This window comes from Carassius gibelio, chromosome A8, assembly GCF_023724105.1.
Source record: "Carassius gibelio isolate Cgi1373 ecotype wild population from Czech Republic chromosome A8, carGib1.2-hapl.c, whole genome shotgun sequence".
In the NCBI taxonomy this organism is placed as follows: domain Eukaryota; kingdom Metazoa; phylum Chordata; class Actinopteri; order Cypriniformes; family Cyprinidae; genus Carassius; species Carassius gibelio.
Window position 1 is genome coordinate 6749628 of NC_068378.1, and position 72089 is coordinate 6821716.

A 72089-nucleotide genomic window follows, 5' to 3' on the forward strand; every position below is an offset into this window, starting at 1 on the left:
GTTGAAAATGAAAATCGGGTTGACGACAGAACCCAACGTCATATTGACGTCGATCTCCAACGTTGGTCAGACGTTGAATTTTGGATGAAAATGAAAATCTGGTTGACGTCAGAACCCAACGTCAGGCTGACGTCGATCTCCAACGTTGGTCAGACGTTGCATTTTGGATGAAAATGAAAATCTGGTTGACGTCAGAACCCAACGTCAGGCTGACGTCGATTTCTAACGTTGGTCAGACGTTGCATTTTGGATGAAAATGAAAATATGGTTGACGTCAGAACCCAACGTCAGACTGACGTCGATCTCCAACGTTGGTCAGACGTTGCATTTTGGATGAAAATGGAAATCTGGTTGACGTCAGAACCCAACGTCAGGCTGACGCCGATTTCTAACGTTGGTTAGACGTTGCATTTTGGATGAAAATGAAAATCTGGTTGACGTCAGAACCCAATGTCAGGCTGATGTCGATCTCTAACGTTGGTTAGACGTTGCATTTTGGATGAAAATGAAAATCTGGTTGACGTCAGAACCCAACGTCAGGCTGACGCCGATTTCTAACGTTGGTTAGACGTTGCATTTTGAATGAAAATGAAAATCTGGTTGACGTCAGAACCCAACGTCAGGCTGACGCCGATTTCTAACGTTGGTTAGACGTTGCATTTTGGATGAAAATGAAAATCTGGTTGACGTCAGAACCCAACGTCAGGCTGACGTCGATTTCTAACGTTGGTCAGACGTTGCATTTTGGATGAAAATGAAAATATGGTTGACGTCAGAACCCAACGTCAGACTGACGTCGATCTCCAACGTTGGTCAGACGTTGCATTTTGAATGAAAATGAAAATCTGGTTGACGTCAGAACCCAACGTCAGGCTGACGCCGATTTCTAACGTTGGTCAGACGTTGCATTTTGGATGAAAATGAAAATCTGGTTGACGTCAGAACCCAACATCAGGCTGACGTCGATCTCCAACGTTGGTCAGACGTTGAATTTTGGATGAAAATGAAAATCTGGTTGACGTCAGAACCCAACATCAGGCTGACGTCGATCTCCAACGTTGGTCAGACGTTGAATTTTGGATGAAAATGAAAATCTGGTTTAGGTCAGAACCCAACATCAGGCTGACGTCGATCTCTAATGTTGGTCAGACGTTGCATTTTGGATGAAAATGAAAATCTGGTTGACGTCCGAACCCAACGTCAGACTGGCGTCAGTCTGCTACGTTGGTCAGACGTTGCATTTCGGATGAAAATCTGGTTGACGTCCGAACCCAAGGTCAGACTGACGTCAGTCTGCTACGTTGGTCAGACGTTGCATTTCGGATGAAAATCTGGTTGACGTCAGAACCCAACATCAGACTGACGTCAATCTCCAACGTTAGTCAGATATTGCATTTTGGATCAAAATGAAAATCTGGTTGACGTCTGAACCCAACGTCAGACTGACGTCAGTCTACTACGTTGGTCAGACGTTGCATTTCGGATGAAAATCTGTTTGACGTCAGAACCCAACGTCAGACAGACGTCAATCTCCAACGTTAGTCAGATGTTGCATTTTGGATCAAAATGAAAATCTGGTTGACGTCTGAACCCAACGTCAGACTGACGTCAGTCTGCTACGTTGGTCAGACGTTGCATTTTGGATGAAAATGAAAATCTTTTTGACGTCAGAATCTAACGTCAGACTGTCTGAAAATGGAATACACAAATGTTTTGTGGTTTTATCAGAAAAATGACTAAGAGATGAACTGGATTATAACAAATATGATTTATTTATTCACATGTTGTATCATTTACATTTAACATGGAACAGAACATTTACAAAATAATTACATTTTAACATCAACATTATTGGAACTGAATAGTTTTGAAAACATACATTTTATTAACATCTTTCTTTTTTTCCTGCCACCTCCACCCACTCTGTCTGGTGCACAGTAACGTCGCAAGGGCTGTGCAAAGCGTGCAACTTCACTAGGCCTCACACCTCTAGAGGGCCTCGCTCCTGGCCTGCATTTTATGTCATTTATATCTCATTTTTATTACTATTTTTTCCACCCATCTTGTCCTTTGGTAGACTAAAATAGTCATAGCGGATAGACAGTACAAGACTCTAAGTATAAGAATGAGTAAAGCTGTTTGTTGATAGGATGACAAAAAGTTATAAAGTTTAACTTTTAAATGGTCTAGAGCCCTGCATTTCACCCTGACTTTTTTTACACTCCAGGCCGGGTTTCGGGCCAATTTCCACATCATAGTTCAGATGCGGGCTGTCCTTAGGCCTGTTTAAGGCTTCTCCTTATTTTTATATTTAAGACATCCATCAATTAGTGATGAAAAAATTGCCGCACTGAGGGAAACAACACGAGACCGTGCTAACATGACTGTCAATAGCGGCTTAACAGTGTTAAGTGTCCCGCAGCATCACAGTGTTCTGCTTTTAAATGCACGCAATAGGCTTAAGCTTGACATAAAGCATCTTCAAAAAATTATTACCATAAATGAGTCATGGGGTAAATAGGAATGAGATTGAATTATTTACTAATAAATAGTTTTCTGAGTTGGTGTAGCAAGGATGATGTTGCTAATCCTGACTCGCCAACTCTTAATTTTACAAGCCTTAAGAGAAAAGTTCATCTTTATGGATTATCTTTATAATGAATGAGTTCTTGTTTCTGATGTGTTGTATTTTGTTAAGTAGTCATTTAAAGTTTTCTATAGATATATTTGTCACGTCCGTGAGTCATGTATTCACTGAGCTTTGGTTCATTTTTGTTAAGTGCTCCTGTTCAAGACGAGACGGTAGAAAGCGCATCATGACTATTTTCTTTTTTTTTTATAAAAGCACAACGATTTGTTGATAATGTGATTGCACACAAATAAAAGTAGACAATTTACAGTTACGAATGATGTATTACTCTTACCTTTATGAGCAAAAATTACTGCATATCCACTGAAAAAAATGCAAGTGATTGCACTGGCCAGCACGCTTTTGCTTGCACTCTCCGCACAAACTACTGGATATAGCGCACATTTATCTAGGTTTAATTCTTAAACATACTTGAACTGTTTTATATATCTATAGATTTTATTTTAGGCAAGTCGTGATGATTTAAGAAGGCTAAACTGATCCATAGGTTCACTGTCTGGCACTGGCCGCTTGGCCATTAAAAAAAAAATCTAGGTCTAGGGATAGGGCTTAAATTTGAGGTCCGTGCAAGGCTCTAGGCTGGTCTGCCTCAGTGATCGAGATGGCCAATCATATCAAAGAATGTGGGTCTTACTGTCACAACATAACTAGAGTTTGTGGAAAAATGTAAGCAGTAGCCTACGGTATTAGAGAACTGTTTTATGATTGAAATGTTCAGCGACCAAACATAATAGACTATCTAGAGATGCAAACTACTCAACCTTTTATGAAATTTCGCCCTTTTGAATTGAAAAAATGCGATAGGTTAATGATTCATGTAAAACATAAAATAAATGTGACAATAGACATTTGCGTTTTTGACTATTAAACATACGAATAAGAGTGAGAGTTCACATTTTAAAAGAAAATATTATTTTCAAATAGTGCAAATTGATTTTAGATGTAAAATTCAGCTGCAAAAACCTAGTACCGTTTAATTTCACTTTAATAGCAATAAACAGTTTATTTTCTTTCCCAATAAAGTAAAATACTGAACATAAACATAGGAAGATGAGAAAATAATTATTTTAGAAGAAAATGTTGGATCGCACTTTCCATCTGAACTCTTCATATATAACTGTCTACAAGCCTAGAACTAATTTAAGCATTCTTATTAACTTATTATAATTATGATTGTAGATCCTTATGAGCTAGTGCGTGGCCATGATTTGTGCGCAAGCATGTCAGTGAGCAAGGCATCACAATCGAACAGATGCATGTTAAAGTTGAGTTTGTTGCGGTTCTGGCTTTGCTACCGTTCGGACGTTCTAGCCTACTGTTCTGCGCTTCGCTTATTATTTCTGTACTTTTCTCAGTTTTTTCTACGATTTTTTACTTCAGCAGATCAGCACAGTGCTCAAACAAAATATTTTTGGCACAAACGCTAAAACTAAAAACTTTTTTTGACTGGAATAATACTACAAAAGAAGACTTTGCCTCCCACTGCCAGCAGCTTACATTCTGGAGATGGGAAAACAACTGCCTACATTCAAATGGAAGAGAGAGAAAATGCCTCCTGTTGCTGCAAACTTCTACAAAGAATTGTGATTCTTGAAACAAAGTTACTTGCTGGACTTCCAAAACAGGCGAAACACTCAGCAGACTGTCGTCATGGACCCTCTCAGCATACAGCCGGTGAGTCCCATGAATCTTCTGAATCTCAACAGTTTGTACCAAGTGTAGAGGAACAAGCCGAAACGGATCATCACACTAATCGATGGCACAAACAGGGTGCAAGACCCAGAGGAACACAAGACATCAGATTGTCATGAGTTTCTCGTATTGCTGCCGTAGCTTTCTCTACCCCAGATTCAACTATGACAAGGCTTGTAAATACCAGTATTCTACCTCCCACTATACATCTTGAAAACAGATTTGAAGAATTAATGAATGTGGGTGAGGAATCCCCAAATGTGATTAGCAGCTAACACCGTTACTAACAGACAGTGACATTCAGCTCAGAGCGTAGCCGAGCCTAGGACTCTGATAGTGGGTGACTCTATTATCAGAAACATCCGTAGCAGGACTACAATAACATGCTGCCTTCCTCAAGCAACGGTCTCTTATGTGAACAAGGAACTTCAGAAAATGAAGCACAAGACTACAAATCTAATTATCAATCCATGTGGGGAAGAATGATACTCTCAAAAAGCAGTCAAACATCCTTAAGAAGGACTTCAGTGAACTCTTTCAAACACTTTGAAGACTCCAAGTTCAGTCGTTCATCAGTGGACCACTCCCAACTGATAACACCATGCAGCCACAAAAAGCACTGCTGATGGACACCATCCCGGAAGAGACCTGCCCTCAGAGCTCCTCACAGACAGACTGTGATGTATCAAAACAGATACAAGACTCAGCACTCAAGGATGACTTTCTTGAAGACAGCCGGGGAAGCCAAGACAACATATCACAGCCACAAGAAACACCAGAGACACAACCCATCTCACCAGACACATTATTCCTCTCTCCAGCATCTCCACTTCTGTGCTTTTCACTGAAAATGGTAGAATTGGTGTATGCTTGGACTAAATTCTCTCACTCATTCGCTGCAAGCCCGCAAATGTCAACAGGAAAACAGCAGGGTCCCAAAACATCAAAGCCTGGGGGCCCTGCTCCTGTGAGAGCTCTCAGACCGCTGCAGCAACAGCAGGCCCCAAACCCTCAATCTGCTGAAGGTGAACCAAAAACAACTGATAGAAGCTCTCAGTGATATGTGTCGGGTCCCTGCTATAATAACCGCAACATTCACAAATGTTTAAAGAACAAGTGGGAACCCAGTGTGCCTGTAGCTTTCTCGATTTCACTTTTATCATGTGACAGAAAGTTTAAGGCCATCTTAAGCCGAAGGGCAAACTCATCTAATATGCATCAAACTAAAACTGATGTAATGACATAAAGCACTGCCATCAAGTTAGCATCTTTAAACATTCGCTCACTAAAAAATTTAATCATTTTGTAATCAATGACTTTATAACCACAAACAATTAGGATTTTATGTTTCTAAATGAAACATGGCTAGAGGACAGCTGCAGTTCAACAGTCCTCAATGAAGCAGTCCTTCCTAACTTCACTTCCATGAGTGTTTGCAGGACTGTTAGGAGAGGTGGAGGTGGAGCTGCTTTTTTAAAGATGTCTATCAATGCAAACAAGTGTCATTTGGTCATGACTTGTCTTTTGAATATTTAGGGATTGTGCTAAAAGGTGCTCAACACATTCTTTTTATTATTATTTACAGGCCTCCAAAATACTCTTCAGCATTTGTTGAGGTAACAGAAACGTTATCAATGATTTCCTCAGAGTTTGACTGTTTTGCTAATGCAGGGGATTTTAATTTTCACATAGACAATGCAGAAAACAAAACTACAAAAGAAATGATAACAGTTCTAAATACCTTTGAATTGATTCAGCATGTGCATGGACCCACACAAAGGTGGACACACTCTAGATGTAATCATCAGTAGGGCTCTAAACATTTCATTCATTGTTATTAAGGACGTAGTACTATCTGATCACTTCTGTATTTTCTTTGATATATTGATCTCTGCTACCACTTACTCTAGAACTGTCTCTGTCAGAAGGATATGCTTTCAAATGTAGCCGCACTTAATAACCAGAGCCGTAGTTCGCTGACAAGTGGTGCATTATTGCGTTCAAAATCGCAGAAGAATCTCATGCGGTTATGAACGCGATATTGCGTAGCTTGTCAGCGAACTACGGCTCTGTCTATTAAGTGTGGCTCCATTTGAAAGCAGGTTATTGACATCAACCGCTAATCACCGCTAATCACAGAACCAGCTTTACTGACGAGACATGCATGACAATTGCATGCAATTAATAGTGCAGCCCTAACGAGAACACTAGTGTACTATTTACGGAGGCCATATCTTTAACACCAAGTATTTTTTGCCGACTCTGTTGATATTCTCCTTGATTCCTTCAACTCAAAAGTTAAGAATGTTATTAATGATATTGCTCCAATAATAGTCAGTAAGAAAACAAACAACATTTTGGAAGACATAGTGCAGCAACTAAAATCATCAACTTGCTATATTGACACACTTCCCACATCTTTTTTCAAAAGTGTGCTTAACTGTTTAGAAGTAAACTGTTCAGTTGTTAAGCCCCTCCTGAAAAAGAGCAATCTTGATAACACCATTTTGAGCAATTATAGACCAATATCTAATCTTCCTTTTATAGGCAAAATTATAGAAAAGGTAGTTTTTAATCAGCTGAATAAACACTTAAACATCTGGTTTCAGACCGCATCACAGCACAGAGACAGCACTCATTAAGATAATAAATTATATTAACTTAAATTGTGACTCTGGCAATATATCAGTGCTGGTATTGCTAGATCTCAGTGCTGCGTTTGACACTGTCGATCATAACATACTACTAGAGAGACTGGAAAACTGGGTCGGGCTTTCTGGGATGGTACTCAAATGGTTCAGGTCATACTTAAAAAGGAGCGATCATTATGTGAGTCTAGGAGAGCATAAATCTAAGTAGACATCCATGATATGTGGAGACCCACAAGGTTCAATTCTTGCACCGCTCTTGTTTAGCCTGTATATGCTTCCTCTAAGTAAAATAATGAGAAAGAACCTAATTGCCTATTACAGCTATGCTGATGATACCCAGATTTACCTAGCCTTATCTCCAAATGAATACAGCCCCACTGACTCCCTCTGCCAATGCATTGATGAAATTAATAGCTGGATGTGCCAGAACTTTCTTCAGTTAAACAAGGAAAAAACTGAAGTCATTGCATTTGGAAACAAAGATGAAGTTTTTAAGGTGAATGCATACTTTGACTCTAGGGGTCTAACAACTAAAAATCAAGACAGGAAACGTGGTGTGATTCTGGAGACAGACCTTAGTTTCAGTAGTCATGTCAAAGCAGTAACTAAATCAGCATACTATCATTTAAAAAACATTGCAAGAATTAGATGTTTTGTTTCCAGCCAAGACTTGGAGAAACTTGTTCATGCTTTATCACCAGCAGGGTGGACTATTGTAATAGGCTCCACACCGGCCTTCCCAAAAAGACCATTAGACAGCTGCAGCTCATCCAGAACAATGCTGCCAGGATTCTGACTAGAACATCTGAGCATATCCCACCAGTCCTCATTAACTTCCAGTTACATTTAAGATTGATTTTAAAGTACTTCTACTTGTCTAGAAGTCACTCAAAGACCTAGGACCAAAATACATTGCTTCCAGAATCAGCCTCCAGAAGAGATCAGATGTGCTAAAACACTAGTCACATTTAAATCTAGACTCAAAACTCATCTGTTTAGCTGTGCATTTATTGAATGAGCACTGTGCGATGTCCGACCTGATTGCACTGTATTTTATGTATTAACTGTAAGATCATTTTCTATTTCTAACTGTTTTAAATTCAAGTCAATTTTTAAATAATTTCCAAAGTTTTAAAATTGCTTGTTTTACTTTTGTTCTTCATGATTATTTTACTTCATTTTATGTAAAGCACTTTGAATTACCATTTTGTTCGAAATTTGCTATATAAATAAACTTGCCTTGCCTTGCTACAGCAACCTCCCCCACCACACACACACATACACGCAAAATTGTAGAGGGCCTCGCACATCAACTTTGCACAGGGCCTCTCACCCTCCTTGCGACGGCTCTGCTGGGGCATATTTTAAACAAAAGGCAGTGGCTGCTGCAGTATTTGCCCCTTCTCTTTTGATGTTTTCTGGACACTCTCTGTAAGAAATATTTGAATAAGAAAATGTGTAAGTATAGGATATGATGCACTATAGTAATCACTGAATGTAATCATTAACTATTTATTTGCCTTCCACAGAATACATTTAGACCACTTACACTATTGATTTGGTTTCTTAGAAAAAAATAAAAATCTACCCTAGCTTTAAGAGCCATGAATGTAAATTACATGCTGTAAGTCATCAAAATATATTTCAGCTTGTGATGCAATTGACAAACACTAAGCAGACAATCTAGCAAAAGAAAACCATGACAACAAAGACACATTGCAGTATTTTTTTGCAGAGTGTCTTAAGGTAAATTAACATTTAATGTCTAATACATTAAATGCAAAAACAATTGTTAGAGTTCTGAACAATAAAGATAGGCTGGCAACAGGAATGACCTGCCAATCAATAAGAAGTGTATATATGGAAGTTTGTGTGATTTCTGTGTGACAGATGAGTACCTACAATACGAGGTTACTGGTTTTCACTAAACCAACTAAAACAGAAACTAAACAACGCTGAATGTCACAATGATATGATGCTAATATTTGTATTATATGTTAATTTTGTTTTACCTGTGACAACAGTGTACAGATTGATCTTGGTGAAAGCAAGCTTCCCCTTCCCCCACTTCATACTGAAACAGGCCATGACCTCATTTTTCATCAACCTGTGGATACAAGAGTAATGCCCAAATAATTAATTATACATGACACATTATGAGGCAGGTGTTATAGTTTCTGTTACGTGTTCATCATATCTAGTATAATGCAGATATCATATAGGTCCTCCAGTTGGTACTAGATTAAAAGTCATAGGCTCACCCAAACTGGCAGGTTTTTATCTTATTGCAAAACAACTGATATTGTGCAATTTCAAAATGTAAAACCAACACTATTTCAACAACTTGGCCTGTAAATATTAATTTCATTCATTTTCTCCTTGCTAGCAACTGTAAAGTGCAAAATTATAGGATAACAGAAGAGCACACAAGAAAACCAGAAGAATCAGATTAACTACCTTCAATCTATTAATATTTTAATCTAATTAATGTAATATATTAAAGCAGATTGTTCTAGCGGCTCTTTTATAAATGAACAAAAAAACATACCTTACAACAATATGGCTTCTTCAGAACATGGCAAAGAGATAAATGCAAAACAAAGCAAAAACAAAACAAAAGTTATAACCTCATATGGTATAGCCCCTAAATTCACACTATATTAAATACTATACCTTAGTGATAAACTTGAACCCCAAATATAAAACTAGAGCTTGTAGAAGAAAAGGCTGTTTTTGTTTAAAATAAATAAAAAAGGAGCCTCTTTACATCGTGTGTAGAAATCTGACAGCTAAAGGAGATCCAAAATTAATTAAACTTGTACAGCAGAATATTAAGTTACTATAAACACCTGTATAACTAATTCGCATGACACAATTGAAGAAAAAAAAGCATTGAATCGAACAAATTTCATGATGAAAAGCTTAACGTTAAATTATTCGAAACAATAATAATAATAATATAATAATTAAAAACATATGTCTCAAGTTTAAACTTTATTTGAACTGTTTTTCAGCGCTAACAGTTAGATGGCTTTAATGACTCAGGCGTTTTTATTTCAGGGATATAACCGTTAACGTTACCATTTTTTTATTAATTATCTCTACCCATCGTCTTGCAGCTAAAAAAAATAAAAAAAATACAAATAATAATCATAATAATAATAAAAATCCAAATAAAATAAACAATAATATACTTTAAATTAACTTGTATTATTCTGTAGTGCTTATTCACAAAATCCATACACAGAAAAAGTTTAAGCATATTCATCATTGATGGATAAGATCAACATTTAAATATGAAATTTGTAATTTTAAATTTTTAACTAGAATGTACTTTAAATATGAAAAATGCAAGTAAGAAGCAGCAATCAATCTGATCAATTATTTTATATATTAAAAAAAAACATATATAAGAACAGACTAAATTATAGCAAAGGAATTAGACATTTATATTGCATAATTATAAGACTGTACAATAAACAGTAATGCAGTAATGCACTCACTTTACTTTCCAACACAAAGATCAACAAGTTTATGTTTTGATAAACAATGTTTCCAGCCCAGAATTAAGTAAGCAATACTGTTTTGATCCTCCTAAATATGTCTTAACATGTTTGAGAGTGTTTGAATTGCATTATATTGCAAACAAGATTGTGTCACGGGCCAGCAAAGAAAGAACAGGGTCTGGGTCCAAATGCAGGGAAGATTAACTTTAACCCTCTGGAGTCTAAGAACAAAAAAGCCAACACGGCAAAAACAAAACCAAGATGCAAAAAAACACGAGAAGCAGTAACACTTACAAGACGTTGAGGTGACAAGGTGGGGCGGGGTCAGAAAAGAGACAGGACAAAAGCACATGGCACCAAACAAACACAACACTCACAGAAGACTGTGACAGAAAGACATAAGACTGTGACAGAAAGACAGAAAACTGTGACAGATTGGATATCAATTTATATAAACTGTTATGGTTCATGAATGGTCATGGGTCAAATTAAAGTCATAACACTTTATTTTCATAGTCCCTTTTGAATATTCTATTGACAATATAAGTATTGCACTTACATGTCAACTAACTCTCATTATAGTACTAATAGACTGTCTGCTTAATTTCTAATTCTGATGCTCTCCCAGAATATGTTTGACTGACTACAAGTAACTTTGCAAGTACATCAACTTATTCTAACACTCTAATGAAAGCAGGTACAGTCGTGGCCCAAAATACTGGCACCCTTTGTAAAAGTGACCAAAGAAGGTTGTGAAAATTCATTGTTAATCCTTTTGATATTTTATTTAAAAAAATATTCACAAAAATGTATCCTTTCATTGGATAATAAGAAATGAAAATTTTTTCTCAAATGCTCATTGGACACAATTATTGGCCCCCCTAGAAATTTTTATGAGTAAAATATCTCTGAAGTATATTCCCATTCAAATTCACAATTTTGAGCACTCAAGCTTGATTATAAACATGAAATTATCCAGCTATGGCTATGGCTACCTGTTTCACAGAAATATAAAGAGGAGGGAAAACAAAGCCCAAATTCCCTTAATCATTCATCACAATGAGAAAAACCAAAGAATGTATTTCTGATGTGATAATTGAGATAATTGAGCTTAACAAATTGGTGAAGTGGCTTTAAGAAAAGAGCTAGAGCAGTGAAAATTCCCATTTCCACCATCAGGGCAATAATTAAGAATCTCCAATCAACATAAAATGTTACAAAACTGCTTGGAAGAGGACTTGTCTATATCATCCTAATGTGTGGTGAGAAGGAGAGTTTGAGACTGAAATTCCTAAGGGGGAAGGGCTTTAAACCTTTGTCTTCACAGAAAAGTCCCTTTGCCATAGAATGGCAAAGAAACTGCTTTTTGTACATTATATATGGACCAGAATTAACTCAAAAAGACTTATAAATGAATTATTCCATTGCTTAACTCCATATTCATTTATGTGTAACCCACACATTTGACTATCATGTATAATCCCTTATTGTGTATGTCTTTTGATAACTATAGGATACATAGTCATGTCTAGTATTGATATAATCGAATTTTCTTGCTTGATATTGTCCAGACAATCATTTATTTGTAAAATATATCATAATCGTGTTATAGGAATCATGTCCAAAATAAGATCCTGCGAGGCAGGAACCACATGCTTGGTAAGATAAACAAATGATTTATGATACCCCCGAGCCAAAACCATATCTGATTGGTCAAGGCAACATTTGAGGGGTGGCCAACAAGGAAGTTTAAATACTTTGGACACCATGAAATTTAGAGTCTCCGAAGCCTGACCTCGGATGCCCGTTCATCTTCGACCAGCGCACACGACTCTGCACTTTCAGCCAACGCCCAACAACCACGGGCTTCCCAAGACGTCACTTCACTACTGAACTTCCAGCCAATCAGCGACACCGGGATACCCCTTTCAACGGGAGTCCCTTTCACAGGAAACGAAGGCAACGTATCCCCAGATATTTGTTGTGCTGGTGTATCTAATATAATTTTAGTCACATTGAGGAACTCAATGCGAGGTCTAATTACGTGATTGATGGTTGTTCATGTCTATGCAATTTAACGTATTGCTGTGAACTTGGGATTCCATATTTCCATTCTCTTAAACTCATCTTTCCCTAACTTTCGACCTTCCTGCAACTTGTGTGAATGTGTGTGTGCATGCGTTTATGTGTTAGATTAGTTTATATGTCTTAGATTTATCTAATAAAGCCTTATTCATATTGAAAAGAGAAGTATCTTGTGTTTTGTGCTTACAGGTTAATGTCTTAAACTGCCAATCTTGTTACTGTGCTAATTGATAGTATTTCACTATAACCGCAGGCGCGTCTCCGTGAACAGCCGTGAAACAGTGATTCTGTTCAAATTCCCTTTAAAATCTTAAATGATTCTCTTTGAGCTAAATTGACCTGTTTCCGTTACATTATTATAGAATCTATACCGTCTTATTAACTCACTGTCATCCATTGTCTGCAACACATTTCTTCTGCCTCTTCATCTTTCTGCCATTTTCTCCTCTGCTAAAGAAACTCTTAAGCCTCTTAAAAGTCCTCATCTGTGCTCCTAACAAGTTTGACCTTAAGACCTCTTTTAAGGGTTAAGATGCTTTCTGAATTACTTTTTTCTTTACTAGGATTTTTTCTTTAATTTTAAGAGTAAACGCCCACATTTCTAAGAATTTTCTTTGAATTTTGTCACTAGGAGCTACTTTTTGCATTAAGATTCTTTATGAATACGGGCCCTGAATGATTTAGCTCCTCAGTACCTGATTCATATCACATTAAAGATTTTCATGTCTACTGTGATCTCAAAAACTCTGGCCATTTGGTAATACCTTGAATATTGAATATCAAAATCAGCTGTAGGCTGTAGATCCTATTTAGTGCCCAAACTCTGGAACAATCTACCTAGCGATATCCGGGAGGCATACATTGTCTCTCAGTTTAAATCTAGATTAAAGACTCATCTCTTCAATCTTGCATACATATAACACACAATCATTTTCTATAATTCAGATTTGTTAAAGAATTGTTAGGCTGCATTAATTAGGTCAAACGAAACTGGGAAAACACACAATTTACTTGTTACATCGTAAGAACAATGACATAAACTATTATTAGTTTGTTTTATTTATTTTTTCCTAGATCACTGCAGCCACCCAGATCCAGTCCGTTTCTAGTGAAGACAGTGGATCAACACCTAGAGATGATCTCTTCAGCCCTGAACGTCAGCAGAGACCATGTCAACTAGATGAACCCTAGAGACAGATCCCCTAGACTGCCATCAGCCCAAAACCACGAGAACCAGACGAGTCCTCTGCTTAATCTGTAGTGTGTTACATTTTTAAGCACACCCATGGGTGCATAAATGGGATTAGGGCACAAATGCATTTGCTGTTTAACCTCTTAAGTGTCATATCACAAAATGTATTACTGTATTTTATATTTTACAATCAAAAAAACTTGTTACAATCTTTTTATAAAATACATATCGTTGGAAAGGTCTGAGTCTCAAGATGCCCTATTTGGTCGTTATTTTGTGATAGATGTAATATTTTTAGAGAAAGGTAGACAAAACCTGCATTCAAAAATTCAGTGGAGTTTGTGTGTCACCCGGTGGATGTTTTTGGTATAAATACAATCTCACAGGAACATCATTATATATATATTCATTTAGCAGATGCTTTTATCCAAAGCGACTTACAAATGAGGACAGTGGAATCAATCAAAGACAACAAAAAGAGCAATGATATATAAGTGCTATAACAAGTCTCTTTTTTTAAGAATAGAATTAGAATAGTGAGTGTTAAAGTTAGAGGGTCAAATAAAGACTTAAAACTTATTTACACAAGGTGTCAGGGATTCAACACAATCACTTCAGTCCCCATCCAGGACAATAACCAGTTCACAGTTACAGTTCTGATCACCTGCACCTGCTGTCACCAACACGCCACACTATAAGAACACACACTTCACAGTCACTGATGGACTGTCCTGGTCTCTCTCAGCTGAACTTAAGTGAAAAGATTTACCTACTGTTTCTCCTGTGATCTTTCAGTGACTCCTAGGATACTGATCCTTGCTCTACAACAAACCTGCAAAAGATAATAACCATCAGTACTCAGATAAGAACCCCTGAAAGTAAAGTATTGGTCATTATTAGACCAATAATTATTGCATAAATGTTAAATAGTACCATGAAACTCTCTCAAAATAATAAATATTATCTAAGGAAAAAAGCATATATATTAAATTAATTTTACAAAAAGAAAAAAGTTTTTGATCTTTAGCAACACATGTGACTCCTAAATTAACAATACCAGAGAGTTAAGAGAAAGACTTATATTAAAGACATGAATTATATAATGTATGCATGTATGTTTTTATTTATTTTTGCATAAAAGTACAAGTGAGTAAAAGTTGGTAATCAAACAAGTTGATGATCAGTTCAGATGTGTGTTGAAATGATTGGCCAGAAAGATGCTCCGCCCCACTTCTGCTTCCTTTAAAAAGACCTATAGTCCCAATGACTGCATTTCATCAGACCAGCATCTGTGCTAAACTTGCAAAAATGGTAAGTTTCGTAATGTTACTTATCAATACAGAATTTATATGTAAACATTAACTGTTGTGTACTGTGTGTTTTTTCTGTAATAAGTTCTTAGTTTTGTCTTTACAGGCATTTTTGGCTCTGGTTTTGGTATTTTGTGCCTGTGTCTCTTTAAGTGATTCTGCCTGCTCCGTGACACTTGTTAATCGAGGTAAATAAAAACATAAACACAAAAAAACATATTTTAAATTATTTCTTTAAAATTTCACTCTTTTTTCATAGTGCATATTTCATCAGAACATGATGAATTAATCATCACTTAGTTGCTTTATATAAAAAAATTTATATAAAAAAATTGTAAACATCAAAAATAACAAATGCTTCACCGGATCCTTGTGTTTATAAAATAAAATAATAAATAATAATTTTAAAAATCATCTTATTTCTGTTTTACCTTTCATTTCAAAGGTATTGGAGATAATTGCACTAGATCCACTTTAACATTTTCTGTCAAGTAATTGTATCTATGATATTTTTCAATCTGGTTTTAAGTCTGCTCACAGCACAGAGTTGGTTCTCTTAAACGATATCTATCTACAGATCCAAAGATTCTATGGTTCTTATTCTGTTAGATTTATCTGCTGGATTTGATGCTATGGGCCACCCCACCCCTAGCTACACAAGAACAGAAAATATTTAATTATAACAATGAGACACTCATCCACTCATCATACTACATATTTAAAAGGTGGTGTATGTACACTATTAGGTAACAACTTAACAACTCTTAATTTCATTGAATTTAAATAGGGGCAAGATATTGTGTTGATCGCTATGATAACTCCAAGCATCTAATGGGAAGTACTTGGACAAACAGACAATGTGTCAGATGTACCTGCTCCCCCGGGTCAATGGAATGCTGTGACAGGTAAGACACTTAACATCCTAACTGCTGTTAAAATATTAGAAAACCAAATACATTGTTCTAAAAAAAAATATTAATTTAATCTTGTCCTTCAGTTTGTTTGTTTTTTAAACAAAATTAACCACAACAATTGATATACAGATAATACAATACTGCAGATAATACAATATTACTGAAATAAGTCATGAAACACTTTCATGACTGTCTCTTAACACGCTCAAGTAACATACTGAAGCATGTACTTTATTACAATTTTGCTGTAGTGTTATTCAATATTACATTTGAAGTATTTTTTTACATTACATTAAAGTATGTTTTAGTTTACAATAAATGCTTGCCAGTACATGTAGCACACATAAGCATTCTTCAAAGAAAATGCAAGCAATTAAATTATATATGAAATGTACTTAAGTCCTATTTAAGTGGGTGATAAAAGCACACTTAAGTTCAGCTGATTGCATTAAATATTTTATTTTTTTATTAATAAAATGTATTTATTTATTTAATATTTATTTAATTTAAATTATAATAATGTTTAATTAATCCGAGAACATTACATTAAGTTCAAACTTAAGTATATTCTTTTATTATTTCTCTAATAAGTACTCTTTTTAAATGTATGATAAAGTTTACTTTTTCACACGGTTTGTTCATTATTAGCCCTATTAATTTTTTAAAACAGCTTCACATATCTTATTTAAACCCTATGCTGGCTTGTTCATGTGCCGTATTTTAACACATTTTTCATCAGCATTCATGTTTACAAGCTGAAGGATGAGTAGAACTTTATTTTTGTGATTATGGACAGCATGTTGTGGGTTTTATATTTCAAGACATTTCCTCTGAAGTGATGTGTTTTTGTTATAGGATGGGCCGAGTGGTTAACCTGTCTCAAGGCTGCACTGTGAAGTACGATTACAACAAATGCACATTTCAAGTGTATAATCCAACAAACCCCAACATTAAGTGTTTTTATGGCACTGTTTTAAAATAATTTCCATTGATCGAATGATGTGTCCTTTTTGGATGAAAAAAAACTGTTTTTGGATCCAACTTGGACTACACTGTAAAAAAAAAAAAAAAAAAAAAAACTTGTGCCCATTTTACTTAATAAAATTGAGGCAACTCTTTGCATCAGCTTTTTGAGTATTTTGAACTCATTTTATTTTTGTTTGTTCTATTAGACTTTACACGTTTAAACTTGCACTCTTAATTGATGGCAACTCAATTTACAAAACCTTGTTGTTTTTAAAGTATATTTATCAATTTCTTATAAGCTTCTTTTTTTTCAAATGTATTCAATCTATATTCAAGTTTTTCTACAATAGTGTAATGAAACAGTAATCAGGCATCTCAAAACAAAACATTTATTCGCTTTACAATGTTTACAACAGCCTAACAATGAAAAATACAGAGTATGATTAACACTATTTTAACACTTTAGTTTAGGGACCAATTCTCACTAATAACTAGTTGCTTATCAGCATGCATATTACTAGCATATTGACTGTTTATTTGTACTTATAAAGCACATATTAATGCATTATTTTGCATGACCTTATTTTAGATCCCTTAATCCTACAACATACCTAAACTTAACAAATAATGTATTAACTATTAATTTTACAGAGGGAAAAGTCTAGGTGAATGTGTTTCCTACTTCTAAAGTGTTACCACACATCCTTTTCAGATGAATTTATTCACCTTTAAAGGGGGGGGGGGGGGGGTGAAATGCTCGTTTTCACTCAATATCCTGTTAATCTTGAGTACCTATAGAGTAGTACTGCATCTTTCATATCTCCAAAAAGTCTTTAGTTTTATTATATTCATAAGAGAAAGATAGTCTGTACCAATTTTTCCTGGAAAAACATGACCTGCTGGAGGCGTGACGTGTGGGCGGAGCTAAAGAATCACGAGCGCGAGTAGGCTTTTGCGTTGAGAGCGTGTGGAAGCTGTGACACCGTGAGGACAAAACCAACCAAAACAAACCATGGCTAACAGTCAGATTCAGCATATATTTATGATCCAGAATCAGATCCAGAGGCTGAAATTTAACAAGAGCAGCATCAGCAACAACGTCTCTATGTGGTATGTACTGGAACTGTATATATTTGCTTAGCGGTTTTGGAAAATGACTAAGTTCCACTTTGTCGTCTTTTTTTTTTTTAAGCTGTACATGTGGAAAGTGCAGTTTGATGACAACATCGCATGTTGTTTACTTGATGTGCTTACACGCCGATAGCTAAGTTAATAACACAGAGATATTTGAAGCAGTTTTACTCACCGCATGCGGTTCCAACACACGATCGTGACCCTTTTTCGTTGGGACTGCATTATCCTTAAGAAATAAACGATGTCCAAATTCGGCGTCAAACTGGACCTTGTTTGTAAAACAAGCATTTTCGAAATGCAGGGGAACAAACACAAACACTTGCACAACTCCGTTGATGCTCTGTAAAAAAACTCCATCCACTGGTCCCTTAATGCTGTTTCTCTTTTGGTAATCTTTGCAGGGTTGTCTTGCCCTGGCAACCAAAAACACACTCCTTTTGTGACATTTCGCGACGCTCTCGCTCTGATCAGTGAAGTCTGTTGTGCTCTCAGTGCTCTGCTATACGGGAGCGTGCGCTCTTCCGGGAGAAGTGCCCTCAGGACCCATATAAGGAAATTCCGCTCCATCTAACGTCACACAGAGCCATAATCGAAAAAAACTTTCCGAAACTTGTGACAAACCGGAAGTAGTATTTTTGGAACAGAAATACTCCTTCAAACGTACAACTTAATTTTTGAAACTTTGTCCATGTTTAGCATGGGAATCCAACTCTTTAACAGTGTAAAAAACTCAGAATGCATGAAATAGCATTTCACCCCCCCATTAAATAAAGCTGTTTACAGGCTTCAAGTAAAAAAAAGAACTTGAAGTACTTAAACCAGTGTATATTGTGTTTTGAACAGTGTTTTGAATAATGTTAAAATATCAAATTCAATTACATTAAAAACTTTTAATCAGCAAATAAAAAGTAATAGCATTCAATATAGCGTTTTTACACAGTACATTTTTTAACTTATGTATATGTGGGTGCCAGATGGTTTATGCTGGGTCTACATGGGTACCAAGTGGACATGGTCCCAAAATAGGCATCTTATCTGGGGCCCACTTGGTTCAGCTAAGTAGGTCCAACATGGGCAAAAACAGAAGTGGTCCCTATGTGGGTCTTAGTTGGGCCACAATTGGGAAATTAGTGCATGGGTTCTAAATGGGCAACACAAATGGGGCACATATGGGTTTAACAAATGGGTTAGACATGGACAAATACAATTAATCCTATAAAGGCTGCCTACACTGGCCCAAGGTAGTACCCACATAGGTAATGTTTGTATGGGTTCTGAACAGGGAAAGACGTAGGAGGAACTCTTGGCCAAAATATGGGTCAGACATGGGCAGACACAATCATTGCCTTCTAGGTTGGCTACATGGGCTCAAGTAATACCCACATGGGTAATATCTGTATGGGTTGTGAATGGGGAAATACATATTGGGTAGTGATGGGTCATTCATGAATGATCTGTTCATTGCGTCTGTCACGTGTGTAACAGAAATGAGTCGAACAACCTCTGTCTTCACAGAACATCTCTTTGTCATGATAATGGCAAAGAAACTGCTTTTGTACATATATATGGACCAGAATGAATTCAAAAAGACTTATAAGTGAATCAGTCCATTGCATCACTCCATATTCATTTATGGGTAACCCACACATTTGACTATCATGTTATAATCACATATTGTGTATGTTTTTTTTTTAATAACTATGGCATAACTTAACGATTCATAATTGTGTTTGGTATGTGTGTGATCAAATCTTCTTGCTTGAATTAGTACAGACAATAATTTATTTGTCTCATGTATCATATTCGTGTTATAGGAATCATGTCCAAAATTTAGACCCTGCCAGAGCAGGAAAATTCGGACCACATGCTTGGTAAGATAAACATATGATTTATGATACCCCCAAGCCAAGACAATATCTGATTGGTCAAGACAACATTTGAGGTGTGGCCAACAGGCCAGTTAAATACTGAGGACACCATAAAATCTTTGCTTTTAGTCTCTAGCTGTGCTGCTGCTATCAGTCATGCCAGTTTCTAGTCTCTAGCTATGCTTCTGCTAGCTTGTACCTTCTAGCCATGCTGTTTAGTCATCACTGTTCTTTGAGCGCGGTTCCAGCGTGCTTCGGCCTGCAAGCCTGCTGCTACTTAGCCACAATGAGAAGGAACACAACCTTGTCTCGTCAAACTTTATTTATTTTCTTTTCCATTTGAGAGTTTCGTGTTCTGAGTTAAGTTTTGTAACGTCGACCTCATCTGCGCGTTTCAACTCCAACCAGCCACACAACCAAGCGTGTACGTCTGCAGACTGCAAGACTGGGGCGTAACTTGAAGTGGGCGTAACTTGAAGTTGTCCAAATCACACAGAACCACGCGAGACCTCAAAACGATAAGTTATTGGCAATATGGTGGCACAGAGTAGAATATTGATTACGTTTTAAGGGAGGCAGGGGTTTTAGGCAGGATTTGATTCATGATGTGTGTGTAGATATTAATGTTAGGGGACAATGTGAGAGTGTACGTTTTAGTAGGAAAACGTATTATCTGACCCACACTCCGGAACAGAAGAGGGCGGTAATGCACCAATAAGCTGGATGCCAACCGCCGTTAAACTGGAAGGAAGACGAATATGACAGCTTGCTGTGAGAGACAACGGTGAGAATCTTATTTTTTTCCGAAATAATTATTTAAATTGAAGTGTATAAGTCATTTTCATACAGTGGTATTGTTTTTGGAGTTAATAATTTATTAAAACTAAGGCGTAAAGTAAGCAACATATAAGCAAAAGGTAAAAAGACGCTATCCCCAGGTATCACAGGCTTAGTCTGTCTGTGACCTACGTAATATAGCATATTTGTGATTTAGCTGTAAACATGTTTTATAATGCATAACTAACAGGGGAGCTCCATTAAGTACACGACTCAATAGTAGATTTACATAAACTATATATACTTCTTGAAGACTAGTACTAAAATGTCTATTTATCATCTGACTGGATAATGTTTGATAAGTATTGTAGATGATTACATCTAACAGGCATGAAACAGGGGTCTGAGTGATATGTGTGTGTGATATTGTGTAGAATTCACTTTTGTCAACACTGCTATAGATGAATGTGAGTCATGTAAACAAACAAATCTACATAAAGTAACTAAACATAAGTTATCTATTTTATTTGTCCATTTGCAATATTGATAATTTAAGGAACATTTGTGTTGGATAAAAAGTCAGTTACATCAGTTATTAGTTCAACATGTAAATGCAGTATATCACAGATATATAACAGAGGAGACTGACTCTTGTCTGGATGTTACAGGGACAGATGAGACACATGTGTGTTTATCTGCTGTAGAGTAACTGATGAAGGAATGCTACCATCAAAGGATTTGTGTAAGTACACTACAAAAATAAATGAAACATTTTAAATCTTAAGTTGTATTTTATTTTAATGTAATTTTAAACAACTATTACACCTCCTTTCTTATTCTTGATTTCTGTGCATTTGCTGCAGATCTTTTGTGGTGGAGCAGGACCTGCAAGGAAAGATGAAAAAGAGGGAAAACCTGAAACAAAAGAATAATGTAATGACTTTTTGTATTGTGTATTTTTGTAGGACATGAACATGTCTGTAGACTGGTGTGTGCACTGAGGATGGAGAAGACCACAGCATCATCCTGGAAATGATCGAGAGTCACAGATGAGATGCTCCATCACTCCAGCTCTTACCGTCTCATCAGGACCAGATGCTGCTGTGGTGTCTTCATCCTCAGTGACCCCAGAGCCAGTGAGAGCATCTAGAGAAAGACCACAAGACACTGAGCATGTGATTTTGGTAATGTTTGTTCAGCTGGTTAATGTTTAAACAATGAAGGCTGACTTTCAGAAGCTTCAAAAGCATCACCAAAAAATGTGATGGAGCTTTTATCTGAAGTGATTGACAGTGCTCTTATAACAGGGGCCTACAATCCCCTGATCAACCTGGAGAAGAGAGCCTTGCTCAAGGACACACTGGTGTTCCTGTGGCTCAAGGGGTAGAGCATTGCGTTAGCAGTGCAAGGTTTTGGGTTCGAATACCAGGGAACACATGTTAGGTAAAAACTGTTAGTCTGAATACACTGTAAGTCACTTTGGATAAATGTATAATTTATTTATAAATTTGAACCACTTCAGTGGTTTAGCCCACTACAAAAGTAATAAATCATGTACTTGTAAACTCTGTGTAAATGTTTTTCAGGTAGTCGTGCTCAAGGGGTGCAGGCACACGAAAGTTTGGAGCAGACACAGCAGTCAGATTGTCCTGCACGTGTTCCCCTGCTCTCGCTTCAAGGTTGTGTGGTTCAGAGAGCCGTCATCATGGTCTTCCTCATCCTGTTGCTCAACGACATCCCCATTGAGAAGAGTGAGATTGTGAAGTGCAGCAGCAGAACTGCATCAGCTGTGTTCAGATGGCAGGAGGATGTTGGGTTCACCATCTGTAAATACTTGATTGTTAGAACAATAAGTTTGAATGAAGCTTTGTATCATGTGTTGTTGACTTGTGCATGTATGCATTTATTGTGATGCTAACTTTTATACATTATTTTAATCATTTAGACATATTTTTGGTTGTCAGTAAATAAAATATAACTATTTTATCCATTAATGTATTAATTGCTTGACTGAAAATGGATGTATTCACATCGACTGCATTTATTTAAGTGTATATATTCATGTATAGCTGTGTCACAAAAGAAAATACATTTGGCTTCTTTTACTAAAATGTAATTTTAAGAAAAAAAAATTATATAATTATTGGTTGGCATTTATCGTTATTATTGCATGGTAAATGTTGGGGTGGGCAAAAGATGCAATTCATTATGGGGTAATGTTAATTTTCGAGTAGTAATACTTACATTTTTAGAGTATCAAATCAACAGTCTTCTCCAAAGATGAGATCTTCAAGCAGCTGATCGAAGTACCCTTTGTGCAGATATTGCAGTCGCTGTGAGGTGTTTGTGCACCTGACCCACTTTTTTATTATTATTGCCAAATTATTACATAAAAGATCATGGTAAGAGGTTGTATCTGACAATAAACAATCATAATGCCATAAAACAGTAAATAAAAAAATTATGTGTTCATAGTATGAGATGCTATAAAAGAAAAACGTTTTTCACGTAAAATTATAAAAAAAATATTCAAGAGATAACGATTTTGGGTTTTCTAATAAAAAACAGATGTTTTAAGGATAACACTTGATCACATTAGTGGAGTTAAAAAAATATATATAAAAAAAATCAACACACTGTAAAAAATTTCTTGTTGTTTTTACAAAAACTTTTTGGCAGCTGTGGTTGCCAGAATAATTTTGTAAAAATACAGAAAACTGTAAACACATTTATGTCAAAAACTGTTAATTTTACAATATAAAGCTGTAATTTACAAACAAGAAAATGTGAATATAAACCAGTAAATTCAACAACACACAAAATTAAATCTGTTTTGTACCTTGAAAATACTGACAACCACCATAATAATAAAGATGGTACTGTATAAGAGAAAGCCACATGAAGTATCAAAGTTCATCACAAGTAGCTTCACCACAAGCAGAAGTATATATTAACATATAGAAGGTGCACATTTATGGAAACACAAAACACCATCATGGTAACACACGTGATACTTAAATAATGCAAAAAACTTTCATTAAGCAACAGAAGATGTAACATAAAGCTCAAATGTACATAACTGATAACAAGAACTATTTAAAAACATGATTATTTAAACAAAATACTTTCAAACGTGGAGTGTCACGCAGGGAATTCTGGGAATATCAGTTTACAGTTTTAGACTGTAAATTATACATTGATTTGTTCTTTTTTTACTTCTAAAAGCTGTATAATTAACAGAATTTTACTGTAAATTTACATTAAATGCTTTGTTAGATCTTTTACGGTTTTTCCCTGTATATTGTACAGGAACTTACTGTTAACCTATTATCAGTTTTTTTCCGTAGCGTTTTTACAAAATTTTACAGTTAAAATTACACTTATTTTTTACAGTGCAGTATTGGCTATACTACAATCACAAAATAAAAAGGCAGCTGTTTCTGCAATGTTCTTCATTATCAAGATAATTACAAATACAATAATTAAACCTGTCACTTATATCTTTTACGTTTTTGTGCTTGTTATAACTTTGTAGGTCACATGATCAACATAGCGGATGATGATATACAATTTGGATTCATACTTCATACATACGCATTTAGGCTGTAGAGTATAAACTCTTTTAGCGCTCCTTAAGTTAGTACTTATTGAAATTAAGTGCCTAATTAAAGGGTATGCGGTTTCGAACGCATCCCGACAAAATCTCGTTTTGAGGTCTCGCGTGGTTCTGTGTGATTTGAACAACTTCAAGTTACGCTTCCTACTTCAAGTTACGCCCACTTCAAGTTACGCCCCCGTCTTGCAGTCTGCAGACAGACCCTTCTCCACACAACTCCAGCTTCAGCTCGTTCACTGAACCGCAGGCGCGTCTCCATGAACAGCCGTGAAACAGTGATTCTGTTCAAATTCCCTTTAAAATCTTAAATGATTCCCTTTGAGCTAAATTGACCTGTTTCCGTTACACGTGACAAATGAAAGAAAGATTCTGATGGTAAAGTAATTATTTATGTTCCTATAAATTACCTTTGGCTGTGTTTTTATGATTTCCTAATTTGGAATATTATCAATATTGCATAGGTTGATGAGTTTGGGGAATTTGGCTGGTAAAAGTATAATATTTAATGCCACTTAAATGATTGAAATAAACTTGAAGACTTGAATAAAGATTTGTTCATTTTGATAAATGAGATCAAAGGAGAGAGTCAGTAAAATGATCCGAACTTCCCATCACTAATATAGGGCCCTCTTGGGTAAGACATAAGCATTCTGTGTAAGACATGAGCAAACATAATGAGTCCTATATAGGGAACATATTGCGACATATAGTGCACAAACAGGTACTATAGGTACAGATTGGACCTGAATCTGTCCAGTATTGACTTTATTCTCCATAGAAACAAGCAAGTCACCATCTTTAGAATATTGTCTTTGAACTTCCGTTTGTGCAGTAGCTCTGTATATTTCTATTGCATCGCTGTCTAAGTGATTTAGCTGGTAAAGTGGTTTTATGTATTGTAGAGTTAACAAAAGTAATCATGGAAATTGTGTTAACAAATGTCAGTAGACAAGGAGGGTTTTAAAATGAGTGTTTCATTTATAAATTTGTCAGATCACAGAAGACAGCAGACGCAGCACTAAAAAAGGTGGTCTACATAAGGTGAATAGGCCACTGGTTCTCAACTGGAGAGCCGCAAACATGAGGTGAGAGCGGTCGCGAGCGCAGATGGGAGAATGGTGCTGTTTTTTTTTTTTTTTTTTTTTTTTTTTTTTTTTGAGCAACTGAAATGGTGCCCCCACTGGGATTTGGTGCCCTACACAGACTGCGTATTCTGCGTATAGGGAGCAACGGTACTGCTGTCATCTTTCGTGCAAATCGCGACCACGCATGCATAGACAGTAAAAGAAATGGATTGGATTCAACTGAGACAAGTGAAGTCGGCCGTACTGCAAAGACTCAAACTGAGCTTGATGACATAGATGTCATGTGAGCAACCTGAAAATCTTTTAATATCTGTGCCAATAGAAATCTTTATCACCCACTGAATCTTCCAGAGAAGGCGAGCGTGAACAGTAGCAAATTTTAATAAGTATTCTGATTAATTATCTCCCTTGACTTTATGCCTCCAAGTCCCCCCAATAGCCTCATAGACAGTAAAAGATTGCCTGTGAGCTTCTCCTCCTGTCCATACGGTCATTTCTCCACTGTGCGACAGAGAGACGCTGGTTATGATGCAATCGTTAGCCTATTTTTTACAAAAACTGCTTCTATGGGACCATAACATAAGATACAAGGTAGCCTTTTATACATTTTTGTGTTTCTTTGGAAATAATGAATGGATAAATGGAGTCTTTAAACGCCTCAGATGTAAAGTTATTCACTGTCAAAGTGACCCCAAAATGAATGGGAGTCAATGGAATGCTAACAGCAGGTGGGGGTCCGCTAGCCAATGGCGGCGCCCAGTGGTGCTTCAAAAAAATATGATATCCTGTCCCCCTGTGTGCATGCTGTGTTGTAATGGGGAATGGCACATTACACTGCGCGCAGCCACAGACCAACAGGGATGGGCAGTATTTCAGATACATGTATTTAAAATACGTATTTGAAATAAAAAATACTATTTTGTATTTTAAAGCCTTTGGAAAAAATCGAATGTAATTTGTATTTAAATACATTAAAGGGGGGGGGGGGGGGGGGGTGAAATGCTATTTCATGCATACTGAGTTTTTTACACTGTTAAAGAGTTGGATTCCCATGCTAAACATGGACAAAGTTTCAAAAATTAAGTTGTACGTTTGAAGGAGTATTTCTGTTCCAAAAATACTCCTTCCGGTTTGTCACAAGTTTCTGAAAGTTTTTTTTCAAGAATGGCTCTGTGTGACGTTAGATGGAGCGGAATTTCCTTATATGGGTCCTAAGGGCACTTCTCCCGGAAGAGCGCACGCTCCCGTAGAGCAGAACACTGAGAGCACAACAAACGTTCACTGATCAGAGTGAGAGCGTCGCGAAATGTCACAAAAGAAGTGTGTTTTTGGTTGCCAGGGCAAGACAACCCTGCACAGATTACCAAAAGAGAAACAGCATTAAGGGACCAGTGGATGGAGTTTATTTTTACAGAGCATCAACGGAGTTGTGCAAGTGTTTGTGTTTGTTCCCTGCATTTCGAAGATGCTTGTTTTACAAACAAGACCCAGTTTGACGACGGATTTGCGTATCGTTTATTTCTTAAGGATGATGCAATCCCAACGAAAAAGGGTCACGATCGTGTGTTGGAACTGCAGGCGGTGAGTAAAACTGCTTAAAATATCTCTGCCTCCTTGTTAGTGCGTCTGCCTCCTATGCCGGAGACCCGGGTTCGAGCCCCGCTCTGAGCAAGTTGTTGCTGCTGCTGCTCTCGTTCAGTTTCAGCCTCCTGATCTGATTCTGGATCATAAATATACGGCTGAATCTGACTGTTAGCCATGGTTTGTTTTGGATGTTTTTTTCCTCACGGTAATGTCACAGCTTCCAAACGCTCTCAACGCAAAAGCCTACTCGCGCTCGTGATTCTTTAGCTCCGCCCACACGTCACGCCTCCAGCCGGTCGTGTTTTTTTCGGGAAAAATCGGTACAGACTATCTTTCTCTTATGAATTTAATAAAACTAAAGACTTTTTGGAGTTATGAAGGATGCAGTACTACTCTATAGGTACTCAAGATTAACAGGATATTGAGTGAAAACGAGCATTTCACCCCCCCTTTAAAGACGAGTATTTTTGTATTTTCAAAATACTCAAAATACTTTGAGCAAGTCAACCTCTTTATCAGGGTGCTGTTTTCATGCATCAACTAGTTCAGACCAGACACGCCCCTCCCCCCCAACATTCATCCACGTGAGACGCAGCTGTACAACCCAGCCTTGCATCTTTTCTGGAAGAAAGTGAGGATGTGCTATACTTGTTGATTAAAGTAGCTTGTCAAATGTGTTTTAAATCATTAACGTTACTGCAAGTTAGGGATGGGTGATATCATATGACAATATCGTAGATTCGTAGCGATAGTATAAATTGTGAATCGATGGAACTTTTTCTAAATGTTTTACATAGGACTTTCCGCTTTCTCTTTAGCTTTGTGCAGTTGAAGACTTTTATACTTTCGCAATTCGCATGGCTCTACGCCATGAACCTGCTTACTGCGTGCGCTCCTCAGTAAACCTACAAGGCTTTTATGCTTGACGTGCTCTCCATTATATAATTCTGTGAAATGACAGAATGCGACTCTGAGTAATTGTTCTCCAAACCACGGAAAAGCAGCGATGAGAGGAAGTAGTTTGCCGAATAATTTGTCAAGCATCTCTTATACTGTCTATGTCAAACACTCGTCTCGTGAGAAGTTTGTGAATAAATGGATTTCTTCACATGTAAACTGATTAGGTTGTGGGTCATTTTGACGACACAAGTGAAAAAGTATTTTATTTTTATTTTTTATTGCCTTTTAACTATACACATGTACAAACACATTTCAATGTACCAAATAAAACATAAATCAACAAACAAAACAAAACAAAACCAAAAGCTTCTCAGTATTTTACATTAATATACAACACCATACAATACCTCCTCTTTTCTTAGTCTTCTATCAAAACATTTCCAACTCCACCACATTTTACAAACAATTTGAAAGGTCCCCGAACTCCATCAAAAATGTTACATTTATTTTTTAATATATATGTTATCTTTTCCATTGACTTGTTTATTACCATCTCTTTCAGCCAACGACCTATACTTGGTGCACATGTACTTTTCCAGTTTAAAGAAATAAGCCGTTTCGCTTGAAGAATACATATATTTATAAATATATGCTCTGTTTTCTTTAACTTGATCTCCTTAGGGCATAAATGAAATAAAAAGATTAAAGGTGACAGTGGTATGTTAACATCAAGGATATTTTCTATCATTCCTTTCACACCTTTCCAAAACTTCTGAAGTTCTTCACACTCCCGTCCCATATACAGTGATATAATGTTCCTTTAAAGCCACTGCATTTTAAGCAAGTGTCTGGGATATTTTCATTGTATTTATGTAATACAACTGGAGTTATGTAAATCCTCATCAACTACTTATACTGTAGCAGTTTCAGAAGTGTGTTCATTATAAGTGATTGAGCTTCCTTGCATGCTTCCATCCAGTCCTCCATTGAAATATCCACCTTAAGATCCAATCTCCAAGCTTCCAATTTATAATCTGAAGACTCCTTTGATCCTGACATCAACATATTGTATAATGAAGAAATTAAACCTTTACCAAAACAATTTTTTGTCACTTCTTTTTCCAAGATAGACAATGATGGCATTTCAAGGGAATTATTTTCTGATCTGAGGATAAAGTTTCTTATTTGTAAATACTTAAAGAAGTGTTTTGCAGGAATACAGGAATAAAACAAGATAAAGGATAGAAGACACCTAGATATTTTTTCACGTCAAACCATAAGGAAATCATATTTATAACTATGGGATTGGAAACATTTTTTTTTTTTTAAGATCCTTCAATTCTGATGAATATAAACATAAATTTAAAGGCAGGCCAGCCTTAGTGGCAGCTGATTCCATATCCACCCAGGGTGGGCAGTCCTGAGATAAAAAATAAAACATAATTGTTCTAAGTTGCACAGCCCAATAATACCAATGAAAATTAGGACACTGTAAACCTCCTCTATCATATGGCAAATATAAAAGTGTTAGACGGAGTCTGGAACATCTGTCATTCCAAATGAATTTAGTGAACATTTTTCACAAGTCTTTGAAATAGATGCTTAGGAGGAGGCAGAGGAATGTTCTGGAATAAATATAAACATTTTGGCCAAATATTCTTTTTTAAAATATTTATTCGACCAATTAAAGATATGTGTAAGGGCATCCATCTTTCTATAGATCTACTAACAATTTCAAGAAGAGGATCATAATTAACTTGCACTACATCCTCTAGTTTTGGTACAATTTTTATACCCAAGTAGGTAAAAAAATCAACAGTATTGAAGGTTGCAACACAATTAGGTTGCTATCTGTCAATCTCATTTAGATATAAAAGAGAACTTTTAGAATTGTTAATTTTGTATCCAGAAATTCTTCCAAATGTACTGATACGATCTAATAAAGCAGGTATTGATGTATCAAGTTGCTTTAGGAAAAGAATGACATCATCAGCGAATAACGCAATTTTATGTTCTATCTCTCCAATCTTAATACCTGTTAATTCCACATATTTTTTTTACTGCTATTGCAAAAGGTTCTGTGGAGATGGCAAAAAGTAGAGGAGAAAGGGGAGAACCCTGCTACACCCTCTTGATACACTAAATGGCTTTGAAACAATATTATTTGTCAATACTTCTGCTGTAGAACTATGAAAAATATTATTTTCTATTTTTTTTTTTTTTTTTTTTGATATTCTAATTGTCTTGTCTAGATTTCCTAGCTTTTGAACTGCATAACCCAATTAGGGGCCGTTCACATGCTGCGTCTAAAAACGCGTGGAAAACGGGCGCGCCGCAATTGTCCTTCTTTCCAAAGCGCTCGGGCAGAAGCGCTCCTGAGGTGTCTACCTTTGCTAAGCAACCATGACGTACTCTCTCCATGAAGACGCGGAAATTTCAGCAAAGGATAAATGGATTTGCAGCACAAAAAATCGCTCTAAGTAGCTCTGCTACTAAATTTATTTAAAAATGGCAATCCATATACAGCTATGAACAGCTGTTCCTTCATCTTGGCTGAGTTTTCAACGTTGTTACGGGAAAGGATGAAGCTGATTGGTTAACTCGGTGTGGTGCGGACGCGCCTGGAAAAACGGGCGCGTCGCGTCGCGACCGCGTCGCTTCCATTATGAGCGCGCATGCCGTGTGCCTACATTGGAAATAACGTACTTGCGCGCGCAAAAGACGCGAAATGTGAACGGCCCCTTATATGTCCTCGAATAAAAGCTTTGAATGCTTCCCATCTAATACAAGCAGATGTTTCAGACTTATTCATTTCAAAATAAAAATCGATTTGTTTGCTCACATATTCTACAAACTCTGAATCATGATGCCATCCAATCTGAAAACGCCATTTAGGGGGATTTTTTATAAATTTTGGAATTTTGTATGATAAAGATACTGCTGCATGGTCAGATATGACTATACTGTGATACAGTCTGTTATATTGTTAACCAATTGTTATTAGGTAGTAATCAATACGTGAGTATATTTGATGCATACCATAATAACAGGAATATGATTAAAGGTCAAACAGGAATATTATAAATTAAGGTCTTTCATAAATTCCTGTATCACTTTCCTGGCTTTAGTATGCGTTTTATCAAACCCTGTTGAACGATCTTTAGTAGGATTTGGTACACAATTAGTATCCCCTGCTATAATATAGTATCCAGGCAAATTAGCAATTAACAAAAACAAATAATTAAAAAATGTAGGATTGTCATCGTTTGTACCATAAATGTTCATTAAATTTATCTTCTCTGACAAAAATAAACATTGTAAAACAATATATCTTCCTAGTGTATCCTTAATTACTTTCTGAACCTGTATTGGGATTGATTTATGAATTAAAATCATTACTCCTCTTGTATTAGAAGTGTGACAAGCAGCAAACACTTGTCTTTGCCATCCTAATTGTTTCACTTTTTACCATGTGAGTTTCCTGAAGAAATAGTATTTGTGTTTTTAATTGTTTGATTCTATCCATTACCTGCTTTTTTTATATATTTCCCAGTCCTCTACAATTCCAAATGACAAATTTTACATTCCCTGTCTCTCACATGATCTGTTACATTTCCTATTAAGAGGTATTTTGCCTTTTATAAAATCAACAATCTTAAGCAAAAAAGCAAAAAATAAAAACAATAATTAACAACATTCCTAATATTAAAGAACATTCCACATCAACCCCGATTTCCCCAGTAGCGTCCATACTACTGCGTTTAACCCCCCACCCCTTTCTCTCCATATATGGCTCTGATTGGTCCACACACTCGTGAGGAACTATCAGGTAATTGTCTATATTTGTGACAAACAACCCTATTTGTAACATTATTCTCACCTATTTATATCAAACTATATACACACTTTTTCACATTTCTAGAGAACAATAAGACCTGAATACCTTTGATTATTATTTTACAAATTCTCCATTAATCACTACCGAGTCTTCATACCATAGAGGATCGTTCATGGTATATGATCTGTATTATTTTACATCTACATTCAGGATTCAAGTAGTCCAACTGGATTGAGCCCACCTTTATTCTGTGTTTAATTCCTCAATGAAGCTTTCGACTGCCTCTGGTGTGTCAAACACCCTTGATTTCTCCTGATGTGTAAGAAGTAGACGGGCGGGATATACAGTATTGTTCAAAATAATAGCAGTACAATGTGACTAACCAGAATAATCAAGGTTTTTAGTATATTTTTTATTGCTACGTGGCAAACAAGTTACCAGTAGGTTCAGTAGATTGTCAGAAAACAAACAAGACCCAGCATTCATGATATGCACGCTCTTAAGGCTGTGCAATTGGGCAATTAGTTGAAAGGGGTGTGTTCAAAAAAATAGCAGTGTCTACCTTTCACTGTACAAACTCAAAACTATTCTGTACAAACATTTTTTTTTTCTGGGATTTAGCAATCCTGTGAATCACTAAACTAATATTTAGTTGTATGACCACCGTTTTTTAAAACTGCTTGACATCTGTGTGGCATGGAGTCAACCAACTTGTGGCACCTCTCAGCTGTTATTCCACTCCATGATTCTTTAACAACATTCCACAATTCATTCACATTTCTTGGTTTTGCTTCAGAAACAGCATTTTTGATATCACCCCACAAGTTCTCAATTGGATTAAGGTCTGGAGATTGGGCTGGCCACTCCATAACATTAATTTTGTTGGTTTGGAACCAAGACTTTGCCCGTTTACTAGTATGTTTTGGGTCATTGTCTTGTTGAAACAACCATTTCAAGGGCATGTCCTCTTCAGCATAGGGAAACATGACCTCTTCAAGTATTTTAACATATGCAAACTGATCCATGATCCCTGGTATGCGATAAATAGGCCCAACACCATAGTAGGAGAAACATGCCCATATCATGATGCTTGCACCTCCATGCTTCACTGTCTTCACTGTGTACTGTGGCTTGAATTCAGAGTTTGGGGGTCGTCTCACAAACTGCCTGTGGCCCTTGGACCCAAAAAGAACAATTTTACTCTCATCAGTCCACAAAATGTTCCTCCATTTCTCTTTAGGCCAGTTGATGTGTTCTTTGGCAAATTGTAACCTCTTCTGCACATGCCTTTTTTTTTAACAGAGGGACTTTGCGGGGGATTCTTGAAAATAGATTAGCTTCACACAGACGTCTTCTAACTGTCACAGTACTTACAGGTAACTCCAGACTGTCTTTGATCATCCTGGAGGTGATCATTGGCTGAGCCTTTGCCATTCTGGTTATTCTTCTATCCATTTTGATGGTTGTCTTCCGTTTTCTTCCACGTCTCTCTTTGCTCTCCATTTTAAGGCATTGGAGATCATTTTAGCTGAACAGCCTATCATTTTTTGCACCTCTTTATAGGTTTTCCCCTCTCTAATCAACTTTTTAATCAAAGTATGCTGTTCTTCTGAACAATGTCTTGAACGACCCATTTTCCTCAGCTTTCAAATGCATGTTCAACAAGTGCTGGCTTCATCCTTAAATAGGGGCCACCTGATTCACACCTGTTTCTTCACAAAATTGATGACCTCAGTGATTGAATGCCACACTGCTATTTTTTTGAACACACCCCTTTCAACTAATTCAACTAATTGCCCAATTGCACAGCCTTAAGAGCGTGCATATCATGAATGCTGGGTCTCATTTGTTTTCTGAGAATCTACTGAACCTACTGGTAACTTGTTTGCCACGTAGCAATAAAAAAATATACGAAAAACCTTGATTATTCTGGTTAGTCACATTGTACTGCTATTATTTTGAACAATACTGTATGATCCTATGTTTACCGATTCCTCTCTCTCGCAGCTTCTGACTCACTGTTTCCTGTGAATTTCAGCCAAAACATCTGGATGAAAGCGAAGAGTGTGTTCCTTGTATGAAATCATCCCCTTGGACCTGGCCACTCTAAGCACCTGCTCTTTTTGCTTGAAGTTTAGAAACTTCATTATAAGTGTTCTTGGTGGTGTACTGGTAACCCGTCTTGTGTTCCCAGGATCCATGTTTCGTTGTGGGCCGACTATATGCGCGTTCTATAACTAAGGATTTACTCGAGTCCATTTCCAATATTTTTGGAATCCAGGCCTCCAAAAATGCACACGCATCGCCTCCCTCTTCCCGCTTCGGCAAACCCACCAGCCTCAAGTTTTTCCGTCTGTTTCTGTTTTCCATGTCGTCCATCTTGTCAGTTAGTTTCTTAATTTGTGATTCAAGAGAATTTGCGCGAGCACTGAGTTGAATGATATCATCCTCCACTCCAGAAATTCGTTCCTCGGCCTCCTTCACGCGTACATTCACCTCTTTAATTACTGACATGACGCGGTCAATTTTGTTTGTAACTCGTTTGTCCATTTCTTTAATGGCTTGTAACACATCTGCATTACTAGGGTTTGACTCAGTTACTTTCGTAGGTTCGCCGTCATCATCTTCCTCTGTCTCTTTTAATTTGTCTGCGTTATCAGAATCCTGGGACATCTCTTGAGCCTCATTATATACTGTTTCCTGAGTTTTGTTCTTCTTTTTCGGTGCCATCTCGGTTGTTAAACTTTTATGTGTTAAATATCAATCGAAATATCAAAGTTTTAAGCAAGCTTGAAGGATTTAAATACAATTTTTTAGGAGGGTCGTTATCTCGCGTCTTCTCAGTACCACTCCATAACCGGAAGTCATTGAAAAAGTTTTTTAGTACACTTCTTAAACCCTAACCAAATAATCAAGATAAAACCAGTAAACTTGAAATTGTGACTTGTGACATTAGAACAAAACATATTAATATGATAACATATGTATAACACTAAATTGAACAATACTGTGTTATATATGTTTTTTAATTGATTAATTATTTTATTGCAATTAACGATTGTATTAAACACCTACCATTACTTTATTCATTATTTCTGCTATGCAGGCTCATTTTGTAAATGTAATCATTTAAAATTTTACAAACATGGTGCTTTATGAAAATGTAACTGGACACATTTCCAAATTGTGATTGTGTTTACCCATCTATGCAAATGTTTGTTTATGTAGAAAATAAATAATTAGGTTAATCATTGTCTGTCTACATCAGTTTAGTGTAGTGATTGTGTGCATTTGTGATGACAATGATGAAAGATACACCACACTTTTAGTTTTATTGTCCACCAAAACAATTTCTAATTAAAAAAAAAAATTTGATAAACTTTATATTTTCTAATTATGTATATAGAAACAAATAAACTTTACATTAAACAAATATAAAAGTTACTATACTACTTGCGTAAAAAAAAAAAAAAAAAAAAAAGCATCAAAAGAGTTTGAAATTCAGTTTTTGGTGTGGTATCAAAACTGATATAAATAATTGTGAAACCATGCCATATATTGTTATTTTAAAGAAAAATTAAGACTTTGGTCATATCACCCATCGAAATTCCATCAACTAGTTCAACTGGGCGGGTTTTCAACGTGCATGTTGAAAAATTACGCTAAAGTATACCCAGTGCGTTAAAAAGTGACGCCAGGGTTCCTTGACCATGCAACATTTGACGAGTAGGGTGTGAGTAGGTTTGTGTTGCCCTCAGGCCAAAGAAGATAGTTACAGGAAGGGGGGCAATCTCTTGTATAAACAGGCTAAATGCACACTGGAAAAGGAGATCGGAGTGGCAAAGAGGAATTATTCTGAAAAAAAATAAGGACTTAGTTCACTTCCAATGACTCAGCATCAGTGTGGAAAAGTCTGAAGGAGAATAACAACTACAAGACACCATCCCCCAGCACTGTGGAGAATCAACGACTAGCAGACAATCTGAATTATATTTTTTATTATTTTATTATGTGTTTAACTTCTGACACGAAAAACAAATTCCTCGTATGTGTAAACATACCTGGCAATAAAGCTCATTCTGATTCTGATTCTGTGAGACATGGCCAGGGATGGACTGGGGACAAAAAATGGGCCCTGGCATTTTTGCTCAGACTGGCCCACTACAATCGGTCAGACACAACCAACCAGTACACCATCCTTGCAGTCCCTGTAGATATGCATACCTACCGTTCCATTCCCAAAAACCCCTACAAAGTTTAGAACTAAGTGCCATGGACCAGTGTACTGTGATGATCGGAGACCCAGTGAAACGCAGAGACGATAGATCCAATCGCACTATGGGTTTTATTGTATAATCCAAAGAGAAATGAACAAGCAATGGTCAAAACCAGAATTCAATCCAAAAATAAACAAACAGGGAAGGAACAGGAAAGGGAATAGGAAACTCAGAAGACGAGGACACTCGGAAGGCGAGGAAACTGGGTGACGGAATGAAAGGACTCCATGAAGACAAACAGGAAAAGACTGGTTAATATAGGGAGGATAATGACTAACAACTGAAGACACCTGAGTGCAATAAACCGGAGTGCAATTACTGTGATGAAGGGACAAGGCTTGTGGGAACTGTAGTGCCTATGGTGAGGTGCCTTAGAGGAAGTGAGACCACTAGTGGACACCCAGGGAAACAGAGACCACATAGCGTGACATGTACTCACTCTCTCTTTACTATCTCCCTGGAGATCAAAGGTGCTCTCCTCCACTGCTAACTCCATCTGTCTTGACTATATATATGGACAGAGATAGAGATGATTACAACAGTACATTAACACTCTCTCCCTGTTAATCATGTAGCTACCATGCTTACCGTTTCAATAACACTCTTCTGCTCACTCTGTCCCTTCTTGACTTCACTATCAGACACCTGCTCCTCTGCCTGAGTGCCACCGGCGCCGCCATGGCTAGTCACCTCCATGTGTTATTTTCACCTGTTTTTGCAAAATGTCGTCAGGTACTGTAGGCCTGGAAACTGAAGCTACAGCATGAAAGATGTTGATTATTTTTGCACATGTTGAGGCATTACCTAGAATTTTTTTTTTTTTTTTTTGGCCACAACCTCTTTGCGCTTTTGCTTTTCCATCCTAATTCCACAGATTTCTGGCTCTGAGTCACTCTGACACAAGAAACAGAGGGGGAGGGCTGGAGCCTGTCAATAGATGATTGGCCCAGCCCAGTGTCAGCATGGAAAATACTGATACCGCTGTCCCTGCTTTATGGGCCGGTCGTTGGCTAATAAAAAAAAAAGTATTATATCGATCGGCCTCCAAGTGCGTCAGCCCAACAGGCATTTGCACAGTATGCCAGATTACCAGTCCAGCCCTGGTTTTAATACATTAATAAGGTAAATGGGTTCAGAGCCAGTGGTGGTTTTGTTGGCAAACATCAATGCCTTGAATTTTATGAGAACAAAGATGCACAGAACAAATAATCATGGTCTAAATATCATATAGCATGCATTTTTATTTGACTGCTTCATCTGTTGATTGCACCAAAGCTGTTTATGTGGTAAGAGGAGTAAAGCACGCTTTTCCAATGCTACCGTGATGTCTGTGAAACTAATATGAGCAAAAAAAGAGCTTGTTCATATCTTTTACCATTAGCAGTGCTCTCAGGGCAGGACTAATCAATATTTATATTACTGTTATTTTACTAAACTATGTGCTGCTCTCAGGGCAGGAGTACTCAATATTCATATTACTGTTATTTTACTAAACTATGTGCTGCTCTCAGGGCAGGAGTACTCAATATTCATATTCCTATTATTATAATAAACTATGCACTGCTCTCAGGGCAGGAGTACTCAATATTCATATTACTGTTATTTTACTAAATTATGCACTGCACTCAGGGCTGGAGTACTCAATATTCATATTTACTGTTATTTTGAGTTTATTGTGTGCCGCTCTCAAAACAGGAGTACTCAATATTTATATCACTGTTATTTTACTAAACTATGTGCTGCTCTCAGGGCAGGAGTACTCAATATTCAAATTACTGTTAATTTACTATTCTATGTGCTGCTCTCAGGGTCTGTACATTTTTTTTGTTTGTTTTTGTTTTTTTATTACAGCTTTGACTGTTTCATGTAGTTTTTCTTCTCTTTGTAGGATAACATTCTTGGAAAAAGCATAAGCCATCACTGTCCTTATGAAAAATAAGTTTATACAAGTGATCAGTATACTTCTTTTAAGCTAAAAATAGGAAAGTATGTTTTTAGCTTACTTTTTATGTAATTCTCAGAAATGGGCTTTATGTACTCCTCAGAAATATAATTAAAATGACATTCAAGTATACTTGACTTATACTTACAAAAAGTTTTAACATATTTGAGCTAAACTTGTGCTCCTAGAATCTGTGTTTTCATTGCCATATAGTAGAGGTGCTAGTACAATATATATTAATAATATATATATATTAATATATATATATTAATATATTGGATACTTCTATACAGAATATCCAAAAAAAAAAAAAAAAAAGTGAAGAAGAAACAACAGCTACTAACACGTGTAACAAAATCAACTGATATAAATAGCATCAAAACTGTAAGATTATGGAATAAAATGTTGACCAATGAAGAGGTAATTATTACAGACAAGTTTTGGGGTTTTGGTCGTTTTGATTACCATTCTGAATCCAATTCATAGTCTTTTTTCAGCTTTTTATTCAAAGTGTTATTTCTTTATTTTTTATGAAACTTAGAATGCATGATGCTAGAATAAAATGTTTTTGTTTACAAGCAGATACCCTGTTCTTTCTTTGAATATTTTGTATGTTCACATATTCATATAGCAAAATAAATACAAATTAAAACCTAAATAGGGACACAGTAGTATATTTAAAGTATGATGTAATTTCACTTAAAGAAAACTTATGCGTATACTTGCAGGATAAAACTACTTAACTAGTAGTTTAGTGAGACTATACTTCAAAGTGTACAAAGTATTTAATTAGTAATCTATCAGTATACCTATAAGTTCACATTTAGTATTTAGTCCCAAGGAGTATTGAAACAGTACACTTACAAGTATACTACTAGAACACTGATATTTGTATAGTTGCTACATAAAGTATACTTAACCTTGTTGCAGATGTCTGTGTGTTTTTGGCCTCTCTGGGCTAGAAACTCAGAACTTGGCCAATCGGCATTGTCTCTCTAGGATGGAGATTCAGGATGTGCTACATCTGTTGTTGTCTTGCTGGACAAAGACTCTGAATGAAGTCTAAATATAAATTATCTCTTTCCTCGCAGACTGACACAGGCTCAAAACGTGGCCATATCTGTTGCAGCCTCGAAGCTAGAGACTCAGGACTGGGTGTCTATTATTGCCTTTTCCCTCACAGCCAGAGGTTCAAAACGTTGGTGGTCTGTTGCAGTCCTTTCCTTGATAGAACTCAGAACGGAGGATGATCTGCTAAGTGTCTCACTGGGCACGCCGGATACACAGAACTTCTCTGTGTCTGTTAATGTCTTTTATATTGCACTACTCAGACTCTGAACTTGCTCTGTTAGTATATCACCCTTACAGGCCAGAGACTCAGAGCAAGGATAACTATTGGGAAAGTAACTTTATCTCTTTCCAATGACATCTCTTCTCCATTTTCAGGCTGTGACTTGCTGTTTCCATTAAAGTGGGGGGACACTGTGTGGCTCATCTTTCTTTCCTCCTGTGGAACTTATTTGCATAGTCCAAACACACATTCAGAAAAGTGTCAGTTGAGTTTGTGCAAGATGTTGCACTGCACATCGATGTCACTGAGAAAGCTTATTTCTCTGAATAAGTATGAGATATGTATGAGAGATGCATTGCATTGTAGATTGTAGATTGCATTAGTTTAAGTTTTGAGAACATAGTTATGAATGGATTTGAATGGAACTCCGTGATCTCTCTTTGTTTCACCCACTGCTGCTGCATCCAGAGGTCCTAAGGAATTTTTACGGCGGTCACAGGCCAAAACCTCAGGAATCAGTCTCATGGTGGGTGAAGGGCAGAAACTGCATTTTGACCAATGAGAAGTCCTGTCCTTCACGGGCTTTGTAACAAAGGTCTTCTTCTTGCCCTCCAAGAGGTGTCTGGCTGTTGTCCTGGCATCTTTATCTGATGCTGTTGGACAGTTTGCTTATGCTAGTCCACCAAGATCCATGGTTCGGGGCTAATCACCTGCCTTTTGGGGTTGTGAATGTGTGTTTGGATGGTTTGACAGCTCACTGCGTCTGCCTGTTTGATTTGAGTTTTCCCCGCCCTCCTTGTTTCTCCGTTGTTAACTTTGATTGTGATTACTTTGGCTAACATTTAACAAAAACTCACAAATTCCCTCAACAAATAGTAATAAAAATCTTTTTTAGTAAATTGTTGGCTTTCTGGAAAGTATGTTCATTTACTATACATGTACTCAACACTTAGTAGGGGCTCTTTTTGCTTTAGGGAAAGTCGTGGCCTAGTGGTTAGAGAGTTTGACTCCTAACCCTAGGGTTGTGGGGTCGAATCTCGGGCTGGCAATACCACAACTTAGGTGCCTTTGAGCAAGGCATTGAACCCCCAACTGCTCCCTGGGTGCCACTGCATAACTGGCTGCTCTCTGTGCTTGCACTTTGGATGGGTTAAATGCAGAGCATGAATTTTGAGTATGGGTCACCATACTTGGCTTAATGTCACTTTCACTTTAAATATTTACTCAATTCAGCATGGCATGGAGGTGATCAGTTTGTGGCACTGCTGAGGTGAGATGGAAGCCCACGTCTCTTTGACAGTGGCCTTCAGCTTTGCATTTTTGGTCTCTTGTTTCTCATTTTCTTCTTGACATAAGGTCTGGTGAGTTTGTTGGCCAATCAAGCACACCAACACCATGGTCATTAATCAACTTGTGGTGCTTTTGGCAGTGTGGGCAGGTGCCAAATCTTCAAATCTTCAGCATATTCAAAAAGCTGGTTAACAGAAGGAAGCATGAAGTGCTCCAAAATTTCTAGGTAAATGGGTGCAGTGACTATGGACCACAATGGACCAACACCAGCAGAAGAAATTGCACCACAAATCCTCACCGACTGTGGAAACTTAACACTGGACTTCAAGCAACTTGGGCAATGAGCTTCTCCCCCTTTCCTCTATGACCTTGGTTTCCAAATGAAATACAAAACTTGCTCTCATCTGAAAAGAGGACTTTCGACCACTGGGCAACAGTCCAGCTCTTCTTTTCCTTAGCCCAGGTAAGACGCCTTTGACATTGTCTGTGGTTCAGAAAATTCCTTGACACGTCTGTGTGTGGTGGCTCTTGATGCCTTGACCCCCAGCCTCAGTACATTCCTTGTGAAGTTCACTCAAATTCTTGAATCGATTTTGCTTGACTGTCCTCATAAGGCTGCAGTTCCCTCAGTCGGTTGTGCATCTTTTTCTTCCACACTTTTTCCTTCCACTCAAATTTCTGTTAGCATGCTTGGATACAGCACTCTTTGAACAGCCAGCTTCTTTGATAATGAATGTTTGTGGCTTACCCTCCTTGTGAAGGGTGTCAAAGATTGTCTTCTAGATAACTGTCACATCAGCAGTCTTCCCCATGATTGTGTTAGCCTAGTGAACCAAACTGAGAGACCATTCCTAGAGAGACCACAAGGCTCAAGAAACCTTTGCAAGTGTTTTGAGTTGATTAGCTGATTGGCATGTCACAATATTTAAATTTTCTGAGATGGGTTTTTGTTAAGTGTGCAAAAATCATTACAATTAAAAGAACCAAAGACTTGAACTACTTCAGTTTGTGTGCATTGAATTTATTTAATACACGAGTTTCACAATTTGAGTTTAATTACTGAAATAAATGAACTTTTCCACAACATTCTAATTTATTGAGATGCACCTGTTATATATATATATATATATATATATATATGTGTGTGTGTGTGTGTGTGTGTGTGTGTGTGTGTGTTTTAAATTCAATTCAATTCAAGTTTATTTGTATAGCGCTTTTTACAAAATAAATCGTTACAAAGCAACTTTACAGAAAATTATGTTTCTACAATATTTAGTAGTAGCTAGTAGTTTGTGCACATTTGACAGGATTTTTGAAAAAATAAAAATAATAATACAAGATGTAGTCAGCTAGACGATGAACTATTATTAATTAAGTTATTATATGATTCAGTCACACATTTAGCAATAATTGTTAGTTCTGTTTGTTGATTCAAGGTTAGCATCATCTGGGGTCCTCTAAGGGTCAGCATCATCTCTTCTCAGGTGTTCTGGATCCAGACTGGAGCTTGTGTAAATCCTAGTTGCGAAATATAGAAACAAAATACAGACATCATTAGCATAGCTGCTGATCCAACAAAGTAAAATTAGTTTAACCCAAGCTAATGAATAAAAATGCACCTTTGAACAGATGCAACTACACTCACAATTAAAAAGATACATTATTCGAATGCTTGGCGAAAGAGATGTGTTTTTAATCTAGATTTAAACAGAGAGAGTGTGTCTGAACCCCGAACATTATCAGGAAGGCTATTCCAGAGTTTGGGAGCCAAATGAGAGAAAGCTCTACCTCCTTTAGTGGACTTTGCTATCCTAGGAACGACCAAAAGTCCAGCGTTTTGTGACCTTAGGGTGCGTGAAGGGTTGTAACGTGGTAGAAGGCTAGTTAGGTACGCTGGAGCTAAACCATTTAGGGCCTTATAGGTAAGTAATGATAATTTGTAACTGATACGGAACTTAATAGGTAGCCAGTGCAAAGACTGTAAAATTGGGGTAATATGATCATATTTTCTTGACCTCTTAAGGACTCTAGCTGCTGCATTTTGGACTACCTGTAGCTTGTTTATTGAAGAAGCAGGACAACCACCTAGAAGTGCATTACAATAGTCCAGTCTAGAGGTCATGAATGCATGAACTAGATTTTCTGCATCAGAAACAGATAACATGTTTCGTAGCTTGGCAATGTTTCTAAGATGGAAGAATGCAGTTTTTGTAACATTGGAAATATGATTTTCAAAAGACAAATTGCTGTCTAACATAACACCCAGATTTCTGACTGTAGAGGAAGTAACAGTACATCCGTCTAGTTGCAGATTGTAATCTACAAGATTCTGTGTAGTGTTTTTTGGTCCAATAATTAGTATCTCTGTCTTATCCGAATTTAATTGGAGAAAATTGTGTGTCATCCAATCTTTTACATTTTTAACACACTCTGTTAGCTTAGATAATTGGGAAGTTTCATCTGGTCTCGTTGAGATATATAGCTGAGTATCATCAGCATAACAGTGGAAGCTAATTCCGTATTTTCTAATAATATTACCAAGGGGCAACATATATATTGAAAATAGAAGGGGACCTAGGACGGATCCTTGTGGCACTCCAAATTTTACTGATGATAAATGAGATGACTCCCCATTTAAGTAAACAAAATGGTAGCGATCGGACAGGTAGGATCTAAACCATCTTAGAGCCTGCCCTTGAATACCTGTATAGTTTTGTAATCGATCTACGAGTATGTCATGATCTATGGTGTCGAACGCAGCACTAAGATCAAGTAAGACTAGAAATGAGATGCAGCCTTGGTCTGACGCAAGGAGCAGGTCATTTGTAATTTTAACAAGTGCAGTTTCTGTGCTATGGTGGGGCCTAAAACCTGACTGAAATTCTTCATACAGATCATTTTTATGCAGGAAGGTGCTCAATTGAGCAGACACAACTTTCTCTAAAATTTTAGACATAAATGGAAGATTTGAAATAGGCCTATAATTTGCCAGTACACTAGGATCTAGTTTTGGTTTCTTAATAAGAGGTTTGATAACCGCCAGCTTGAATGGTTTTGGGACGTGTCCTAAAGATAACGACGAGTTTATGATATTGAGAAGCGGTTCTTCGGCTACAGGTAACAGCTCTTTCAGTAATTTAGAGGGTACAGGATCTAATAAACATGTTGTTGGTTTAGATACAGTAATAAGTTTATTTAGCTCTTCCTGTCCTATGGTTGTAAAGCACTGCAGTTTATCTTTGGGTGCGATGGATGAAACTGAAGTGTTAGATGTTGTAGAATCTACATTCGCTATTGTATTTCTAATGTTATCTATTTTATCAGAGAAGAAATTCATAAAGTCTTTACTATTTAACGTTGGTGGAATATTTGAATCAGGTGGCATATGGTAATTTGTTAACTTAGCCACTGTGCTAAATAAAAACCTTGGATTGTTTTGGTTATTTTCAATGAGTTTGTGTATATGCTCTGCCCTAGCAGTTTTTAGAGCCTGTCTATAGCTGGACATACTGTTTTTCCATGCAATTCTAAAAACTTCTAAGTTAGTTTTTCTCCATTTGCGTTCAAGACTACGAGTTAATTTCTTGAGAGAGTGAGTATTACTGTTATACCATGGTACAGTACGTTTTTCTCTAACTTTTTTCAATTTGATTGGGGCAACAGCTTCTAATGTATTAGAGAAAATAGTGCCCATGTTGTCAGTAATTTCGTCTAATTCGTGTGTATTTTTGGGTACAATTATCAGTTGAGATAGATCAGTTTCCCTGTTTAGTTGTCAGTTTCAGAGCACCGTATAAGAGAAACTGTATATTCAACAAGCAATTACATTACTTAAATATATTAGTTTTGGTTATGTATCTATAACAATAGTGGTAATACAGAACAGGAACTCATATCTACACAATGTTCTTTTCAAGACTCATTTTATTTATTTAGAAAACTAGTCACAACCAAATCACAGATCACAACAACAAGTCCAACTATACTAATATCTAATACCAATAAACAGGTCTAAAAGAAGCTCTAGTCTTTTGGGTGTTTCTTTTTTGATGTTGCATAAAGCAGTGGATCTTACCTAGCTGATAATCAACTGCCATAAGGTATTGTAAAGAATGATATACATCTTAAACTAAAACTCAGTATGCATGTTTAAAAAAAAAAAAAAGAAAAAACAAACATTTTCTTAATTTCAATTTGTATTACACACCTTCAGTGCACATATTCTGTTTGAATCAACTGTGGTTATGGAGGTAATGACACTGTGTGCCAAATTCTGGACTTTCCACATCAAACATTTGGCAACATACTGTGACACGTGTACCGAGCTCTTGTCAGCGTCACCCTGGAAATGGAGCAGGCATACCTGCAACTGCTCATCACGGCCCCCACCACGTACGGACTTCACGGATCCACACAGCACTGCGCATGGAGAGAGAGAGAGAGAGAAAGGGCCGAGCACCGAGCATTGAGCACCGAGCACCTGAAAACCCCTCACCTTGGCTATTTCCCCCACCTACTGGTTAATAAAAATCCACTCTTCGGGGAACTTACCTGCATCCTTGTGTTGTGTGCTACTTCACCACGTTACACTGGTGGAGAATGCGGGCATTGCAGTGAAGAAGTCACCGACCCGGACCCCTCCACATTCGATATCACCCCACTTGGATTGCTACGGACACTTTTTTTTCTGGTTGTTTGGCTCACGTCCACTTTACTCCGGCAGCATGATCACCCTCGTCAGGCCAACTGTCCTTCCTCCATGACCCGAACCCAAAGCATGGCTGCCCATCACGTGCGTACATGGCGATACCATGTAAGTGTCCATCACAGTGTGCATCACTATCACAGCTCCTCCTGGCGCATGGCCAGTAGAAGTCAGGATCGTCAGGGATCTGCCAGTCCAGGTCCTCCTCAGGAGGGATTGGCCGGGATTTGACCACCTACTGACATCCACTTGCCAGCCTGTCAGCCCTGCCGGGAACTGCCAACAGTAGAAGGCAGCGAAGAAGCCCCGACGGCGCCCCATGCTGCTGGCCTCAGATAGCCCCAAGGAGGGTGAGTCATCCCATAATAACCCGAATCTCTACTTTGACCTCTTCCAGCAGGTAACTAGGGCTGGGGCCTTCGCCAGGGAGCAGCACGAGGATGACCGCCTGAAACACTGCCAGGCCCAAGTGAGGATCACCGACGGGACGGAGCTCTAGCCGGCACCCCATCCCACATCTCACTTTATAGTGAAAAAACTGGAGAGGAAAAAACCCTGATGGTAGTCCCTCGGTCCAAGACAGAAGCGGTGATGGAGCTGGCACATGCACATCCCAATGGCAGGCCACCTGGGGGCCCAGAACACAGTCCAACCCATACGTGACCATTTCTGCTGGCCGGGCCTGGAGGCCAAAGTCAATTGCTTCCGTCAAGTCTGTCCTACCTGCCAGTGAACTCCACGCAACCCTCCCCCCAGCCCGCTGATACCGCTGCCCATCATTGAGGTGCCCTTTGAGCGAATCGGGATGGACCTAGTGGGGACGCTGCTAAAGTGGACTACGCCACCCGCTACCCTGAGGCCATCCCCCTCCTCACTGCATCACTGTGTCGTGTGCTTCTTCACCCCGTCACACTACGCAAAAACGGTGCTTTAAAATGCGCAATTTCTAAATGTTATCCAGTTTAAACCATATTACAGTAGTGAGACTGTTCTTTTTAGAGTTAAAAATGACCAGCTCTTATCATCCAATCGTGATTGTATCTCTCTATTAGTGCTAATAGATCTAAGCACTGCATTTGACTCTATCGACCACAACATTCTTTAGACTAGAAAATTATGTTGGCATTAGTAGAAATGCATTAGCACAGTTCAAATCATACCAATCTGACTATTATTATTACATAGAGGTATCATATCTATCACAGGTGCAGTATGGATTACCACAAAGCTTGGTACTAGGACCGTTGTTTTTCATACTTTACATGTATGGGAGATGTCCTCAGGAAACATAGTATTAGCTTTCTCACTGATTCTGATGACACTTATTATGATTCTGATGACACTTATTTGGTAATACCTTGAATATCAAAATCAGCTGTAGGCTGTAGAACCTATTTAGTGCCCAAACTCTGGAACAATCTACCTAGCGATGTCCGGGAGGCAGATAATGTCTGTCAGTTTAAATCGAGAATAAAGACTCATGTCTTCAATCTTGCATACATACAACACATTGGCTGCATTAATTAAGTCAACCGGAACCAGGAAAATTCCCCATAACAATCAATCAATCACCTTTATTTATATAGTGCTTTAAACAAAATACATTGTGTCAAAGCAACTGAACAACATTCATTTTGAAAACAGTGTCTCAATAATGCAAAATGATAGTTAAAGGCAGTTCATCGTTGAATTCAGTTATGTCATCTCTGTTCAGTTTAAATAGTGTCTGTGCATTTATTTGCAATCAAGTCAATGATATCGCTGTAGATGAAGTGACCCCAACTAAGCAAGCCAGGGGCAACAGCGGCAAGGAACCGAAACTCCATCGGTGACAGAATGGAGAAAAAAAACATGGGAGAAACCAGGCTCAGTTGGGGGGCCAGTTCTCCTCTGACCAGACGGAATCAGTAGTTCAATTCCAGGCTGCAGCAAAGTCAGATTGTGTAGAAGAATCATTTATTTCCTGTGTTCTTGTCCTGGTGGTCCTCTGAGACAAGGTATTTACAGGGGATCTGTATCTGGGGCTCTAGTTGTCCTTGTCTCCGCTGTCTTTCAGGGTAGTAGAGGTCCTATCTAGGTGCTGATCCACCATCATGTCTGGATACGTACTGGATCCGGGTGACTGCAGTGACCCTCTGATCTGGATACAGACTGGATCTGGTGGCCACGGTGACCTCGGAACAAGAGAGAAACAGACAAATATTAGCGTAGATGCCATTCTTCTAATGATGTAGCAAGTACATAGGGTGTTATGTGAAGTGTTTCCGGTTCCGGTTTACCTAATTAATGCAGCCTAAAAATCTTTTAACTGATTTGGATATTAAAAGCATATTAGTATGTTATGTGTATGCCAGGTTAAAGAGATGGGTCTTTAATCTAGATTTAAACTGCAAGAGTGTGTCTGCCTCCCGAACAATGTTAGGTAGTTTTGAGAACGTAGCGGACATAGAGGAGTATAATATAAAAGGAGCTCATTGAAATACTGAGGTGCTAAACCATTCAGGGCTTTATAAGTAATAAGCAATATTTTAAAATCTATACGATGTTTGATAGGGAGCCAGTGCAGTGATGACAGGACCGGGCTAATATGGTCATACTTCCTGGTTCTAGTAAGAACTCTTGGTGCTGCATTTTGGACTAGCTGTAGTTTGTTTACTAAACGTGCAGAACAAACACCCAATAAAGCATTACAATAATCTAACCTTGAGGTCATAAATGCATGGATTAACACTTCTGCATTTGACATTGAGAGCATAGGCCGTAATTTAGATATATTTTTGAGATGGAAAAATGCAGTTTTACAAATGCTAGAAACGTGGCTTTCTAAGGAAAGATTGCAATCAAATAGTACACCTAGGTTCCTAACTGATGACAAAGAATTGACAGAGTAACCATCAAGTCTTAGACAGTGTTCTAGGTTATTACAAGCAGAGTTTTTAGGTCCTATAATTAACACCTCTGTTTTTTTCTGAATTTAGCAGTAAGAAATTACTCGTCATCCAGTTTTTTTTTATATCGACTATGCATTCCATTAGTTTTTCAAATTGGTGTGTTTCACCGGGCCACGAAGAAATATAGAGCTGAGTATCATCAGCATAACAGTGAAAGCTAACACCATGTTTCCTGATGATATCTCCCAAGGGTAACATATAAAGCGTGAAGAGTAGCGGCCCTAGTACTGAGCCTTGAGGTACTCCATACTGCTGTTGTGATCGATATGATACATCTTCATTCACTGCTATGAACTGATGGCAGTCATATAAGTACGATTTAAACCATGCTAATGCACTTCCACTGATGCCAACAAATTGTTCAAGTCTATGCAAAAGAATGCTGTGGTCAATAGTGTCAAATGCAGCACTAAGATCCGATAAAACTAATGGAGAGATACACCCACGATCAGATGATAAGAGCAGATCATTTGTAACTCTAAGGAGAGCAGTCTCAGTACTAAGATACGGTCTAAATCCTGACTGGAAATCCTCACATATACCATTTTTCTGCAAGAAGGAATATAATTGTGAGGATACGACCTTTTCTAGTATCTTGGACAGAAAAGGGAGATTCGAGATTGGTCTATAATTAACTAGTTCTTTGGGGTCAAGTTGTGTTTTTTTTATGAGAGGCTTAACAGCCAGTTTGAAGGTTTTGGGGACATATCCTAATGACAATGAGGAATTAATAATAGTCAGAAGAGGATCTATGACTTCTGGAAGCACCTCTTTTAGGAGCTTAGATGGTATAGGGTCTAACATACATGTTGTTGGTTTAGATGATTTAACAAGTTTAGACAATTCTTCCTCTCCTATAGTAGAGAATGAGTGGAACTGTTCCTCAGGGGGTCTATAGTGCACTGTCTGATGTGATACTGTAGCTTATGTCTGAATGGTTGCAATTTTATCTCTAATAGTATCGATTTTAGAAGTAAAGTAGTTCATAAAGTCATTACTGCTGTGGTGTTGGGAAATGTCAACACTTGTTGAGGCTTTATTTTTCGTTAATTTAGCCACTGTATTGAATAAATACCTGGAGTTATGTTTGTTTTCTTCTAAGAGAAGAAAAGTAATCAGATCTAGCAGTTTTTAATGCTTTTCTGTAGGATATGTTACTTTCCCGCCAAGCAATACGAAATACCTCTAGTTTTGTTTTCCTCCAGCTGCGCTCCATTTTTCGGGCTGCTCTCTTTAGGGTGCGAGTATGCTCATTATACCATGGTGTCAAACTGTTTTCCTTAGCCTTCCTTAAGCGTAAAGGAGCAACTGTATTTAAAGTGCTAGAAAAGAGAGAGTTCATAGTTTCTGTTACATCATCAAGTTGTTCTGAGGTTTTGGATATGCTAAGGAATTTGGATACATCAGGAAGATAACTTAAAAAGCAGTCTTTTGTGGTAGAAGTGATGGTTCTTCGATACTTGTAACAAGAAATAGAATTTACAATTTTGGCTATATGAAGTTTGCACAGAACTAAATAATGATCTGAGATATCATCACTTGGCTGAATAATTTCAACACTATCAACATTAATTCCATGTGACAGTATTAAATCTAGAGTATGATTTCGACAATGAGTAGGTCCTGAAACATGTTGTCTAACACCAATAGAGTTCAGAATGTCTATAAATGCTGATCCCAATGCATCTTTTTCATTATCGACATGGATATTAAAATCACCAACTATTAAAACTTTATCTGCAGCCAGAACTAACTTGGATGTAAAATCACCAAACTCTTTAATAAAGTCCGTATGGTTGCCTGTATGCAGTAGCCAGTACAAACATAACAGGGGATATATCATTAACATTTGTTTCTTTGGATAATGTTATATGAAGCACCATTACTTCAAACGAGTTATACTTGAAGCCTGACAGACACAGACTCTATAGTGTGATATCTAGGTGAAAGAGTCTCTATGTGCTGAGTATTAACTGACCTCTGTGACGGAAGGCAGCTAGCAGATGGTCGGTTTAGCCAGTCTGTCTGCTTCCTGACCTGGGCCCCAGTTAGTCAAGTATGAACTCTAAGACTATTTGCCATATTTCTAGAGAGAAGAGTGGCGCCACCCCAGGAGGGATGAAGACCATCTCTTTTAAACAGGTCAGGTCTGCCCCAAAAGCTCGTCCAATTGTCTATGAAACCTATGTTATTCTGTGGGCACCACTTAGACATCCAGCCATTGAGTGACGACAATCTGCTATGCATCTCATCACCATGGTAAGCAGGGAGGGGACAAGAGCATATTACAGTGTTTGACATCGTGCTTGCAAGTTCACACACCTCTTTAAAGTTATTTTTAGTGATCTCCGACTGGCGAAGTCGAACATCATTAGCGCCAGCATGAATAACAATCTTACTGTATTTACATTTAGCATTTGCCAGCACTTTTAAATTTGCCAAGATGTCAGGCGCTCTGGCTCCCGGTAAACATTTCACTATGGTGGCTGGTGTCTCTATATTCACGTTCCGTACAATAGAATCACCAATAACTAGAGCACTTTCATCAGGTTTCTCAGTGGGTGCATCACTGAGTGGGGAGAACCTGTTTAATGTTTTGATCGGAACAAAAGAGTGGTGTTTTGACCCACGACTACGCTGCCTCACCATCACCCAGTTGCCCTGCTGCAGGGGCTCTGCTGGAACCATACAATGTACAGGAGTCCCTGAGCTAGACGCATCCAAAGCCGTATCTAGAGCCCTAACATTCTTACTGTCCTCAATTAAAGTTTGGATGCGTGACTCTAATTCTGAAATCTTCTCTGTCAGCCTAACTATTTCTCTGCATTTATCACATATGAATCCCTCATCAGCGACAGAGATAGCGACTGTACATGTGGCAAGAGGTGCAAATAACGATAGCAGGAGAAGCCATTACTCACCGTGCTTGATGAAATATTCTTATCACAGTTGTTTGATGAACTTGTGAAAAACTGGAGCGAGAGAGAGGAGAGGAGAAAAGTGAACGATCAAAGTTAATCTGATAATATTGATCGATAAAATCAGAAATATGGTGCGAATTAAGTTATAATTTACCACTTTAAAAAAAAACAAGCAAACAGACAGTGAAAGTAAGATAAAGATTCTAGAGAAAAAAATAAAATAAAAACAGCTACACGGAGCCAATGCACAATAACACACAATGTACTTGTTACATCATAAGAACAATGGCATAAGCTATTATTAGTCTATTTTATTTACTTTTTCCTAGATCACTGCAGCCACCCAGATCCAGTTTCTTCTTTATTCAGTTTTTTTTTTTTTTTACTTCGATCAATAATCATAAACAAATGTTACCCCACTGCCTTAAATGTTTAAATAAAGATGACAAAACACTTTTTAATGTAATTTATTTAATGATAGAGACAACACTTTCATTCACATTTAAATTGAACAAGCAATTTGCTGTCAACACATCAACTGATAATTGATAAACAAAAAAAAAAGCAAAATACAAACAAACGTCTAAAGATCTGAACCGACACTTGAAAGTGTGATGTATAATAAATAACATTGGCATGGGATTGAGAAACAAACAGTTGCATTTCAATTCATCAGATCAAAACCACAGGGATTGTTTTTAATTTCATAACTCAATATGAAAATCAGAAGGTTGAACTCTGCATATTAACCGTGCACAAGTTCACATGCACTCCCCCCACCATAATGCAAGTCACGGTCAAAATGGGAAACCAAGATGTATGTATATAACATCACAATTAGTTACAAAAAATGAGTGTACTGTACTTCTGTATAATAAGATATAAATGGAATGAATGCACATGGAAGCACAAAGATCTAAACAGTCAGATTCATGAACAATGAAAAGTGAAAATGTCATGACAGACATATGTGCTCTTCATTTAAGCCATCCAAAGTGCACACACACAGCAGTGAACACACACCGTGAACACACACCCAGAGCAGTGGGCAGCCATTTATGCTGCAGTACCCGGGGAGAAGTTGTGCCTTGCTCAAGGACACCTTATTTGTGGTGTTGAGGGTGGAGAGAGCGCTGGACATTCACTCCCCCACACCTACAGTTCCTGCCGCTGTAGCGAGCACATGGTGGGAGCAGCTGATCTTCACAAGTTTCTGAAGAGCCTCAATGGTGTATTTAATGCGCTGGAGGTAGTGGATGTTCACTGCATACAGACCCATTAAGAGTCCAAGGGCCCTATTTTAACGATCTGAAACGCAAGTGTCAAAGCGCGAAGCGCAAGTAAGTTTGTGGGCGGGTCTCGGCGCTGTTGCTATTTTCCCGGCGGGATAAATGGCTCTTGCGCCCGGCGCAAATCTAAAATGGGTTGGTCTGAAGTAGTTTCATTATTCATAGGTGTGGTTTGGGCGTAACGTGAAATAAACCAATCAGAGCGTCATCCAACATTCCCTTTAAAAGCAGGTGCGCAAGTTCCATTATGGATTGCTATTATTATGGCGTATTTACCAGGCGCACGCCAGGAGCGGTTCACAGCCGAGGAGACTGATGTTCTTGTAAGAGCAGTGAAAGACAGAGAAGTTGTGTTGTATGGGGATGGGAGAAACCCACCCAAAATACACCACAATGATTTCCGTCATCTCATGTGTTAATATTTTTTTAGTGTAACAATTTATGATTTGCAAAAATAACTGTTGCATCTGTGTAGATTACATGAGCAAAGTGTATGCGCGTTGTGCACGCTATACATTATGGTCAAGCATGCGCCCTTAAAATAGCATAATGAACAACGCGCAACGCGCCACTGACTTTAGACTAGGTTTTTTCTGGTCAGTGGCGCAATTGTGTAATGGAACAGCAAAATAGCACCAGGGATTGTTTGCGCCGGAACACGCCTCCTTTTTTGCGCTGAACCGCCCAGGGAGCGCAAGTTCATTCACTAGTTTAGCGACGTGCTTCTGTGGAGGGAAAAGCGCGCTTTGCGCGGGTGCAAAATAGGAATGATACATGCGTCGGTGTAAAAAGTCAATTGCGCTGGGTGCAAGATAGGGCCCCAAATGCCTTGGGGACATGGGAGATGTCAGTGATGACTGGATGTCCAAATGAGACCAATGTTGGTTATTCCTTGGGAAGCACATCACATTGCTGTTCTTCAGTTACAATCAGAATGCCCTCTTCAATTTCTTTCTCAACATCCTTAAATGTCACTGGATGGCTGGGAAAAGAAAAAAAATATTACATTACTTAATAAATTTATAACAAATGAACACACATATGTACATACACTATCAAAGTTGTGTGTTTTGTTAAAAGCACAGCTACCAATAAATGCAAAGTGTAATTCACCTTCAAGTGGAAGATATTTTGAAACATTTAACCAAAAATGAAAGTCAACTGTAAATGGTGCTCCTCAACGGTTTCGTTTAGAAACATTCAAAATAACTTCCTGTATTAAACTGTTAAAAGCCTGTACAAATGTCTTTGTTCTGCTGAACACAAACAGTTTAAAATCCCATGGGAAGATAAGTGTAAAATACACCTCCAGAACCAACTATGCTAAAAATGGGGGGAAATTATTTTATTCACTGGTATTCTACATGATTTCTGAATGACATAAAATGTGACAAACCAATACAACATATTCAGGTTTTTTTTCTTAATCCAATTCTAAGTGTCTAATTTGTCACACCATTTATACAATGATCAGAAAATATATTGGTGTAAATAGGTATTCCTTTTAAATAATAGTCTGTTGCACTGCATGTTCAGAGTAAAGCATGACTCTTAAAGGGTTGGTTAACCCGTGTATGTTTTACTCACCCTCATGGCATCATAAGTGTGTATGACTTTCTTCTTTCAGACAAAAACAGTCGGATTATATAAAAAAAATATTTATGGCAATAGGTGGGTGTTTTTTTCAACAGTCCAAAAGTATTCAAATAATGTGCATCAATTCATAATAAAAAGTACCTCACATGACTCTGAGAGGTGAATAAGGTCCTCCTGTAGCGAATCCATGTGTTTTTGTAAAAAAAAAAATACATATTTAAAATGTTATTAAAACGTATTTAAACATTTTTCTCTCACTTTCGTGAGAGCCATTCCGGGTGGATGAAAATAGGACATAGGGGTCATGAATAAACCGATGATTAGTGACGAACACGGAAGAGCGGAGGAGAGACAACAATACACCAATCACGAAGTAAAATCACAAGACTAGGCTTGCACGTATGATAGTCAGTGGAAGAGAAAAAAAAGTGTTTACAACTTTTTAAATATGGATATTTTTCTTACAAAAAGTGCATCGATTTGCTACAGGAAGCCTTTATACACCCCCCAGAGCCATGTGAGACACTTTTTATTGATGGATGGGTGCATTTTATTTGACTATTTTTGGACCGCTGAGAAAAAAACACACCTGTCTACTGCCATTAAATAACTTTGAAGAGCCAGGACAATTTTTTATTCAACTCAGATCAGATTCATCTGAAAGAAGAAAATCATATACACATAGGGTGCCTTGAGAATGAGTAAAACATGGCCTAATTTAAATTTTTTGGTGAAATAATCCTTTAAGCAAAGTTGCTAATGGCCAATATGCTAGCACTGAACATTTTTCAGGATTCAAAACAGTATTCAGCAAAATAATAAAGAATGGCTATGTCCATAAACAGGGTTTCTGGTGGTTTTATGAAGATACATTTAACACTTTATAAAGACATTTTAAATACCAATTATAGACAATTCACGGAATAAAACTGAAGGGAAAATAATGTCAAATTATGTTCTCTAAAATTTGAAGCTGTTTTCCAATGCAAATATCTACATTTTCGTAAAGGGTTCACCCAAAAAAGAAAAAGAAAGAAAATTGTAATTTACTAAACCTCAAGTTGTTTTAAACATGAATTAGTTTATTTCTGTTAGTCCCAGTCCCAGATCGTCTAACACAGTACACAACCCCACAACGTGTTACAACCCCAGATCACCCAGATTTCTTCTTCTTCTATTACCTGGACCATATCACTGCAGACTGATGGTGCTCAGATTGGTCATCCACAAGCGTAATCCCAGCAGTCATGTCCTTGATGAATTCCTGCGCAGAGCCTGTGTGCTTTAATAAAAACAATAGGTTGCATTAAACGGGGCCTTACAATCGTAAAGCATATAGACTCCAATAGATGTGCATTTATAAATAAATAAATTTACTTACAACTTTGTCCAAGCTCTACAATGTAAATGTCATTTCCATTATGTCTGCATAGCATTTTGATGGATAACTGCAAAAGGACTCGCTGTGGTCCATCCACAGGATTATTGAATTCTGCGATGAATCTTCAGTAATTCCAAAATATCATAAACATGAAAAATACAAAAACGTGTTAAAACACTGTAAAATAATAAACATGCATATATAAATACATCTTTACAGAGAAAGTCAAATGTATTGACAAGTTTGTTTTAAATGCCAAAGACAAACTATACCATCCAGACGATGCTTTTAAATGACAAAACAGAGAATTATAACACAATAAAAGGAAATTTAACACATTTGTGTCGATCGTTATTGTATCTCTATTTATACAAGATATATGCTATTATTACTTTTATTCTAAAATATATAGATTTGAACGTATGCAATTTACTTATGACCGTATATTCACCATAGACTGTATAAAAACAGATATTCACGCAGCATTACACTGGGTTCTAGGTTCTAGTGAGGTTACTTGAATGACTAACGTTACTTCAGAAAACTGAAAGAAGAGTTTGTAACGCTACCTTCAGAACTTCATCTGAACCGTAGACTTTACAAAAACAATAATCAGAACTAAGCTTATGTCAGCGATATCAAATGTAACGTTAAGTTAAGCGCTTCAGAAGAACTCTGAGGGAGGTGCTCATCTGTGCTGCTCATTCGTTTCCCTTATAACATGCAGAAAAGACACAGTTCGAGTAGTAATCATCTTTTTTCCCCTAATTTTTCATCTATGTATATTCTGACGGATGTCTTATGCTGTCAGGTTTAGAGCAGTTCCTTTTTTTTAATTCCCGCCGTTCTTAATCCACACAGTGATCCGTTGAGCTCTCGCGCTCTGTTTGAACGGTCTCTAACGCAGCCCTGGGCTCAAATAATACATACAGACTGTATTTTTATCGTTCTCCACATAATTTCAGCTCCGCTGTCCCGCATGGGAGAATATCTGTTTTAATATTTATAAGGAAAATACTGTGGAACCGCCTATATTTTGAGGCTTCAGAGTGCCTCGAAACGAACATTTACATACAGTAACTTACATACAGAATATACGACTCTTTAAACTATACTTACTCTTCTGAGACAACAAATGTAATTTTACACATTAAGCCAATGAATACGAATATTTTAATTACCAAAGTTGTATTCTAGTAAACTTTGAGGAGAAACTGACTAGTATGGCTGACGACCTTCTTGTCTTCAACAGCCTTCACGAGAATGACGAGATCTTGCGATAAGTGATGTTGTGAACGTGATATTGCTATTGAATCGAGTCAACACATTTTTTTAAGTTATGAGGACAAATAACCTAGTTCAGTAAACTTTCAAACTAGTTGAGACACTGAAAAATTAAAATTTTTAGTTGAATGAACAAATTCAATAACTGCAAGTTGTGTCAACATAAAAAAAATAATTGAAACAACTAAACTGCTAAATAATTTTTTACAGTGCACATCCCCTAGACTGCCATCAGCCCAAAACCACGAGAAACAGACGAGTCATCTGCTTAATCTGTAGTGTGTTGCATTTTTAAGCACACCCATGGGTGCACAATTGGGCATTAGGGCGCAAAGGCATTTGCTATTTAACCTGTGTAATATCACAAAATGTATTACTGTATTTTACAATCCAAAAAAATGTAAAAATACATATCGTATAATATTATTTATACATTTAAGGACAGTGGAAGTAATCAAAAACAACAAAAAAGAGCAATGATATATAAGTGCTATAACAAGTCTCAGTTAGGTTAACACAGTACACGTAGCATGGGCTTTTAAATGATATAATAAATAAAAAGAAAACAGATGAATTGAAAAGAAGAAAATAGAATGCAATAAGATTAGAAAGGTAGTTAGATATTTTTATTTTATTCTATTTTTAAATAATAGAATTAGAATAGTGATTGTTAAAGTTAGAGGGTCAAATAAAGATGGAAGATATATCAACTTCAAATTTGGAATTAAACTTATTTACACGTAAGATGTCAGGGATTCATCACAGTCACTTCAGTCACCATCCAGGACAATAACCAGTTCACAGTTACAGTTCTGATCACCTGCACCTGCTGTCACCAACACGCCACACTATAAGAACACACACTTCACAGTCACTGATGGACTGTCCTGGTCTCTCTCAGCTGAACTTAAGTGAAAAGACTTACCTACTGTTTCTCCTGTGATCTTCCAGTGACTCCTAGGATACTGATCCTTGCTCTACAACAAACCTGCAAAAGATAATAACCATCAGTACTCAGATAAGAACCCCTGAAATCTTCACTGTGTTAAGACTCATCTTCATTTACCTCCCCAGTTCCATTCTTCTGCATCCTGTCAATAAACCATCCTGTTGCAATGGGCTAGTTGCATATCTCCGCCAAAATACACTAATGTTCACTACTGTTCAGGAAATGAAAGTTGAACTCATGGCGTGTATACACAGCTATATAATGTATTTTATCTTACCAAATATGTAAATGTACAAATTACTTATTTCTCGAAAATGTTTGCATTATTATTATTATTATTATATTAAATATTTACCACGTGGTCTGCGATTTATCTTCAGAAATATCTATTTCTCAATTGTACACATACATCAGTCTGTTTCATTTTCAAAACATATTTTACACAGTACAAAATGCGTGACTAATTTTAATATGTTTAATCTGATAATTAATGCAAAACAATAACAATATACATAGACAGATAATGATTTATGCTACAGATCCAATAGAACAAATAAAAACACACATGAATGCAAACAGCGATCTTTTATTTAATGCAAACATACCTGTTATATATTCACGAGGCCAGCCACCAAATGCTATCAAAACATACTTTACTGGTGTTCAGATCACATATTGATTACATCACATTTCACACGTGCAAATCACATCACGTGATTTAAATACCCTCTTCCCAGGCATAGGAACCAATGACTGCTCATCATGCATATATACACATTATCCCAAATACACCACAATACCATAATTATATTACGTTTAATGGGCTAGTTGCATATCTCCGCCATCTTGGATTTCCGGTCTTGCGAGTGTGCGCGTATATATTTCCGGTTGTGCTTTAAGTCAGTGCAGAGAACTGGAGAAGTCAAAATATTACCTTCTATATGTTTACAGGATTTATAATATCACTTCATATGCAAATAAGATATACACTGCTATTATCACTATACTACAAATGTTAACTGAGCCAGTGGATTTGAAACTTGTGTATGTTTGGGTCCGGTGAATGAATTAAATACACTAATGTTGACTACTGTTCACGAGATTAAAGTTGAACTCATGGTGTGTATTCACAGCTATATAATGTATTTTATCTTACCAAATATGTAAATGTACAAATTACTTATTTCTCGAAAATGTTTGCATTATTATTATTATTATTTTAATATATTAAATATTTACCTCGTGAGACATGGCCTGCGATTTATCTTCAGAAGTATCCATTTCTCAATTGTACACATACATCAGTCTGTTTCATCGTTATTTTCACAACATATTTTATTATTTTACACAGTAAAAAATACGTGACTAATTTTAATATCCGTTTAATCTGATAATTAATGCAAAACAATAACAATATACATGGCTGATCATAGACAGATAATGATTTGTGCTGCAGATCTTACACAACACAAATAAACAGATAAAAACACACATGAATGCAAACAGCGATCTTTTAATTATGGCAAACCTACCATAATTATATTACGTATAATTGTACAGTTAGTTATAAATTATGTTATCAAATAAAGTTAATAAAACATGCTTTATCAGAAATCTCTGTGCGTCGTTTGACAGTCAGAAACATTTATCTTACATAACAGAACAAAACCAGCTCTTCGAAAATGAAAAGTATTGCATATTTGAGTGGTTTGTGTTTGAAAGAAGAAATCCCTGTGTACTGATTAACATGACCTGACGCTGATCCGCATAATCAACAGAAGAATAAAGCAATCTCCGCGTTGTATCTTGATGAATTTCCACACAGAGGTACGCAAAATATAGGGAGGATGTTTCCCCATGTTTTTGATATACCACTATCGGCTGTTAAATTTGAAAATAATTAATTATATACATCTAGCCAAGTTTCGTATGTAAGTTTCCCTTACAGTCAATGCGAGCGTCGCAAGACCGGAAATAAGTACGCACACACTCGCGTCGCTGAAGCTCACCGGCGCCATCTTGTGCACCTAGCCCAATGGGGCCAATTTATTTATAACTAACTGTACAATTATACGTAATATAATTATGGTAGGTTTGCCATAATTAAAAGATCGCTGTTTGCATTCATGTGTGTTTTTATCTGTTTATTTGTGTTGTGTAAGATCTGCAGCACAAATCATTATCTGTCTATGATCAGCCATGTATATTGTTACTGTTTTGCATTAATTATCAGATTAAACGGATATTAAAATTAGTCACGTATTTTTTACTGTGTAAAATAATAAAATATGTTGTGAAAATAACAATGAAACAGACTGATGTATGTGTACAATTGAGAAATGGATACTTCTGAAGATAAATCGCAGTCTCACGAGGTAAATATTTAATATATTAAAATAATAATAATAATAATGCAAACATTTTCGAGAAATAAGTAATTTGTACATTTACATATTTGGTAAGATAAAATACATTATATAGCTGTGTATATACACCATGAGTTCAACTTTCATCTCGTGAACAGTAGTCAACATTAGTGTATTTAATTCATTCACCGGACCCAAACATACACAAGTTTCAAATCCACTGGCTCAGTTAACATTTGTAGTATAGTGATAATAGCAGTGTATATCTTATTTGCATATGAAGTGATATTATAAATCCTGTAAACATATAGAAGGTAATATTTGGACTTCTCCGGTTCTCTGCACTGACTTAAAGCACAACCGGAAATATCTACGCACACACTAGCAAGACCGGAAATCCAAGATGGCGGAGATATGCAACTAGCCCATTGTACAGTTAGTTATAAATTATGTTATCAAATAAAATTAATAAAACATGCTTTATCAGAAATCTCTGTGCGTCTTGTTTGACAGTCAGAAACATTTATCTTACATAACAGAACAAAACCTGCTCTTCAAAATGAAAAGTATTGCATATTTGAATGGTTTGTGTTTGAAAGAAGAAATCCCTGTGGACCTGACCTGACGCTGATCCGCATAATCAACAGAAGAATAATTTATTAGAAGAAATCATTAATTATATACATCTAGCCAAGATCTGTGTGCAAGTTTCCATTACAGTCAATGCGAGCGTCGCAAGACCGGAAATAAGTACGCACACACTCGCGTCGCTGAAGCTCACCGGCGCCATCTTGTGCACCTAGCCCATTAACTGTTGTTTCCAGCCTTGATTTGAGACATAAGGCTTTACTTTTATAGCAATTGTAGTGTAAAACCTGTTTCTATGAAGTACAGTCCATTTCATTTACAGTAAATTTAAACCTCTAACTTGATACTTTCATATTTTGAAACGATTCTTCTTCTGCAATAAAATGCTGATTTATTTAAAGAGTCCAACCTTAAGTTTGTTTTTCAAAGTGTTCATTAATTATAACAACTTAAGTTTGGATAGTGCACTTTCATGTCTATATTAAAAAATGAGGGGTGACAGATTAACGCGGCGACAGACGTGAAAATGAGGTTGAAACTAGCAAAAAAACACTTGCGTCAGTAAAGTATTGGTCATTATTAGACCAATAATTATTGCATAAATGGTAAATAGTACCGTGAAATTCTCTCAAAATAATAAATACTTTTTACATTAGATAATATATTACATTAATTTCACTTAAAAAAAAGTTTTTGAACCTTTAACAACACATGTGACTCCCAAATTAACAATACCAGAGAGTTAAGAGAAAGGCATAAATTATTAATTTATTTATTTATTTATTTATTTATTTTTGCATAAAAGTACAAGAGAGTAAAAGCTGGTAATCAAACAAGTTGATGATCAGTTCAGATGTGTGTTGAAATGATTGGCCAGAAAGATGTTCCACCCCACTTCTGTTTCCTTTTTAAAAAGACCTTAAGTGCAAATGATTGCATTTCATCAGACCATCTCTGCTAAACTTGCAAAAATGGTAAGTTTTGTAATGTTACTGATCAATACAGAATTTATATGTAAACATTAACTGTTGTGTACTGTGTGTTTTTTCCGTAATAAGTTCTTAGTTTTGTCTTTACAGGCATTTTTGGCTCTGGTTTTGGTATTTTGTGCCTGTGTCTCTTTAAGTGATTCCGCCTGCTCCTGGACACCTCTAAATCCAGGTAAATAAAAACAACCATATTTTGAATTCTTTCTTTAAAATTCAACAGTCAAAATTCACTCTTTTTTTATAGTGCATATTTCATCAGAACATGATGAGCTAATCATCACTTAGTTGCTTTATATAAAAATAAAAAAATAAAATTATTTATTATTATTTATTTATTTTTAAACATCAAAAATAATAAATGCTTCACTGGATCCTTCTGTTTACAAAATAATAATAAAAAAATAATTTAAAAAATCATCCTATTCCAAAGGTATTGGAGAAAATTGCACTGGATCCACTTTAACATTTTCTGTCAAGTAATTGTATCTATGATATTTTTCAATCTGGTTTTAAGTCTGCTCTCAGCACTGAGGTGGTCCTCTTAAACAATATCTATCTACAGATCCAAAGATTCTATGGTTCTTATTCTGTTAGATTTATCTGCTGGATTTGATGCTATGGACCACCCCACCCCTAGCTACACAAGAACAGAAAATATTTAATTATAACAATGAGACACACATCCACTCATCATACTACATATTTAAAAGGTGGTGTATGTAGGTTACACTATTAGGTAACAACTTAACAACTCTTAATTTCATTGAATTTAAATAGGGACAAGATATTGTGTTGATCGCTATGATAACTCCAAGCATCCAATGGGAAGTACTTGGACAAACAAACAATGTATCAGATGTACCTGCTCCCCCCGGTCAATGGGGTGCTGTGATGCGTAAGACACTTAATTTCCTAACTGCTGTTAAAATTTTAGAGAACCAAATACATTGTTCTTAAATTGTTTTATTAATTTAATCTTGTCCTTCAGTTTGCTTGTTTTTTTAAACAAAATAAACCAAGTTAACAATAGTTTACAATAAATGCTTGCCAGTACATGTAGCACACTATAAGCATTCTTCAAAGACAATGCAAGTAATTAAATTATATATGAAATGTACATAAGTCCTATTTAAGTGGGTGATAAAAGCACACTCAGCTTTTTGCATTAAATATAAAGTTAACCTATAAGATATTGCCATTTAATTTAAATTATAATAATCTTTAATTAACTGTTCCTGTAGCTCAATTGGTAGAGCATTGCGTTGTCTAGTGCAAATGTTGGGGGTTCGATTCCCCGGGAACACATGATAGGTAAAAATTGATAGCCTAAAATGCAAGTAAGTCTTTTTTTTTATTATTAATCCGAGAACATTACATTAAGTTCAAACTTAAGTAAATTATTTTAAAGTATATTATTTCTGTAATAAGTACTCTTTTTAAATGTATGATAAAGTTTACTTTTTCACACGGTTTGTTCATTATTAGCCCTATTAATTTTTTAAAACAGCTTCACATATCTTTTTTAAACACAATGCTGGCTTGTTCATGTGCCATATTTTAACACATTTTTGATAAGCATTCAATTTTACAAGCTGAAGGATGAGAATAACTTTATTTCTGTGATTATGAACAGCATGTTGTGGGTTTTATATTTCAAGACATTTCCTCTGAAGTGATGTGTTTTTGTTATAGGATGGGCCGAGTGACTAACCTCTCTCAAGGCTGCACTGTGAAGTACGATTACAACAAATGCACATTTCAAGTGTATAATCCAACAAACCCCAACATTAAGTGTTCTTCTTATGGCACTGTTGGAAAATAATTTCCAGTAATCGAGTAATGTGTCCTTTTTGGATTAAATAAACTGTTTTTGGACCCAGCTTGACTACACTGTTAAAAATAAAAAAAAACCTTGTGCCCATTTTACTTAATAAAATTGAGGCAACTCTTTGCATCAGCTTTTTGAGTATTTTGAACTCATTTTATTTTTGTTTGTTCTATTAGACTTTACATGTTTAAACTTGCACTCTTAATTGATGGCAACTCAATTTACAAACTATTGTTTTATTAAGTTTATCAAACATAAACAATGTTGTTTTTAAAGTATATTTATCAATTTCTTATAAGCTTCATATTTTTTATTTTTCCATCTCAAAACAAAACATTTATTCACTTTACAATGTTTACAACAGCCCAACAATGAAAAATACAGAGTAAAATTAACACTATTTTAACACTTTAGTTTAGGGACCAATTCTCACTATTAACTAGTTGCTTATCAGCAGTGTTGGGAACGTTACTTTAAAAAAGTAATTAGTTATAGTTACTCACTACTTGTTAGTTAGTAACTGAATTACTCTATAATAAAAGTAACTCGTTACCAGGGAAAGTAACTATTTGCATTACTGTAAAAAAAAAAAAAAAAAAAAAAAAAGTTGCTACATGTCAGAGAATTTGTACTTTTTTTTTCAGTTTTCACAAGTTAGTTGAAATGAGTAGAACAGACAGGTACATAACTTTCAATATTTATTGCACGTGAACAGACAGCAAGAGTTTTATCCTGCACTTCCAAGTATTATCTTTGTAAGAAAAGTGTTTTTGGCCACTAGCTTTGTAGATGCGTGTCACACATTACATGCACACATTACATGCACGTTCTTGCCTTTGACCACAATGAATTTGAAGTAGTGCTTATATCTTCACCTTGAAAATGCCAACTTTTCATCGGATTGCTCCTGACTCACCATCTCTGCTGCGAATCTCTGTGTAGCTGTTGCGTGTGTGTGTGTGTGTGTGTGTGTGTGTGTGTGTGTGTGTGTGTGTGTTTGGCAAGGGGCAAGGAACTCGACCGGAAGTTGAAGTCGGGTGGGGGCTGCCATCTTTTAGCAGAACTTCACTTGCGTTAGCATTCCCATTGACTCCCATTCATTTTGGCGTCACTTTGACAGCGAATAACTTTACATCTGAGGCGTTTAAATACTCTGTTTGTCCATTATTTATTTCTAAAGATACACGACAATATATAAAGGGCTCCATTACCTTCTATGTTACATTATGGCCCCGTATAAACAGTTTTTGTAAAAAATAGGCTAACGATTGCGTCATAACCACTCGGCTCTCTGTCGCATTACCGTACAGACAGGAGGAGAAGCTCGCAGGCAATTAACTTAATATGGCGTACTGGCGTTACATTTTAAAATACTATACAAAATAATTAATCAGAATACTTACTCCTGCTCACTCACGCCAAAGAACTCCCCGCTCAAGCTCGCCGTCTCTGCAAGATTAACGATGGCAGTTTGCACGCACAGCTACTTAGAAGATTTACATCTGTCAGACAGCTTGCTGACGTCGTCAAGCTTCGTTTGAGTCTGCGCGTCAGAAACGGAAGTGCTAAAAAACGTTCGTCTCAATTGAGTTCCAATGGGGTCACTGTGTCCATTTCTTTTACTGTCTATGGTGTTTGGTGCCGCTGGCGCAGCCGCGTGTGCCGGCATGTGTGTAAAAACACTGGCTCTGATTGGCTACCATGAAACACATGACTCTGCCTTAGCCAATCACAAGCGCCTATCTCATCATTAACCCACCTGCTCACTTGCTGTGTGAGCCAGGGGTGCGTTCGGATTGCATAGTTTATTAAATCAATGCATAGTAACGCACCGCATTTAACGTTCAGTAACGTTAACGACGTTGTAACGACGGGAAAAGTAATTAGTTAGATTACCGCGTTACTGAAAAAATAACGTCGTTACTTAACGCCGTTCTTTTAAACGCCGTTATTCCAAACACTGCTTATTAGCATGCATATTACTAGCATATTGACTGTTTATTTGTACTTATAATCTACCTTAATCCTACAACATACCTAAACTTAATAAATAAATTATTAACTATTAATTTTACTGAGAGAAAACTATTAGACAATAGTGAATGTGTTTCCTATTTCTAAAGTGTTACCAAACATCCATTTCAGATGAATTTATTCACCTTTAAATAAAGCTGTTTACAGGCTTCAAGTAAAAAAAAAAAAGTACTTGAAGTACTTAAACCAGTGTATATTGTGTTTTGAACAGTGTTTTGAATAATGTTAAAATATCAAATTCAATTACATTAAAAACATTTAATCGGCAAATAAAAAGTAATAGCATTCAATATAGCGTTTTTACACAGGAAATTTTGTAGGAGGAACTCTTGGCCAAAATATGGGTCAGACATGTGCAAACACAATCATTGCCTTCTAGGTTGGCTACATGGGCTCAAGTAATACCCACATGGGTAATATATGTATGGGTTGTGAATGGGGAAATACATATTGGGTAGTGATGGGTCATTCATGGATGATCTGTTCATTGCGTCTGTCACGTGACAAATAAATTAAAGATTCTGATGGTAAAGTAATTATTTATGTTCCTATAAATTACCTTTGGCTGCATTTTTATGATTTCCTAATTTGGAATATTATAAATATTGCATAGGTGGATGTGTTTGGGGAATTTGGCTTGTAAAAGTATAATATTTAATGCCACTTAAATGATTGAAATAAACTTGAAGACTTGAATAAAGATTTGTTCATTTTGATGAATGAGATCAAAGGAGAGAGTCAGTAAAATGATCCGAACTTCCCATCACTAATATAGGGCCCTCTTGGGTAAGATATAAGCATTCTAAGACATGAGCAAACATAATGAGTCCTATATAGGGAACATATTGGGACATATAGTGCACAAATAGGTACTATAGGTACAGATTGGACAGTGTATTTGGAATCTATCCAGTAGTGACTTTATTCTCCATAGAAACAAGCAAGTCACCATCTTTAGAATATTGTCTTAGAGCTTCCGTTTGTGCAGTAGCTCTGTATATTTCTATGGCATCGCTGTCTAAGTGATTTAGCTGGTAAAGTGGTTTTATGTAAGGTAGAGTTAACAAAAGTTAACATTGTCTCATGTACTCACAACAGACCCAGAAGAGTAAACAATGCTGAATAAAATCATACATTTTGTTATTTTTGGACCAAAATGTATTTTCGATGCTTCAAAAAATTCTAACTGACCCTCTGATGTCACATGGACTACTTTGATGATGTTTTTCTTACCTTTCTGGACATAGACAGTAGACCGTACACACAGTTTCAATGGAGGGACTGAGAGCTCTTGGACTAAATCTAAAATATCTTAAACTGTGTTCCGAAGATGAACGAAGGTCTTACAGGTTTGTAATAACATTAGGGTGAGTCATTAATGACACAATTTGGATTTTTGGGTGAACTAACCCTTTAAGTGTGTCCCATAAGGCAGTGGCTCCCAATCCTGGTTCTGGAGAACCTCAACACTGCACATTTGAGATTTCAAACAAACCTGATTCAACTCATCAGCTCATCAGTGTAGATTCCAAGACCTCAAATGTGTGTGTCAGATAAGAGAGACACCAAAACCATGCAGTGTTGGGGTTCTCCAGGACCTGTATGAAGAACCACTGCCATCAGGTCATGAAAAGTTCGACACACACTTGTGGTCTTCATGCTCACTCGAACACTTGGGGTAAATACAGGAAATATGTCAATCAAGTGGTCAAGTGCAAAGATGGTAAGTGTGGGTATTTGGACAGTGCAAAAGTTTAAGAAACAACAAATGCTGTGCAAATTATAACAGCAGTTTGATAAAAAAAAGGTAAAACTAACACAGACTTACTGCTGCAGATGTCTGCCTCCGCAGCTTTCTGTCTTCTCCATTCCTGAAGGAATACCTCTCCACAAACACGACTGGGATGACTGCTTCCTTCATGTCTTTTCAGCTAAAAACAAATACTAAAAAAAAAGTGTCTTCGGGATGGGGTAATATAGAATTATAAACAGAATTTTAATAATGTTACAGTATGTGAGCAAAATATTTAAGATATAAACTGATATGAATGAACTGCACGAGGGGGAAAAAAAGTGTCCTTTTATTTATTTACTTTTTTTTGGATTTACATAAAAAGGTATTACTAGGATGGTACAGTAAATGTGATTACTGTGATATCTGTCATATAAAAGCACATCAAAACACTACCATTACAGTTGTACAACCATAGTTAGTGTTATGAGTGTTAGTGTTAATAGTTGTTGTGCTATTACTATACCATAGTAAAGCTACAGTTACTGTGGTAAACACATGGTAAATGTCCCGTTCCTGGGTTTTAACTTCAAATTTAATTTGTTACTATTGTAAGTGTCATGATTACCATGATTTTACTACAAACACAACTCACATCTTTGAACCTTAAATGAATATAAAATGGATCGAAAGTCTATGGCATGTCACGTGACCGACAGAGTTTAATCACACTAATTAGCATGTGTGTTCATTTAGTTAGACACAATGAAACTCAAATTCAGCCGCAGATGACTGATATAATACAGCGAATAAACAATAGCAACTGAGCATCTTTTTAGGCTGGCCTCAGCCAGTCAGTTGAGTTCGTCGGTGGGGGGGCCCTCTCAGCTGTGGGCCCCTATAATCGTCACCACTTTTCTCCTCACTAATGACGGACCTGCACCCAGATCCATTCTTTATCCTGTGCAGACGGTGGATCAGCACGTAAAGACGACCTCTCCAAACCTGAATGTCAGCCGAGACCATGTCAACTATATGAACCCTAGAGACAAATCCCCTCCAAGACCTTATCAACTAGACAGTCATCGGCACAAGACCATGAGAACCAGACAAGTCCTCTGCTCAATCTGAAGTGTGTTGCAGAATTAAATCACACCATGGTTGTTTCGTCTGACCAGAGGATTTTTTTTTTTTTTTAACTGACTTTAACTAATTTAAACTGTTTTCTTTTGTTCTCTTTCCTGTTTGACTTGAAAAGCTGCTTTGACACAATCTGAATTGTAAAAAGCACTATATAAATAATGGTGACTTGATTTGAAATTAACATGCTGGATCATGACTGAATGAATTGCCTGTGTGGTTTATTCTATACATTTTACAGTAAACTCTTAAAGATCCTAATCCCTTTGTCTGACCCCCAGTAATTGTGACAACTTGAGGCTGACACAATCATATATTGAGCAATATATCAGGAAACATCTGGTGTTGTTAAATGGTTATGAAACAGTGTATGATAACTGCTAACAAAGATAACAATTTTCTAACTAAAAACACATTTTGCAAGCAATAACTACTCAATAACATCTCCCATTCACTTTAAAAGCTAGCTGCACTCGCGCCATGATTGATTCGTTATTTACATGGCGGAATTTGAAAGACGCAAAAGTGAACACTTCTCTAGTGAGGGAATGGATTTGCTCATGTGCTTAATTCTGATACATGCAAAGACTATCTATTATGACATGTAGGCATTTTTATATTCATGTACACAATAATAATCTTTTACATTTTAACCAGCACGCCAATGGGCGCACAAATGGGCATTAAGGCACAAATGCATTTGCTATTTAACCTGTTAAGTGTCACCTGCCCAACGTTTGAAAGCTTCAAATTTTGAAATCGGACATTGCGTTACCATGGAACTGGTACTTTGAAATATTTTTGTGGTCTTCTCACACTAAATTTCATATCATAAAATGTATTACTATATTTTACTATCAAAACTTTTTAGAATCTTGATAAAATACATATCGTTGGAAAGTTCTGAGTCTCAAGATTCCCTATTGGGTAGTTATTTTGTGATAGAAGTAATATTTTCAGAGAACAATAGAATTAAAATTTATAACAATAATTAAATGGCGCTTGGGTGTCCCCTGTTGGATGTTTTTGGAATAACGTCCTAAATAAAACCAGGAACCTCAGTTTATATATAAAAAATATAAATATGAATATAAACGTGTGACTTCGAAAATGAACAATTCCAGAGGGTTAAGAGAAAGATATGCATTAAAGACATGAAAATTATTTTTCTGCATAAAAGTACAAGTGAGTAGTTAAAGGGTTAGCTCACCCAAAAATTACTTTGTATTACCTTCTTACAGAAGTGAGCCTATAAGCCAAAACAGGAGAAAATCTTATTTATAATAATGACAATAATATGACAGTTATATCCAATTACATGGTTAGTATGGTCATTGTGGCCTACCTAATTGTACAGTTGATTCCTGCGTTGCATTTCCTTTTTTCTGTGCAAGCTTGTGCTGCAACATCCTGTACAGTGGTATAAGCTTTGAAGAAGACACTCTCTGTTCCTCTGACATCTCTGTTATTGCTAGTTGTATGGTTGAGGTAGTGACAATAATGTCATACTCAAGACTTGTCAAGGGAGCAGTATCATTGTTTAAATTGGAAAGTGCAGCACCAACTGGCTCATATGAGGGGCCGTACAAGCCATAATTCATTCTGGCACTCTCACACACATACATTCTCCTTTCACACACATACATTCTCCTTTTACACACATACATTCTCCTTTCACACACATACATTCTTGCTTTCACACACTAACATTCTCCTTTCACATACATATATTCTTGCTTCCACACACTTACAATCTCCTTGCATACACTTCTACTCTCTCTCACACACATACATTCTCCTTTCACACACATGCATTCTCCTTTCACACACATACATTCTCCTTTCACATACATATATTCTTGCTTTCACACACTAACATTTTCCTTTCACATACATATATTCTTGCTTTCACACACTTACAATCTCCTTGCATACACTTCTACTCTCTCTCATACACATACATTCTCCTTACACATACATATTTTCTTTTTGCTTTCACACACATGCATTCTCCTTTTACATGCATATATTTCAATCTTTTTTGGTATCCATTACTTCCTGTTTAAGCAGGAAGTCACTCTCAGACCAGGAAATACATGTGCAAGACCTGATCAGCTCTTCCTCCCAATTTTACAGTTATGCTATTTAAAGTCATCCTTTTTTTCTTTTCAAGTTCATATTAAGTTTTTAACTTGAACATATCATTATGTAAGCTACGTGTTTTACAGATCTGTGTGCTGTGTGATAAGTGTTAACACTGACTTTGATTTTATTAACAGGGCTTAACGCTAAATAAATTTTCTACTGGTCCGGTTTGGCCAGTGGTTAATTTTCTTTTACTTGCCCTGGCAAAAAATTTTCACAGGACTTGTCACAATCAATGACTTATTGTTTTCATTGTTGACTGTAACATTGTATTGTAATAACCATTTTGCACAAATAGGTACAATAGTTCAAAGATAAAACCATGAAATAAACCATGCTTTTTCAGTAAGGATGCACTGATCAGGATTTTATTTATTTTACAATCAAATGAGCCAATTCCCATTCTCGTTGCCAATTTAGTTCTTATTCTTTTTTTTTACATTTATTAAAATGTAAAAAAAAAAAAAAATGTACTAAAATAGGTTTTTGCTCTTATCGGCCAAACTAACCTTGAACAAAAAAATATATATATATGTATACAACACGAAGCAAGTTGTAACGAATTATCACAGAAACGAGAGATCCAAATGCAGTGCGTTTAATGGGTAATCCAAAAATTAGTATCCAAACAGGCAAGAGGTCATAACCATAAAATCAGTCCAGAAACAAAACAAACAAGAAACTAGAAAACACAAGGGAACGCGAGAAAACCAGGTGACGGAAAAACAAGGACTCCATGAAACAAAATGAAAACAGACAGAAAACAGAATGTATGGACAGGTGATGACGATGAAAGTACAGCTGAGTGCAATTAACAGGTGTGCAATTAACCGTGATGAAGGGACAAGGCTTTGTGGAAATGGAGGTAAACAGATACAGGAAGTGCAAAAAACAAAAACAACAACAGGGAGACCAGGAGGGAGGTGGACCGGCGGAGGACCAGGGGGAGGGACGGAGGGCCAGGTCCATAGAGGGAAACAGAAAAAAAAAAAAAAAAAAAACACACACACACACACACACACACACACACACACACACGGCCAGGAGGGAACTGAAACTTCAGGGGCCCAGGGCCGAGCAGACAGGGCAGGATCAGGTGTATCAGGTGGGATGGAGCCGTGTGGTCGAGACAGAAGCCCACCAGGGTGGCACCAAAGACCACCACAGTGGGATCGATGGCACAGGAGAACAAGTCTGGTTAGATAAGCCTGAAATAGAGAACATGAACAGGTTAAGGGTGGCCTCCGTGGCCCTGAGGAGATGGTAGATGTCCTCCATGGCCATGAAAGGGCAGGCGGTGAGTTCCTGGAGGGTCAACGGGAACCTGACTCATCTCTGGAGGCGCTGGGCTGGCAGCCACCTTGCACTGTGGCGCTGGGCTGGCGGCCACATTGTGCAGTGACGCTAGAGTCGGCCATCCCACCTGGAGAGACAGGTGTGGCTGGGGTATCCCACTGAGACCGATGTTGTAGGTACATTATGAACCCCCAAAAATCAAAGATCTCCAGCTCATCCATCTCCCGCTAAGGCACAGGGTTGTCTAGGCAGGCGTTAAAAAGTTATTTCAGTGCCTCATCATTGTAACCCATGCCTACCGGTATAGTCCAGAACAATTGCGCTAAA

General features: G+C 36.9%; 2 protein-coding genes and 2 long non-coding RNA genes across 4 annotated transcripts; 3 read left to right on the forward strand and 1 right to left on the reverse strand.

The window, feature by feature from the left end:
- Window positions 1-15039: 15039 nt before the first annotated feature.
- On the forward strand, window positions 15040-17125 carry LOC128018106 (small serum protein 3-like). The gene is made up of 4 exons (XM_052603478.1): window positions 15040-15087; window positions 15193-15274; window positions 15874-15991; window positions 16856-17125. The coding sequence occupies exons 1-4, from the start codon at window positions 15040-15042 to the stop codon at window positions 16980-16982; spliced, it is 375 nt and encodes a 124-aa protein (XP_052459438.1). The 3' UTR covers window positions 16983-17125.
- A 3312-nt stretch (window positions 17126-20437) lies between these two features.
- On the forward strand, window positions 20438-23355 carry LOC128018279 (uncharacterized). The gene is made up of 3 exons (XR_008184799.1): window positions 20438-20752; window positions 21414-21487; window positions 21609-23355. It is a non-coding gene; the product is annotated as an uncharacterized LOC128018279 (long non-coding RNA).
- Window positions 23356-53109: 29754 nt separating this feature from the next.
- Window positions 53110-55615, reverse strand: LOC128018276 (uncharacterized). The gene is made up of 3 exons (XR_008184797.1): window positions 55412-55615; window positions 55212-55312; window positions 53110-53416 (listed from the first exon to the last, which is right to left on the reverse strand). It is a non-coding gene; the product is annotated as an uncharacterized LOC128018276 (long non-coding RNA).
- Window positions 55616-61492: 5877 nt separating this feature from the next.
- Window positions 61493-63542, forward strand: LOC128018272 (small serum protein 2-like). The gene is made up of 4 exons (XM_052603697.1): window positions 61493-61572; window positions 61678-61759; window positions 62365-62482; window positions 63280-63542. Exons 1-4 carry the CDS (start codon window positions 61528-61530, stop codon window positions 63407-63409), a joined length of 375 nt encoding a protein of 124 aa, XP_052459657.1. The 5' UTR covers window positions 61493-61527; the 3' UTR covers window positions 63410-63542.
- The last annotated feature ends 8547 nt before the right edge of the window (window positions 63543-72089 follow it).

Coding starts and splice junctions, on each gene's coding strand:
- LOC128018106 (XM_052603478.1), top strand. CDS start 15,040: ATGACTGCATTTCATCAGACCAGCATCTGTGCTAAACTTGCAAAAATG. Junction 15,088..15,192: donor GTGCTAAACTTGCAAAAATG/GTAAGTTTCGTA, acceptor TTGTCTTTACAG/GCATTTTTGGCTCTGGTTTT. Junction 15,992..16,855: donor TCAATGGAATGCTGTGACAG/GTAAGACACTTA, acceptor TTTTTGTTATAG/GATGGGCCGAGTGGTTAACC.
- LOC128018272 (XM_052603697.1), top strand. CDS start 61,528: ATGATTGCATTTCATCAGACCATCTCTGCTAAACTTGCAAAAATG. Junction 61,760..62,364: donor CTGGACACCTCTAAATCCAG/GTAAATAAAAAC, acceptor GAATTTAAATAG/GGACAAGATATTGTGTTGAT. Junction 62,483..63,279: donor TCAATGGGGTGCTGTGATGC/GTAAGACACTTA, acceptor TTTTTGTTATAG/GATGGGCCGAGTGACTAACC.